The sequence below is a fragment of the Ambystoma mexicanum genome, chromosome 4p, assembly GCF_040938575.1.
Source record: "Ambystoma mexicanum isolate Mex_15411 chromosome 4p, UKY_AmexF1_1, whole genome shotgun sequence".
NCBI classification, from domain to species: Eukaryota; Metazoa; Chordata; class Amphibia; order Caudata; family Ambystomatidae; genus Ambystoma; species Ambystoma mexicanum.
The window spans coordinates 72943461-73015549 of NC_090927.1; the positions used below are offsets into that span (position 1 = coordinate 72943461).

A 72089-nucleotide genomic window follows, 5' to 3' on the forward strand; every position below is an offset into this window, starting at 1 on the left:
CCAAACGGAGGGTAAGGCCCCTGGACACAGGGCGTGTGCCTCCTCCATTCAAAGGAACCGAGTATGCACTCCCCGCCATCATCACAGCAGTATACTGTCAATACCCAAACCTAAAGCTGCAACCAATCCACCACTGCCAAGAGGGAACTACCCCACGTGCCTTGTAACGGATCAGTACAGAGGGTAAGGCCCCCAAAACAGGGGCGTGTGCCTCCTCTGCCTGTCGCTTTGAAGGAACCACGACATTACCATCAAAGCCCCGCATGAACTTCAAGCACAAGCTCCTGCACTTCGCCTACGCCCCCACTTCTCCCGCCCTGACTGAACCAGCAATGGCAAACAACATCGCTACGGGAAATGAACTGGCGGCGGCAACGAAAGGAGACATTGCTGCCCTTCTGGGCGAAATAAAGAACTTGGGCACTAACATAGGAGGCAAAATAGACAGGATCACCCAAAGACTCGACAGCATGGAGGACAGGCTTGAAGGGGTGGAAAATAACCAGACCTCAATCGACACGTTAGAGATACAACATGAACAGAGATTGAAGGACCTGGAACGCAGAGAAGATGAGTTCAGACTCAAATTGGATGATTTGGAAAATAGAGAAAGAAGGAACAATATACGCATCTTTGGAATTCCTGAGAAAGAGGGGGAAACGGAGGCGGACCTCAAGGAAACACTTCACAACATTATCAAACTCCTCACAGCAGATGATGAAGTGGATGAACCAATAACGGAACGCATACATAGAGCAGGTGGCCCCCCGGGTGGTCCACGATCGGTTCTTGCCCGATTCCATCGCTTCAGAGACAAAGCCAGAATTCTCGAAAAAGCCAGAAGGAGCGACGAGATCACGCTAGGGGGAGCACAAATCTCAATATACCAAGACCTTTCCTCCCTGACCCTGGCTCTCAGGAAAACATGTGGTCCGCTCACAAAGATGCTCAAAGAAAAGAACGTTCGATACAGGTGGGGCTACCCCTTCTCACTTTCATTCGAATACGAGGGAACCAGATTCAGGCTGAGATCCGAGAAAGAAATACAAACGTGCATATCTGACCTTCTTGGCACTCGGGGAGAGGTGGCCGGCCTAGGAGAGACGCATGGAGAAGGACGAGATTGGCGAATCCAAGGCCCCAGGAGAAAGAAAGTAAAGGGGTCACGAAAATTCCGGAGAGGCAATATCTCCCCGGAAGCAGATAACTGAACCCAAGCGACACTGGTAAGACAGTTCCAATTAAATAAGCTAATGATGTAATGAGGCGATACGAACATATAAACGTTTTCCTGACTCTAATGACAAAAATTAGGGGGGAACCAAGGAGGGGCTCTCTCCGGACAAAGATGACTTATTTGGTTAAGGGGCGTGAAGTAACGGCCCCCCCAAATGGTCCGATGCCGACCTGGAGCAACATGCCGGGTTCGATCGGACGCCTTCAATTAGGAATGCGGAAGGGATGGAGGGAGGGTGAGGGAAAGGCCACAGGGCCGGGGCGGGTCAAAGCAGCGTACATAGTAAACCAAAACAAGCGTAGCAGCAAGCACTCCACGAGTAAAAAGCAGTACCAATTACATACGAAGAGACTGTTAAACCAGCAAGCACACTCCTGTTTGCGAAGTCACACATCCCCGAGCAGTAGATTCAGGTAGGGCCGCTGCACACCATGAAAGCGTGGACACTACCGGACTGCCTTAGCACTTGCACTGCGTTTGGCATGCAAATATCCAGTGTATGCAGATCTTTCTACTGACCCCGACCCCATGCCTTTCTCAAACAGTCGCGATATCTTGCAGTCTGTAATGCAGCACGAAGAAATCTCACGTCCACCCTTCACCTGCTGAACTGCCAAACTGCAACACCCTGCTCACTACCGCACAGACGCTTCGCCCAGTGGGCGAATTTTTATTATGAAGTGTGTAGCTGGGCTACCGGGTCCGGCTCCACCAGAAGAAATTAAAGAAATACTCTATTCACCAAACAAGCAATTCCAGCGTCTCCTGCCAAACTGCAACACACTGCTCGCCCCGGTGGTGGCACTCTGAGTCTACAGTTGCTCTCATGCTAGTCTCCATTTTATAAAAACACCCCATTTCCTTGTTTTCAATATTCATTTTAAACACCCCTTATTCCTGAAATCAAGGAGTCAGAAAACCAATGACACCACCCTTATACTTGGTAATGTCTTATCTTCCAAGAGACAACCACACATCTTTTTATACTACCCTAATGTCTGCACAACACAGGTCACTGTTTCACACAAGCAACCTGTGAATTAAATGTGCCAGCAGGCAATACATCGTTAACACACAGTTTACATGCTAACAAACTAGACACATCGCAGACACTTCCGGGTGAGCTGTGGCTTCACAGAGAAGGGGGACCTTTGCATTTAACACTTGTGCGAGCCCCAGTCCAGTAATGACACAACAAGACTTGAAATAAACAGACCTGCTGAATGACCTGTGGCCTGTGGAGCCGTGCTATGACGTCACCATCACATTATGTAAAAGCACTTGAAAGGTGCCAACCTGCTCATATAATAAAAAAACAACTTTCGTTAATAGTTCTCAGAGACAGACCTCTGTGCTTTACACTTTAAAAAGGCCCTTTCTTCCTCATTTTAGGGACGGGGATGCGTACCACATAGCAGTTTTAAAAATCAAAGGTATTACTAAAGTTCATAATCGTGAGTGTCTCTGGTTGTCTGTTCCTTCCAGAAAAGAAGACCTTGGTCACTCTGATCCCAGTCCCTGGGATCGTGCTCAAGAAAGCAACATGTATATTATAAGATACATTACTAAATAGATGTCACTGTGATTGTATTCACTCCCCAATAGAAAACATGTCACACAATCCCAGTCACTGTGATTGCATTCTCTCCCCAATAGAAAACATGTCACACAATCCCAGTCACCGTGATTGCATTCTCTCCCCAATAGAAAACATGTCACACAATCCCAGTCACCGTGATTGCATTCTCTCCCCAATAGAAAACATGTCACACAATCCCAGTCACCGTGATTGCATTCTCTCCCCAATAGAAAACATGTCACACAATCCCAGTCACCGTGATTGCATTCTCTCCCCAATAGAAAACATGTCACACAATCCCAGTCACCGTGATTGCATTCTCTCCCCAATAGAAAACATGTCACACAATCCCAGTCACTGTGATTGCATTCTCTCCCCAATAATAAACATGTCACACAATCCCAGTCACTGTGATTGCATTCTCTCCCCAATAGAAAACATGTCACACAATCCCAGTCACTGTGATTGCATTCTCTCCCCAATAGAAAACATGTCACACAATCCCAGTCACTGTGATTGCATTCTCTCCCCAATAGAAAACATGTCACACAATCCCAGTCACTGTGATTGCATTCTCTCCCCAATAGAAAACATGTCACACAATCCCAGTCACCATGATTGCATTCTCTCCCCAATAATAAACATGTCACACAATCCCAGTCACCGTGATTGCATTCTCTCCCCAATAGAAAACATGTCACACAATCCCAGTCACTGTGATTGCATTCTCTCCCCAATAGAAAACATGTCACACAATCCCAGTCACTGTGATTGCATTCTCTCCCCAATAGAAAACATGCCACACAATCCCAGTCACCGTGATTGCATTCTCTCCCCAATAATAAACATGTCACACAATCCCAGTCACCGTGATTGCATTCTCTCCCCAATAGAAAACATGTCATACAATCCCAGTCACCGTGATTGCATTCTCTCCCCAATAGAAAACATGTCACACAATCCCAGTCACCGTGATTGTATTCTCTCCCCATTTGAAAATATTTCACACAATCCCAGTCACCGTGATTGTATTCTCTCCCCAATAGAAAACATGTCACACAATCCCAGTCACCGTGATTGTATTCTCTCCCCAATAGAAAACATGTCACACAATCCCAGTCACCGTGATTGCATTCTCTCCCCAATAGAAAACATGTCACACAATCCCAGTCGCTGTGATTGTATTCTCTCCCCAATAGAAAAAATGTCACACAATCCCAGTCGCTGTGATTGTATTCTCTCCCCAATTGAAAACATGTCACTCAATCCCAGTCGCCGTGATTGTATTCTCTCCCCAATAGAAAAAATGTCACACAATCACAGTCGCCGTGATAGTATTCTCTCCCCAATTGAAAACATGTCACTCAATCCCAGTCGCCGTGATTGTATTCTCTCCCCAATTGAAAACATGTCACACAATCCCAGTCACCGTGATTGTATTCTCTCCCCAATTGAAAACATGTCACACAATCCCAGTCACCGTGATTGTATTCTCTCCCCAATTGAAAACATGTCACACAATCCCAGTCACTGTGATTGTATTCTCTCCCCAATAGAAAACATGTCACACAATCCCAGTCACTGTGATTGTATTCTCTCCCCAATTGGAAACATGTCACACAATCCCAGTCACTGTGATTGTATTCTCTCACCAATAGAAAACATGTCACACAATCCCAGTCACTGTGATTGTATTCTCTCCTCAATATAAACCATGTCACACACTCCCAGTCACTGTGATTGTATTCTCTCCCCAATATAAACCATGTCACACACTCCCAGTCACTGTGATTGCATTCTCTCCCCAATAGAAAAAATGTCACACAATCCCAGTTACTGTGATTGTCTCTTTATTGTTTAATTTAGTATGATCAGGATTAGGGATAAAGAACAAAAACAAAGGTTTCATCAATTTCAGTATTGCACATTTGCATTTCTCATGATGAGATAATAGTTTTTCTTGAAGGTGCGCTATACATTGCACATACCACAAAACTACAAGCAGTTTCTGATTGTCTCTAAGGCAGTAACACACTATACAGTATAGCAGGCCAAGAAAAGAGAAGCCACTCCCAGAACCTCACTCCCAGAAACTTTATCCTGTGGTGTCGATAGCCTGGTGCACCATCACAGAGAGCAGATGCATAGATGATAATGTAGAAAAGACTCAAAGTGGATTGTGGGTGTGTGTCTACACATATTCATATATTAGGGCTATATTGAGCTATACCGCCTCTCTCGTAATGACCGTCTAGTGCTGGTATTGCCATCTTGATTCCTTGCTCTTCAGACTAGGAGGGGGAATCTAAAGGTGCTATAAAAGGAACATCCGCAGAATGACAGAGAAGGTTCTTAGCCGATGAGTCTAGAAAGACAGTGAAAGTTCTTAGCCGATGAGTCCAGAACAGAACGACAGTGAAAGTTCTTAGCCGATGAGTCCAGTAGGACAGTGGCAGTTCTTAGCTGAGGAGTCCAGAAGGACAGTGAATGTTCTTAGCTGATGAGTCCTCCTGCTATCATGCATAAGGTGTAACGGGTTAAGTGCTTATTTCTCCTCCCCAAAGCTGTCTAATGATCTATATAAATCTGCAAAAAAAAGAGGTTTCAGTGAAAGTAGATCCCACCCAAATCCCAGGTGCCCAGTGAAGAGGCGCGGCCAGTTTGGTGGCGCTGAAATGATTGGCCAGTTTCAGCATGACATCAGGCCGCAGGTCGAGGTGCAGGTCCTGAAAGGAAAGATCAGGAGAGTGAATAAAGTCAGGAGACTTACATGAAAACATAACAGAGTTACACAATCTCGAGAAGCACTTCAAAGGCATTTCCACCATTGCACATCACTGTGTACAAACAATTCAGGCTACTGGGGATTCTGGGGGGGGGGGGGCTGTAAAAGGGTGCACAGCGCCGCAAGAGGCGTGAATGGATAATGCATGGCAAGTATTATCCTTCCCTGTAGGTTTCGTACTACATACCAGGTGCAGCCAGATGCATGGAAATAACAATAACAAAAGTTTGAGAAAGGCTAAGAGAAGTGGGAAAAACAACATACTAAGGTGAAGAGAAAACATAACAGCAACAAAGAGAGCAATGGCAATGAGAAGAACAAGGATACCTTTATGCTTCCATTCCTAGCATGCGCCAGGGCACAGTCCAGCTGCCAGTGTGCTTTCCCTCTACTTGCTATAGTGCCCCCACTTCCCTGATCATCGGGACACAGACCAGCTGCCTGTGTGCTTTCACTCTACTTGCTATAGTGCCCCCACTTCCCTGATCATCGGGGCACAGTCCAGCTGCCTGTGTGCTTTCACTCTACTTGCTATAGTGCCCCCACTTCCCTGATCATCGGGGCACAGACCAGCAGCATGCATGCTTTCACTCTACTTGCTATAGTGCCCCCACTTCCCTGATCATCGGGACACAGACCAGCTGCCTGTGTGCTTTCACTCTACTTGCTATAGTGCCCCCACTTCCCTGATCATCGGGGCACAGTCCAGCTGCCTGTGTGCTTTCACTCTACTTGCTATAGTGCCCCCACTTCCCTGATCATCGGGGCACAGACCAGCAGCATGCATGCTTTCACTCTACTTGCTATACTGCCCCCACTTCCCTGATCATCGGGGCACAGTCCAGCTGCCTGCGTGCTTTCACTCTACTTGCTATAGTGCCCCCACTTCCCTGATCATCGGGACACAGTCCAGCTGCCTGTGTGCTTTCACTCTACTTGCTATGGTGCCCCCACTTCCCTGATCATCGGGACACAGACCAGCTGTCTGTGTGCTTTCCCTCTACTTGCTATGGTGCCCCCACTTCCCTGATCATCGGGACACAGACCAGCTGCCTGTGTGCTTTCCCTCTACTTGCTATGGTGCCCCCACTTCCCTGATCATCGGGACACAGACCAGCTGCCAGTGTGCTTTCACTCTACTTGCTATAGTGCCCCCACTTCCCTGATCATCGGGACACAGACCAGCTGCCTGTGTGCTTTCACTCTACTTGCTATAGTGCCCCCACTTCCCTGATCATCGGGGCACAGTCCAGCTGCCTGTGTGCTTTCACTATACTTGCTATAGTGCCCCCACTTCCCTGATCATCGGGGCACAGTCCAGCTGCCTGTGTGCTTTCACTCTACTTGCTATAGTGCCCCCACTTCCCTGATCATCGGTACACAGTCCAGCTGCCTGTGTGCTTTCCCTCTACTTGCTATAGTGCCCCCACTTCCCTGATCATCGGGACACAGACCAGCTGCCTGTGTGCTTTCCCTCTACTTGCTATGGTGCCCCCACTTCCCTGATCATCGGGACACAGACCAGCTGCCAGTGTGCTTTCACTCTACTTGCTATAGTGCCCCCACTTCCCTGATCATCGGGGCACAGACCAGCTGCCTGTGTGCTTTCACTCTACTTGCTATAGTGCCCCCACTTCCCTGATCATCGGGGCACAGTCCAGCTGCCTGTGTGCTTTCACTCTACTTGCTATAGTGCCCCCACTTCCCTGATCATCGGGGCACAGACCAGCAGCATGCGTGCTTTCACTCTACTTGCTATAGTGCCCCCACTTCCCTGATCATCGGGGCACAGTCCAGCTGCCTGTGTGCTTTCACTCTACTTGCTATAGTGCCCCCACTTCCCTGATCATCGGGACACAGACCAGCTGCCTGTGTGCTTTCCCTCTACTTGCTATAGTGCCCCCACTTCCCTGATCATCGGGACACAGACCAGCTGCCTGTGTGCTTTCACTCTACTTGCTATAGTGCCCCCACTTCCCTGATCATCGGGGCACAGACCAGCTGCCTGTGTGCTTTCACTCTACTTGCTATAGTGCCCCCACTTCCCTGATCATCGGGGCACAGACCAGCTGCCTGTGTGCTTTCACTCTACTTGCTATAGTGCCCCCACTTCCCTGATCATCGGGGCACAGACCAGCTGCCTGTGTGCTTTCACTCTACTTGCTATAGTGCCCCCACTTCCCTGATCATCGGGGCACAGACCAGCTGCCAGTGTGCTTTCACTCTACTTGCTATAGTGCCCTGACTTCCCTGATCATCGGGGCACAGACCAGCTGCCTGTGTGCTTTCCCTCTACTTGCTATGGTTCCCCCACTTCCCTGATCATCGGGGCACAGACCAGCTGCCTGTGTGCTTTCACTGTAATTGCTATGGTGCCCCCACTTCCCTGATCATCGGGGCACAGACCAGCTGCCAGTGTGCTTTCACTCTACTTGCTATGGTGCCCCCACTTCCCTGATCATCGGGACACATACCAGCTGCCTGTGTGCTTTCCCTCTACTTGCTATGGTGCCCCCACTTCCCTGATCATCGGGACACAGACCAGCTGCCTGTGTGCTTTCACTGTAATTGCTATGGAGCCCCCACTTCCCTGATCATCGGGGCACAGACCAGCTGCCAGTGTGCTTTCACTCTACTTGCTATGGTGCCCCCACTTCCCTGATCATCGGGGCACAGACCAGCTGTCTATGTGCTTTGACCCTACTTGCTATATTGCCCTGACTTCCCTGATAATCGGGGCACAGACCAGCTGCCTGTGTGCTTTCCCTCTACTTGCTATGGTTCCCCCACTTCCCTGATCATCGGGGCATAGACCAGCTGCCTGTGTGCTTTCCCTCTACTTGCTATGGTTCCCCCACTTCCCTGATCATCGGGGCACAGACCAGCTGCCTGTGTGCTTTCACTCTACTTGCTATGGTGCCCTGACTTCCATGATCATCGGGGCACAGACCAGCTGGCTGTGTGCTTTCCCTCTACTTGCTATGGTGCCCTCACTTCCCTGATCATCGGGGCACAGACCAGCCGCCTGTGTGCTTTCTCTGTAATTGCTATGGTGCCCCCACTTCCCTGATCATCTGGGCACAGACCAGCTGCCAGTGTGCTTTCATTCTACTTGCTATTGTGCCCCCACTTCCCTGATCATCAGGGAACAGACCAGCTGCCTGTGTGCTTTCACCCTACTTGCTATGTTGCCCCCAGTCTTTCACTCTACTTGCTATGGTGCCCCCAATTCCCTGATCATCGGGACACAGACCAGCTGTCTGCGTACTTTCACTCTACTTGCTATAGTGCCCTCACTTCCCTGATCATCGGGGCACAGACAAGCTGCATGCATGCTTTCTCTCTACTTGCTATAGTGCCCTCGCTTCCCTGATCATCGCGGCACAGACCAGCTTCCTGTGTGCTTTCACTCTACTTGCTACAGTGCCCTAACTTCCCTGATCATCAGGGCATGGGCCAGCTCGCTATGTGCTTTCACTCTACTTGCTATAGTTCCCTCACTTCTCTGATCATCGGGGCACAGACCAGCAGCATACATGCTTTCACTGTACTTGCTATAGTGCCCTCGCTTCCCTGATCATCGGGGCACAGACCAGCTGCCTGTGTGCTTTCCCTCTACTTGCTATTGTGCCCTGACTTCTCTGATCATCGGGGCACAGGTGTGGACATTCATATGCCCATTGGAAAATAGATGCTTGCACTAACATCGTGTTTCGGGAGTGGCTGGGGGATACTTCAAGACACTCAAACCAATTCAATGTTCCCCTGCTCCCCCCGCCACTCGGGTAAATCTGTCGAGGGTATCTCACCGCCCTTCGCATATTTCAGGCTCAGCCCCTATCCAGCCTGATCTGCTGCAAAACCTTCCTGGGTGAACTGTACTGGGAACACTCTCTTCTTACATGCCCAGGAAGCTTAATCCTAGCAGGGGTCTGCAACCTGTGGCTCTCCAGGTGGTTTGGACTACAACTCCCATGAGCCCTCAACATTGAATATATTGGCTAGGGCTGATGGGAGGTTGAACAGTGGAACTTTTATTTTCATGTGTAGGCCATCCCACCTGATGGTTGAAAGAGGCCTATTACATGGTGCACAGCACACGGGCAGTGCTATGCCACAGCATGCACAGTGTTAGCGAGGCACGTTTGCCTAATGTGTGGTTAGTGATTTAGCAACTTTCTACAGAGGACCTAGAAAGCTATGCAGATCAGTAGTAACAGCTAGCTGCCAGGAGGGGGTGATAGAGTGTGACTCCTAGCCAGCATGCCCCCCCTCGTTGGGGCACCCACTCTTTTTTTGGAGTGAGCGGGAGGAAGGAAGGGTTGACTAGGCACTGTACTTGGCAGACATTGCCAGACTGAAGGAACATGTCAGCGTGTAGGTTTCTCCTGGTTGACACTCTCCAGGGACAGTAACACTTTCAGCTGTTGGGTGACGTTGACTGAGTGTCTTTCACGCCCTCTCTGGATGGGAACAGGTGCCATTTCCTCTGGAACATCTCCTCTTTATAGAGGATCGAATGAGCAGAACAGGAGGAGAAACACAAAGATGTGATTTTGTACTATTTCACTCTGGAGATTTGGAGGCTGCGTAGAGTAAACACGAATATGTACATTTTGTGACTAGAGCAGGGGGTGGTGTTTTTGATAACAGAGAACTAGAAAAGAAGGACAAGATGGGAACGTTCAATTTGCTCGGCCATTGATTGGATTTGCCTGACACAAAGGATAGTAGGGAGAGGCCCTGTGACTGAAGAGGCGTGACTGCGCCGACTCTGACATTAGTAGCCGCCAGAAGCAGAACACACCTTCATTGAGAAGCATGGAAAGTAGAGACATACATCAAACCGTAGGTAACCAGTCAGTATTAATAAATATATGACACGGTGGGGAAGTAAATAACAAATACCTCTGTGTGAGAGGTGAAACATTTACACCATTGGGAGAGGCGCTGACCAATCACAAGCATTGGAACGTGGGTGGAAACGGCCAGTAACTGCCCGCTTTCTCTTCTGGCAGCCACAGCCTCTCACATGTGTCTGCCATTTTATTTTGTGCCACTTCCACCAGACCCCTCCTCCCTCGCTCTGACCCAACACCAAGCAAAAGGCATACATCTCCCTCCCCGGCCGGAATACCAGAGACCCCCATCCAGCCACACCAGTTACCAGCTCGTCTCTGAGCAGCCTTCGCTCTTCCGTAGTCCCGGCCACCTATCTCACAGATAAGGAATAGTAAATACTATTTCTATGTCAGCCATCTTGTTTTGTAGATTTTGTTTTTAAGGACATTTCACAAAATAAACATATTAATGGTCTTCACACCCTGGATGGTATTCTGCACTGTGAATAACCGGGAGTAGAGCGTTGTTCTGGCCTGACATAGGCCGGGGCTGGCCGGCAGATAATGGCCCTGTCCATCCACGAACGCGGGGCCATTATTATAGTCAGACAAAAGGTTATCCAGAGGTTAGTGTGTATAACCTCACCTGTGCCCCAGTGTACCAATCTACAGCTTCACAGTTGTGAGTATTATTTTAAGTTTTCCACATTTGTAATTAGGAATAGGTAGATGTAAGATTTTAGAAGCGTGGAATGCTGGGTATCTACTCCACTACTGTACTGCTAATATTAGGAGCTGTGTATAGCTGGAGAAGCGCATACATTATCTCCACAAGGGAATAAAGATGCATGAATGCTAAAGAAGGGGGCGAGGGACTGGCCACCAGGGGGCGCAGAGACATCCATGAACTCTGCGTGAGCTCCGCTGCAGCCGCCCCAAAAGATGGACTGAGCCCCCACTTTTTGGACCCCCCACCGGAGAAAAAGCATGAAGCTGCTGTGCGAATATCTCCCCCAGCACTGGGGAAAACCCCGAGCGAAAACGGTCCTGGGATCGCGACGAAATCCGACTCACAAGCCGCAGCCATCTGGACCGGGGAGAAAGCGAAACCAACCCGGCACACGTGCGCTGCAGAACACTCTCGGGAAAAGCCCACAACACGAACCCGCAAACGGAGCCTACGCGAGCGCGGATGACCACGGCCCTGAGCAGATCCCTGACACGAACAGGTGGGTGCCTTAGCCCTGAACCCACCCGAACCCCCGTTCAAGATACCTCCCCTGCCTGGCATCCACGAAGGACCCATAACGCGTGGCGAGGCCTGTTCACTGCCCGCCTCCTTCAAGCAGCCGAACACTGAGAGTTCAGGGCCACCCGACATCTGCGCCCCACCGCCCCCGGACCGCGTCGGGTAGCGGCTGCGGACCCACTCCTCGTGAGTGGTTTTGAGACTCGACGCCTCATCTTGGCCCCCTCCCCAAATGCTCCCCCGCGACTCTCCGGTGCAGACCTGCCGGATCCCGACGCTCCAGAAGGGGACATAACGGCGCTGAAGCACGCTGCGCTTACTAGAGAAGAGGCCTCTGTCCCAAGTGACCCACGGACCACCTAACGGACCACCTAACGGACCACCCAGGAGCCAAAATGGGGAGAGTCTACACAACACGCTCGGCGTCACTACCAAACGGAGGGTAAGGCCCCTGGACACAGGGCGTGTGCCTCCTCCATTCAAAGGAACCGAGTATGTACTCCCCGCCATCATCACAGCAGTATACTGTCAATACCCAAACCTAAAGCTGCAACCAATCCACCACTGCCAAGAGGGAACTACCCCACGTGCCTTGTAACGGATCAGTACAGAGGGTAAGGCCCCCAAAACAGGGGCGTGTGCCTCCTCTGCCTGTCGCTTTGAAGGAACCACGACATTACCATCAAAGCCCCGCATGAACTTCAAGCACAAGCTCCTGCACTTCGCCTACGCCCCCACTTCTCCCGCCCTGACTGAACCAGCAATGGCAAACAACATCGCTACGGGAAATGAACTGGCGGCGGCAACGAAAGGAGACATTGCTGCCCTTCTGGGCGAAATAAAGAACTTGGGCACTAACATAGGAGGCAAAATAGACAGGATCACCCAAAGACTCGACAGCATGGAGGACAGGCTTGAAGGGGTGGAAAATAACCAGACCTCAATCGACACGTTAGAGATACAACATGAACAGAGATTGAAGGACCTGGAACGCAGAGAAGATGAGTTCAGACTCAAATTGGATGATTTGGAAAATAGAGAAAGAAGGAACAATATACGCATCTTTGGAATTCCTGAGAAAGAGGGGGAAACGGAGGCGGACCTCAAGGAAACACTTCACAACATTATCAAACTCCTCACAGCAGATGATGAAGTGGATGAACCAATAACGGAACGCATACATAGAGCAGGTGGCCCCCCGGGTGGTCCACGATCGGTTCTTGCCCGATTCCATCGCTTCAGAGACAAAGCCAGAATTCTCGAAAAAGCCAGAAGGAGCGACGAGATCACGCTAGGGGGAGCACAAATCTCAATATACCAAGACCTTTCCTCCCTGACCCTGGCTCTCAGGAAAACATGTGGTCCGCTCACAAAGATGCTCAAAGAAAAGAACGTTCGATACAGGTGGGGCTACCCCTTCTCACTTTCATTCGAATACGAGGGAACCAGATTCAGGCTGAGATCCGAGAAAGAAATACAAACGTGCATATCTGACCTTCTTGGCACTCGGGGAGAGGTGGCCGGCCTAGGAGAGACGCATGGAGAAGGACGAGATTGGCGAATCCAAGGCCCCAGGAGAAAGAAAGTAAAGGGGTCACGAAAATTCCGGAGAGGCAATATCTCCCCGGAAGCAGATAACTGAACCCAAGCGACACTGGTAAGACAGTTCCAATTAAATAAGCTAATGATGTAATGAGGCGATACGAACATATAAACGTTTTCCTGACTCTAATGACAAAAATTAGGGGGGAACCAAGGAGGGGCTCTCTCCGGACAAAGATGACTTATTTGGTTAAGGGGCGTGAAGTAACGGCCCCCCCAAATGGTCCGATGCCGACCTGGAGCAACATGCCGGGTTCGATCGGACGCCTTCAATTAGGAATGCGGAAGGGATGGAGGGAGGGTGAGGGAAAGGCCACAGGGCCGGGGCGGGTCAAAGCAGCGTACATAGTAAACCAAAACAAGCGTAGCAGCAAGCACTCCACGAGTAAAAAGCAGTACCAATTACATACGAAGAGACTGTTTCCCATGAGAAAGAGTAATGACAACAGACACTAACACAAGGAAAAATGTCTCCTTGAGAGTCGGGACACTCAATGTAAAAAGACTCAATTCACCTACGAAACGGTCCCTCGTCGCCAGAGAATTCCGTAGGGCTGAAATAGATATCCTCCTCCTGCAAGAAACGAAATATATAAAAGGGGAAGAAAGACCGATCCTTGGGAAACGAGTTGGGAACGAATACTGGGGCTCTGGCCCGCTTAGAAAAGGAGGGGTGGGAATCCTCATTAGAAAAGGCATATCATTCACTCCTACCAGGACATGGTCTGATGTAGAAGGACGAGCTCTGCTCGTAAATGGGCAAATAGGTAAGGTGAACGTAACGATTGCGACCCTGTATTCCCCGAACACGGGACAATCGAGATTCCTCTCCAGAACGATTCCCAAGATATTACTAGAAGCCACCAGCCACATTATTTTAGGCGGAGACTTTAACCAATGGGCGGACCCGGTCAAAGATCGAAATCCTGGGAACCCCAACACGAGCCACCAGAACAGACTTGAGCCAACTGAGCTTGCACAAATGATGGAAATGTATAATATGATAGACGCGTGGAGGGCACATCATCCCGAAGAACAAGGCTACACCTTCTATTCCGCTCCACACAATACGTATACCCGAATCGACTACATATACCTATCCAGAGACCTCGCTGAGGCTACAACTAAAGCGGGCATAACCCCGATCACTTGGTCGGACCGCGACATGGTCCTCACAGACATTCAGTGGGCGAATCTGCCGACCAGGAGTGGCAAATGGCGCTGCAATGAGAGCCTCTGGAAAGACGCTGTCTTCAGAGCCGAAATGGAGATGGAAATCTCCCAATTCTTCGAAACAAATGACAATGGGGAGGCGTCCAAACAGACCGTCTGGGAGGCAGGAAAGGCTACCTGGAGGGGGATTCTGATAAGAGAAGGCTCCTCAAAAAAGAGGGAACGTAACCTTATCGAACAGAAGCTACGAACAGAAATCCACCAACTGGAGAGCAAACCTGACCCAGACGCAGAATTAGATCCCATAAAAATGAGTAGAGCCAGAGATAAAAGAAACGAACTGAAACTATTAGAACACGAGCAAGTGGTGCGCAAATTAAGGTTTCTGAAACAAATATTTTATGAAAAGGGGGACAAGTCAGATGCGCTTCTCGCTGCCAGGCTTCGAGAGCAGAGAGCGGAACGAAGAGTACTAGAAATCTCTGAGGATAACTCCCAAACATCATACGCTCACACTACTATTCCAGAATCCTTCGCCAACTTTTACGAGGCACTCTATTCCTCTGAAGTTAACCCTGAACAAATAGATACTGAAACGTACCTGTCCTCAATAATTGTCCCCCACATATCACAACAAGATGCTGAACTGTTGGAATCCCCTATCACAGAATCGGAAGTCCAAGCTGCCATAAAGAGACTAACCCTAGGTAAATCCCCGGGAGAAGATGGCTACACTGCCGGATTCTATAAAACCTTCATTGCAATACTGTCTCCCTTCCTGACGACCCTTTTCAATGAGATAATGGACACGGGGAAGCCCCCGGACTCCTTTACCAGGGCACTGATTACAGTGATCCCCAAGGCAGGGAGGGATCCCACGAAATGTGCCTCGTACCGCCCCATCTCCCTGCTTAACCTTGACGCGAAAATCTATACTAGAATCCTGGCTGCAAGCTTGGAAACGCTAATCCCGCAACTCATACATCCAGACCAGGTTGGATTTATACTCGGGAGACAGGGGGCTGACACTATGCGCAAAACCCTCCATCTCATTCATACATCCCAGACCCTGGATAATGACCCGGTCCTACTCTCTATCGACGCAGAAAAGGCTTTTGACAGGGTGGAATGGGGATTCCTAAAAGCAGTATTATGTAAAGTGGGAATGGGCACGAGGTTTAGGACAGCAATACAGGCAGTATACTCAGACCCTAAAGCCTCAATATTCGTGAACGGTGAATATTCTAGATGGTTTAACTTGCAACGTGGGACTAGACAGGGATGCCCCCTCTCGGCAATTCTCTTTGCACTCTCACTAGAGCCCCTGGCAATAACGATGAGGGCTGACCCCATCCTAGAGGGTATCCGAATGGGGTCGACGGAATACAAAACTGCCCTCTATGCAGATGACATCCTCCTCCACATTACTAACCCCCTTTCTTCCATCCCTCGAGCCCTCTGTCTGCTGGAAGAATACGGTAGACTATCAGGGTTCAAAGTAAATAAAACCAAGTCGACACTCTTCCCCCTTCAAGGCTCAGAAGATGCAAATATCACCAAATTCTCTCCCCTGGGCCTTAAAATTGAACACACAAAACTACAGTACCTGGGGATACAAATTACGAAAAAGCTGAGTGACCTATACGAGGCCAACTTCCCTACCCTACTAAACCAGTTCCGGTCCGACCTGGCAAGATGGGACAAGCTCACAATATCTTGGCTCGGTCGACTTAATGCAATAAAGATGGTGTTCCTGCCGCGATTCCTATACCCCTTCCAAATGTTACCCATCACGATCCCGATTGGTTTCTTTACTGAAGCCAAAAGGGCCATGCTCCGATTCTTATGGCAAGGGAAGAAAGCGAGGATCCCGTACAAGATCTTAACACTCCCCAAAGACAAGGGAGGGGTCGGACTCCCTAACCTACACAAATACTACGAAGCATCCCAACTAAGAGTTCTAATCCCACATTTGCGTAATCAAACAGACATCCATTGGGTCAATATGGACAATCACTATTTCTCACCAGCCATGGTCTCGGAATGGCTCTGGGCTCCGAAGGACAGAATTCGAAGAAAACTCAAAGGTCACCCCATACTGAGCACCATTTGGGACATCTGGACACAAGGAAAGAACATGCAAAACATTACCACCTGGCCAGCCCCTTTGAGCCACTTATGGTCTCCCGGAATCAACGACCACATTCCAAATGTAGGACGATTCCAAGCATGGTATGAGGCAGGATTAGAAAGAGTCGGGCAACTACAAAGAAAAGACTCCTTCATCCCTCTCCCAGAATTAACGGAAGCCCTCGGAATAGGTCCACTATCCACTTTCCAATATATACAAATTAAAGGCGTTTTGACGAGACCTCTGTGGAAGCCGAAATTTATGAGAGATCTCACTCCATTTGAAAAAATACTTGATTCAAGAACTGAGATGAAGGGCCTAATATCCGACATGTACAGGGCACTGATAGGAGGGGAGGGAGTGAACACGGACGCACTGAAAGGCAGATGGGAAAAGGACTTTGCTGAACAGATCACACCGGACCTATGGGACACCATATGCCAAGCGGCCACACAAATATCCATCTCAAACCAATACAAGCTCCACGCAATCAAGTTACTGCATAGATGGCAATACGACCCAGTCAGGTTATCCAAAATGTTCCAAACAATCAAGCCAGAATGCTGGAGGGGATGTGGGGAAAAAGCAGACTATTGGCACATGTGGTGGGGGTGCCCCCGAATAAAAGTCTTCTGGTCTGAAGTGTTGGGCTGGATCAAAGAGGTTGACGGCATTACCAGAACAGCTAATCCCTACCTCATGCTCTTCGGCCTTGAGAAGGATGAGGATGACTGGATCAAAATAAAGGATATAGCCCCGCAACTGCTATTAGCAGCAAGAGCAACGCTGGTAATGAAATGGAAAGCCCCCATAACCCCTACGAAAAGCGAATGGATTAATGTTGCCAACAACATTTGCATAATGGAACATATCACAGCGTCACTACACGGAAGATCGTCGCAGATTGAAGCCCTCTGGATCGAATACAAGAACATACACCTACCCAACGGACTCCTCAGCCATAAATTGACCACCCCAAGAACAGAAGAGCGAAACGAGACCTAAATAATACTGAGTCCGCCCACACTAAAATGTCCTCTCAGGATTGCGGAAGTTCCCGACAAAATATACTAACTCTGATTATCACACGATGAATGCTGCAAGAACTGTACTAAACACTGCCTGACCACGGGGAGGGAGGGGGGTGGGAAACAGGGGAGGGGGGAAGTCATGTTTATACTCGAACATTATGTATGGAGATCGTGTCTGCCGGACAAACACAGCAGTTTTATGGCTTAGTTCTACTGTTATAAGATATGTACTGGTTTTCTTATTGTTGTACCATGACTCACACTTGTAAAACTTAATAAAATCAAATTTACAAAAAAAAAATAAAGAAGGGGGCGAGACAATGATTCATGTGTTTCCATTTATGAGTATAGAAGTCACTATATCGTTAGTGCATGCACTCGCTAGCTTAGTGATGGCACTGAAGTCACTATATTGTTAGTGCATGCACTTGTTAGCTTAGCAATTACACTGAAGTCACTTTATTGTTAGTGCATGCACTTGCTAGCTTAGTGATGACACTGAAGTCACTATATTGTTAGTGCATGCACTTGTTAGCTTAGTGATTACACTGAAGTCACTTTATTGTCAGTGCATGCACTCGCTAGCTTAGTGGTGGCACTGAAGTCACTATATCGTTAGTGCATGCACTCGCTAGCTTAGTGATGGCACTGAAGTCACTATATTGTTAGTGCATGCACTTGTTAGCTTAGCAATTACACTGAAGTCACTTTATTGTTAGTGCATGCACTCGCTAGCTTAGTGATGACACTGAAGTCACTATATTGTTAGTGCATGCACTTGTTAGCTTAGTGATTACACTGAAGTCACTTTATTGTTAGTGCATGCACTCGCTAGCTTAGTGATGACACTGAAGTCAGTATATTGTTAGTGCATGCACTCGCTAGCTTATTGATGACACTGAAGTCACTATATTGTTAGTGCATGCACTCGCTAGCTTAGTGATTACACTGAAGTCACTATTGTTAGTGCATGCACTCGCTAGCTTAGTGATGACACTGAAGTCAGTATATTGTTAGTGCATGCACTCGCTAGCTTAGTGATGACACTGAAGTCCCTATATTGTTAGTGCATGCACTCGCTAGCTTAGTGATGACACTGAAGTCACTATATTGTTAGTGCATGCACTCGCTAGCTTAGTGATTACACTGAAGTCACTATTGTTAGTGCATGCACTCGCTAGCTTAGTGATGACACTGAAGTCAGTATATTGTTAGTGCATGCACTCGCTAGCTTAGTGATGACACTGAAGTCACTATATTGTTAGTGCATGCACTCGCTAGCTTAGTGATTACACTGAAGTCACTATTGTTAGTGCATGCACTCACTAGCTTAGTGATTACACTGAAGTCACTATACTGTTAGTGCATGCACTCGCTAGCTTAGTGATGACACTGAAGTCACTATATTGTTAGTGCATGCACTCGCTAGCTTAGTGATGGCACTAAAGTCACTTTATTGTTAGTGCATGCACTTGTTAGCTTAGTGATTACACTGAAGTCACTATATTGTTAGTGCATGCACTCGCTAGCTTAGTGATGGCACTGAAGTCACTATATTGTTAGTGCATGCACTCGCTAGCTTAGTGATTACACTGAAGTCACTATTGTTAGTGCATGCACTCGCTAGCTTAGTGATGACACTGAAGTCAGTATATTGTTAGTGCATGCACTCGCTAGCTTAGTGATGACACTGAAGTCACTATATTGTTAGTGCATGCACTCGCTAGCTTAGTGATTACACTGAAGTCACTATTGTTAGTGCATGCACTCACTAGCTTAGTGATTACACTGAAGTCACTATACTGTTAGTGCATGCACTCGCTAGCTTACTGATGACACTGAAGTCACTATATTGTTAGTGCATGCACTCGCTAGCTTAGTGATGGCACTAAAGTCACTTTATTGTTAGTGCATGCACTTGTTAGCTTAGTGATTACACTGAAGTCACTATATTGTTAGTGCATGCACTCGCTAGCTTAGTGATGGCACTGAAGTCACTTTATTGTTAGTGCATGCACTTGTTAGCTTAGTGATTACACTGAAGTCACTATATTGTAAGTGCATGCACTCGCTAGCTTAGTGATGACACGGAAGTCACTATATTGTTAGTGCATGCACTCGCTAGCTTAGTGATTACACTGAAGTCACTATACTGTTAGTGCATGCACTCGCTGGCTTAGTGATGGCACGGAAGTCACTATATTGTTAGTGCATGCACTCGCTAGCTTAGTGATGACACTGAAGTCGCATGCTAGCTTAGTGATTACACTGAAGTCACTATACTGTTAGTGCATGCACTCGCTAGCTTAGCGATGACACTGAAGTCACTATATTGTTAGTGCATGCACTCGCTAGCTTAGTGATGACACTGAAATCACTTTATTGTTAGTGCATGCACTTGTTAGCTTAGTGATTACACTGAAGGCACTATATTGTTAGTGCATGCACTCGCTAGCTTAGTGATGACACTGAAGTCACTATACTGTTAGTGCATGCACTTGCTAGCTTAGTGATGGCACGGAAGTCACTATATTGTTAGTGCATGCACTCGCTAACTTAGTGATGACACTGAAGTCGCATGCTAGCTTAGTGATTACACTGGTCACTATATTGTTAGTGCATGCACTCGCTAGCTTAGTGATGACACTGAAGTCGCATGCTAGCTTAGTGATTACACTGAAGTCACTATACTGTTAGTGCATGCACTCGCTAGCTTAGCGATGACACTGAAGTCACTATATTGTTAGTGCATGCACTCGCTAGCTTAGTGATGACACTGAAATCACTTTATTGTTAGTGCATGCACTTGTTAGCTTAGTGATTACACTGAAGGCACTATATTGTTAGTGCATGCACTCGCTAGCTTAGTGATGACACTGAAGTCACTATATTGTTAGTGCATGCACTCGCTAACTTAGTGATGACACTGAAGTCGCATGCTAGCTTAGTGATTACACTGAAGTCACTATATTGTTGGTGCATGCACTTGCTAGCTTAGTGAATGTTTATAATACATACAAGGGTGAGGAGCATTGATGAATCGATCAACCCAGAAGGTGGACCCACAATATTGCTCTCCAAAAGCAAGTAGGTCAATAGTAGGCCAGTAAATCCGGTTGGATACTACCAAATGGTATTACTATTCCTGCCACCTTATATCCCAGAATTAATGGGATAATTCAGGAGGTGGGAGGAGCAGTAAATCCCCATTCCAGGAGGCTCACCGGACTGCTTTGTAGTGATTGCCAGTATTACCGGCACTGATAATGCTGGTGCCATTAATACCATCTGTTTTCTGCAGGTGAGGGCCAGAAATCAGGTAACCCCCACAGGCAAACCTGAACTCTGTTGGTATGAAAAGGTGCCGGCATATGGAAATACTGGAACTTTTTTTCTAGACTGGCAGCGACCTAATGAGCCCCTAAGACTGCCAGGTGCTCTTGCACTAAAGCACAGAGACCCAACTTTCTCCAGGCCCTTGCTTCAGGGACAGCACTATTTATTTATTTATTTAAATTCTTGTAGGGCGCTACACGCCTGTAGACCTCAGAGCGCAGCAAGTAAGATGGTAACAGGGTCTATTGAGGGAGGTTAAAAAGGTGTGTCTTCACATGTTTCTTAAAAGCAACAAAGAGAAAGGGAGTTTTTAATATTAATAGGCAGGGCATTCCAATCATGAGGTGCAATGAAAGCAAAACTATTATCGGCAAAGCAGGATCTTGGCTGGTTAAGCGGGAGAGTGTCAGAGGAACGCAAGGGCCTATTGGATACTTTCCTAGCTATCCTCTTGGTAAGATAGGCCAGTGCTCTGCCACTGTGGCATTTATAGGCAGGGGGCAGGGTCCTGTGTTTGATTCGTTGCATCACTGGGAGCCAATGCAGTTTCCTCCTGGCTGAGGTGACATGGCACTGCCGGGTCAGGCCAAAAACTGCCCTAACGGCCCCATTTTGAACAGTTTGTAACTGTTTCAGGTTCCCTTGAGATATTCCCATCAGCAAGCTGTTACAATAATCTAAACGAGAATTGATCAGTGAGGAGGCCAAGAGGGATAGATTGGTGATGCTGAGATAAGGTCTAATGTGATGTAGAAGGATGAGCGAATTTGAGAGAGCTGAATATTCATTGAAAGCTTTGCATCCAGCATTACTCCTAATGTTTTCACAGATTTGCTGACAGGGATGATATTGCCTGCTATGGTAAACAAATCATACTGCTGGGGTAAGTTCTTCAGTTTAGGACCAGATGCTAGAATAAGTAATTCTGTTTTAGAATCATTCAGAGCCAATGAGTTAGTTGCAATCCATGTTTGTATTTTGGCATACATATGGTTCACCACATCCACATCCTCGTGGTAGTTACCCGACAGTTCAAAGAGGATCTGTGCATCATCGGCAAAATTGGCAAATTTGACACCAAAAGCCTCCAGGAGATCAAGAAAAGGTTGAGTGTAGATATTAAAGAGTAGGAAAGAAAGACATGAGGCACACCGCATGTATTAAGTATGGGATTGCTTGAGAATTCTCGACTGCAACTCTTGAAGATTTTGGACCCAAGAAGGAGGCAATCCATTTTGCCGCGTTCCTGGAGCAGTGGCTATAGATATTAATCGCTGATGGTGGAGGGTGTGGTCAATAATGTCAGAAGCAGCTGAGAGGTCTAGTAACAGGAGCAACGAGAGGTGTTTTTTCTCAGTGATATCAGGGATATTAGACTTGAGATCTATTAGAGGGGTCTCTGTGCCGTGCTGTGACCCGGACCCTGACTGACTGGACTGAGAATATTATGGGTCTCAATAAATGACTGCAACTGTATACATGCTACTCGATCCAAGATTGTCAGGAGATAAGGAACGTTAGTGATGGGTCTGTAGTTTTTAAACATGGAGGGATCGAGGGAAACCTTTTTCAATAGAGGTGTCACCCAAGCCTCCGCTAGCGCCACAGGGACTGTGCTAGATATAAAGGAGAGATTAATCAGTTTCATAATCCATGGCAAAAGGACATCCAACAAATTCTTTAGACTGTCTGGTGGACATATGTCTGCCAGACAGGATGTAGATTTCATATTCAAAATGATATCTTTAATTTCAGGTTCAGTACATGTATGAAATTCAAAATGAGGCGTGTTCTCAGTGGGACAATTTGAATTGTCTGGTACAAAACCCGCACAGTCCCAGCTGGACATACCTGCCGTTTGGGTGGAAATGTATTTTTCAGTTTTCAGGACCATTTTGATGTATTATTCAATTAGTGAATTGCACATGTGTGTGATTAAAGGCATATGATGTAATGTATGTAAAGTTTAAATGTTGTTCCTGTGCAAGCAGGTTGGCAGGCCTTTCTGGGCCTGAGCCATTTTTCGGACTGGCAAAGCAGGCATATTTGCCTTTGCCCTGTGGGGAGCATTTATAGGGCCCAAACAGAAGTCCCTTTCACATGAATGGCAGGCATTTAAACACTGAAACAAAAATGGCCTGGCTTTTGTTTTTGTTTTTCAAGTGAAGTTAAAGAGCCATGTGGAAAGGGGCCTACCTGTCATTACAATGGACAAGCAGCATTTTAATTTACAAAAGAAGGAGAAATCAAAGATTCCTGTCACATGGAAAACAGGTTTTTCAAACATTGAAAACAAAAATGGCCTTCACATGTGTATGCAAATAAAACGGCTTTAAAAAACAAAAGTGGAAACAATATCACTGCTCACAGAAAAATATCAGCAAAACAAAACATGATGTGGGGGTTGTCAAAAGCAATGCATATTATGTTTCACCTACAAATCTTGAGTGACATTTGAAGAGCCACTTTGTTTTCATGGAAAATGTCAGCCCAAGGCAGACCCTGTTTCTGGCTGTGGGCAAAACTTCACAAAGGAAATCTCCCACTTCCAGCCTGGATGTAACATATCACATCTAATGACCACCGGCAATAACAATTTCCTGCTAAAAGCGTTGAATTTCAGTGTTCTTCAGACCGGCTGGATCTGAAAGCAGGGAGTTCAAGGAAAAGTCACCCTTGGCTAGAACACGACTAATATGTGTGAAAATGGTGGCACCCACTTCAAAGAGAAAGCTTCCAACACAACGGAGACAGATGAAGGTACAGGCTGACCCAATGAAAACATATGGCCGGAAGCAGAGTTTGCCATTTGCCTCACAGGAAGATTCACAATTAAGTTAAAAGGACTATTATCATTTAGGCCTTTTTCTCAGCAGCCATAATGTGGATTGATTTCATTTTTGTACCATTTCTTTAATGCCATTTCTAGGCTATTATGGGAATATAAAATGCATCTACCTGTGACTTTGGGAACTGTAATGGCCAGTTAAACTAAGTTTCTGGCGGATCTGAACATGTTCCAAATGTGAGAGTTGTGAGCGGGTGAAAAATGAAATTAGGGATTAGCTCAATAACTTATATATTCATAACTGTTGTGCTTTTTATGGAAACGGCAGAAAGATGCCACATTGCTGTGCTACATTGTACGGATTTGGTGGTTGATTTAGCGATTTCTCCATGATTAGATAAAACAGAAACTATGTTTAGTATGGCAGTTGCTAGTAGAGTTATCGAGTTGTGATACATAACTTTTTTGTCAAAAAGTTGAAAGGAGAACAAAGGATAATGACAAATGGGAATACACAGATGTTGCTCCAAACCCCTAAACCAATCCTAACTTGGAGGCTGTGTTTGGGTGGAGCGAGAAGGGTAACTGTCCAATGGTAGTGGCAAGGATTACTCAAGGGTACTTCCCCAAGATTGTAAAATTGGTGGTGTCATCGCTGCTATACAAGGAGAACTGCACTAGGTCAGGGACAGACAGAAAAAAGAGAAAGACAGGAGGACAGAGAGAAGAAACAGACCATCTGGAAGGCTCCTGAAACTTACCACCTGACAGCTGTAAGGAGACACCTGAGGAGATGGCTGAGAGTGCATCTGGCTGGAGCTGTCTATCTCTAGGAAGGCCTTAAAGCTGACTGGATGCTGTGGTGGAGAGCGGGAGACCATCTTTGAGAGTGGAGTGACCAGACCCCTGCCCTACCTTTCCATATTGTCCTGAGATGCAGGTGGCTTTCCTCAATCTTAAATATAGGCTTGCTATCTAAGTAGAACTAAGCCCTGAAAAGCCAAATGGTGGGGCGAATCTGCTTGCCTTGAATCCCTTCCCTTTATAGTGGATGGGGGGGGCAAAACTGTTGATCCTTAGGGTATGTAACCAAAAATATGAATTTAATTAATTCCCCATTTGGCAGAACACTACAGGGTGAATTTTGTTAAAATTCAAAATTATCAAAGCTCACTACCCAGTGTAAGCTGAAAACAATAGCCTATAATTTAATTGGCTAATCATTGTTGTCCAGCTGACCCCGACTTCTTTAAGTAAGAGGGGTGTCTTAGTTCTTAAATCGGTCCAACCTTTTTTTATCCAACTTCCACCAACCCAGGCCTTTCAGTAAGGGTGGCGGGGGGTCTGAAATCTAAAATTCCCCAGAGCATTCCGATTTTTCTGTCTGGCTTCCCAACATAGACCAAAGCAGGGGGGGGGGGGTCTGACAAACAAAGCGATAAACCACCATGTGTTTGTTTTAAACCAAAAGTGTGGGCAAAATCATAATTGCTATATGTATTTGAACCAATCTTGAAATCCCACTGCTAGCCTTTTAAGCCTGCAGGAAATTAAAAATTGCACAACAGTACATACAAGCCTTTGTCATTGATCTGTGTAACTATTTAATGAAGTGAAATTTGCAGAAAGTAAGAATTGTTATTCTATTCTTTTTAACTAACTTCTGTGATTTATTTACGCTGATAGAAGTTGATTGTGTTGTGCCACGGATAAAGTGGTGTTTAACATGTTCGTGCCAATTTCTATTACTTTAAATTTTAATGAATTCCAATATATTTCCTGTACACCAGCCTGGTTCTTGGCTCATTGTTAGCTCAGGGGAGAGGGATCCAAGGGGCATGATATGTGTCTGAGCTAGGGCCAAAGAAAATAATCTGTTAAACAGTTTGTTGCATAACCATGTGAGTGGGAAGGGAAGGAGCTCCCAATGTTGATGGTGGCTTCTCAATAAACCGTTACAGCCCTTCCACAGATACCCCTTATGCAGGGGATTGTGATGCACCTTCAATGGCACCATTACCACAAGATCCTGCTTGCGTCGGTGTCAGCCATGTGGGACTCTCAGACCCTTCCCATCTGCCTGAAGAGGAGCCAGTTGGATTGGAGACCCACCAACATCTCCTGCACAGGGGAAACAGGAGAATATGTCACCATCACTCGCATCACTGAGCCTGAATGTTCGGATTTATGGACCGGCCTCAGGACTTTGCTGAGCACCTGAGTGGAGATTAAAGTTTTTGTAGAGTGGTTAGTAAAAAAAGAATCAACTTTCCTGATGCTGCAGAGGTTAATACAAGCAGCAGAGGCAGTGGTCATGATTAATTGTTGCACCAGTAGGTCGTTATCAGAGAGGACACCAACATTGCAAGCCTTGGGTGAGGGAGCAGAAACATCAGGCAGGAAGGAGATGGGAGTGGAGAGTGGACCAATGGCATTGGAAGCTGGAAGAAAGATGACTTCCTTTTTCGAAGAGTTCAACATGAGGCAGCAGAGAGCCATCTAGTGACAAATTTCAGTGAGACAGTTTGTGATCTGTTTCGCGATGGCGCGGGTGAAGCAGAGAAAGAAGAAACGTATGCGATTGTCATCGACAAAAAGGTGATGATGAAATACAAAAGTTGAGAAGTCTTCCTAGGGCGTGAAGAGTAGAGGCCCAAGGAACGATCCTTGTGGTTACGCCAGCAGGACTGGGTGGGGTCAGAGGTTTGCCAGTTCTAATACATTTTAAATGATCGACCTTGCAGGTAGGTGGCGATCCTGGGAAGAGCAGATTTGAGAAACCCAAGTTCCTGGAGAGTGAGGTGGAAAACAGTGCAAAAAGCGGCAGAAAGGTCCAACAGGAGGAGTAAAGAAGACAGTTTGAAGTGCTGCGCAATCTATAGAACGTTGGAGACGTGCATGAGGGCGGTCTCGGTGGAGTGTTTACTGGAGTGTTTACTACAGAAGCCAGATTGAAGGGGACTGCCAAGACTCATCTCATTTAGAGATTTGAGCTGTGGTAATTCTAATGTTCATAGACGGTATTGCATAACTTCACCATCCACCACTGCCGGGCGTTGAAGGACAAAGCAAGGCAAGGGTTGGAGCACAAGAGGTGCTTCAGACCCTCTTCAGATAAGGTGAGCCTTAGCACCCCCATACCGTCATAATAATGTGCTTTATATGTAAGTGCCAATACTGCTTTTGAATCTATTGAAAGTATTTGAATCTATGAAATGTCCAATGCCGGAGATGAAACTACTTGATTCATTGTTTGTCTAGTTCTCCTTGTGATGCTATTGTTTGCGTTGCTATATGCGGCTTCTTAATTGCATGTGCCTCTCACTAACCTGTTCACCATTCTACTTTCCACCTTATACTACCTGCATTAAACAGCTGCTCCCCACCACAGTTGACAACAGCATGTATCTGCCATGCATCCACATGCCACCACCAAACAGATTGTCCACCAGGTTGCCACACACAGCCGCACAGCAACACTCAACCTATCCTTGCTAGCAGAGAAGGCCTTGTAAGCAGCAAACAGAGCAGTATACTACATGGGCAGATCCCGTCTCCATCCAAATACCTGAAGTACCGTACGAGGACACAGAGCCCAGTTCTTTACAATCTGCACACATCAAAACAGCAAGAAAGCTATGGTAGCACACAGGACCTGGTTATTTCCAGTCTGCACACATCAACACAACAGCAGCAAAGCAACACTACAACACAAGCCTGGTTCTTGCCGATCTGCACACATCAAAACAGCAAGAAAGCTACACTAGCACACAGGGCCTGGTTCTTCCGGTCTCCACTCATCAACACAACAGGAAAGCAACACTAGCACACAGAGCCTGGTTCTTACCAAACTTCACATAGTCTGCACAGCAGAACGGCAATACTAGGAAATAGAGCTTGGTTCTTTCCAATCGGCACACATCATCACAACAAAAAAGCAACACTATCAAACAGAGCCCAGTTCTTCCGATCTGCACACTTCAACACAGCAGGGAGGCTTACTAGCACACAGAGCCCGGCTCTTTCCAATAACACAGCAGGAAAGTAAAACTAGCTCACATAGCCTGCTTCTTTCCACTCAGCACCTATCAACACAATAGGAAAGCAGTACTATCCCACAGAGCCCGGTTATTTTCGATCTGCACACATCAACACAACAGAAAAGCAATACAAGCCCACAGAGCCCGGTTCATCCGATCTGAACACACCACCACAACAGGAAATCAATACTAGCACACAAAACCTGGTTCTTTCCAGTCTGCATATATCAACACAGCAGGAAAGTAATACTAGCCCACAGAACCCAGTTCGTTCCGAGCTGCACCGATCAACACAACAGGAACGTAATACTAGCCCACACAGCACGGTTCTTGCCAGTCTGCAACATCAACAAAGCAGGAAGGCAATAACAGTACATAAAGCCCAGTTCTTTCTGGTCTGCCCACATCAACACAGCAGCAAAGCAATACTAGCACACAGAGCCCAGTTCTTTCCGTTCTGCACACATCAACACAGCAGGAAAGCAATACTAGCTCACAGAACCCGGTTTCCTAATCTACACGCATCAGCACAGCTGGATAGTAATACTAGCACACATAGCCCGGTCTCCCAATCTGCACACATCAACACAGCAGGAAACCAATACTAGCACACAGAGCCTGGTTCTTTCTGATCTGCACACATCAACACAGCAGGAAAGCAATACTAACACACAGTGCCTGGTTCTTCTGATCTGCTCACCTCAACACAGCAGGAAAGGAATACTAACACACAGTGCCTAGTTCTTCTGATCTGCACACATCAACACAGCAGGAAAGCAATACTAGCGCACAGAGTCTGGTTCTTTCTGATCTGCACACATCAACACAGCAGGAAACCAATACTAGCACACATAGCCTGGTTCTTGCCAGTCTGCAACATTAACAAAGCAGGAAGGCAATAACAGTACATAAAGCACAGTTCTTTCTGATCTGCACACATCAACACAGCAGGAAAGCAATACTAGCACACAGAGCCCGGTTCTTTGTGAGCTGCTCACATCAACACAGCAGGAAAGCAATACTAACATACAGTGCCTGGTTCTTCTGATCTGCACACATCAACACAACAGGAAAGCAATACTAGCACACAGAGCCCAGTTCTTTGTGATCTGCTCACATCAACACAGCAGGAAAGCAATACTAACACACAGAGCCCGGTTCTTTATGATCTGCACACATCAACACAGCAGGAAAGCAACACTAGCACACAGAGCCCGGTCTCCCAATCTGCAGACATCACCACAGCAGGAAAGCAATACTAGCACACAGAGCCCAGTTCTTTGTGATCTGCTCACATCAACACAGCAGGAAAGCAATACTAACACACAGAGCCCAGCACACAGAGCCCAGTTCTTTGTGATCTGCTCACATCAACACAGCAGGAAAGCAATACTAACACACAGAACCCGGTTCTTTGTGATCTGCTCACATCAACACAGCAGGAAAGCAATACTAACACACAGAGCCCGGTTCTTTCTGATCTGCACACAGCAACACAACAGGAAAGCAACACTAGCACACACGGCCCGGTTCTTTGTGATCTGCACACAGCAACACAACAGGAAAGCAACACTAGCACACACGGCCTGGTTCTTTGTGATCTGCACACAGCAACACAGCAGGAAAGCAACACTAGCACACACGGCCTGGTTCTTTGTGATCTGCACACAGCAACACAGCAGGAAAGCAACACTAGCACACACAGCCTGGTTCTTTGTGATCTGCACACAGCAACACAGCAGGAAAGCAACACTAGCACACACAGCCTGGTTTGTTGTGATCTGCACACATCATCACAGCAGGAAAGCAATGCTAGCACACAGAGCCCAGTTCTTTGTGATCTGCTCACATCAACACAGTAGGAAAGCAATACTAACAAACACAGCCTGGTTCTTTGTGATCTGCACACAGCAACACAGCTGGAAAGCAACACTAGCACACACAGCCTGGTTCTTTGTGATCTGCACACAGCAACACAGCAGGAAAGCAACCCTAGCACACACAGCCTGGTTCTTTGTGATCTGCACACATCAACACAGCAGGAAAGCAACACTAGGACACAGAGCCTGGTTCTTTCTGATCTGCACACGTCAACATAGCAAGAAAGCAATATTAGCACACAGAGCTTGGTCACACAATCTGCACACATCAACATAGCAGGACAGCAATACTAGCTTCCATAGCCCGGTATTCTAATCTGCACACACCAACACAGCAGGAACGCAACACAAGCACACAGAGCCCGGTCTCCCAATCTGCAGACTTCACCACAGCAGGAAAGCAATCCTAGCTCAATAGCCTGGTCTCCCAATCTGCACACGTCAACACAGCAAGAAAGTAATGCTAGCACACAGAGCCCAGTTCTTTCTGATCTGCACACAGCAACACAACAGGAAAGCAATACTAGCACACAGAGCCCAGTTCTTTGTGATCCTCTCACATCAACACAGCAGGAAAGTAATACTAACACACAGTGCCTGGTTCTTCTGATCTGCACACATCAACACAGCAGGAAAGCAATACTAACACACAGAGCCCCGTTATTTATGATCTGCTCACATCAACACAGCAGGAAAGCAATACTAGCACACAGAGCCCGGTTCTTTGTGATCTGCTGACATCAACATAGCAGGAAAGCAATACTAACACACAGTGCCTGGTTCTTCTGATCTGCACACATCAACACAACAGGAAAGCAATACTAGCACACAGAGCCCAGTTCTTTGTGATCTGCTCACATCAACACAGCAGGAAAGCAATACTAACACACAGATCCCAGTTCTTTCTGATCTGCACACATCAACACAACAGGAAACCAATACTAGGACACAGAGCCCGGTTCTTTGTGATCTGCTCACATCAACACAGCAGGAAAGCAATACTAACACACAGTGCCTGGTTCTTCTGATCTGCACACATCAACACAACAGGAAAGCAATACTAGCACACAGAGCCCGGTTCTTTGGGATCTGCTCACATCAACACAGCAGGAAAGCAATACTAACACACGGAGCCCGGTTCTTTCTGATCTGCACACAGCAACACAACAGGAAAGCAACACTAGCACACACAGCCCGGTTCTTTGTGATCTGCACACAGCAACACAGCAGGAAAGCAATACTAGCACACGGAGCCCGGTTCTGTCTGATCTGCACACAGCAACACAACAGGAAAGCAACACTAGCACACACAGCCTGGTTCTTTGTGATCTGCACACAGCAACACAGCAGGAAAGCAATACTAGCACACAGAGCCCAGTTCTTTGTGATTTGCTCACATCAACACAGCAGGAAAGCAATACTAACACACAGAGTCCAGTTTGTTATGATCTGCACACATCAACACAGCAGGAACGCAACACTAGCACACAGAGCCCGGTCTCCTAATCTGCAGACATCACCACAGCAGGAAAGCAATACTAACACATAGAGCCCAGTTCTTTGTGATCTGCACACAGCAACACAGCAGGAAAGCAACACTAGCACACACAGCCTGGTTCTTTGTGATCTGCACACATCAACACAGCAGGAAAGCAATACTAGCACACACAGCCTGGTTCTTTGTGATCTGCACACAGCAACACAGCAGGAAAGCAACACTAGCACACACAGCCTGGTTCTTTGTGATCTGCACACATCAACACAACAGGAAAGCAACACTAGGACATAGAGCCTGGTTCTTTCTGATCTGCACACGTCAACATAGCAGGAAAGCAATATTAGCACGCAGAACTCGGTCACACAATCTGCACACATCAACATAGCAGGACAGCAATACTAGCTTCCATAGCACGATATTCTAATCTGCACACACCAACACAGCAGGGACGCAACACTAGCACACAGGGCCCGGTCTCCCAATCTGCAGACATCACCACAGCAGGAAAGCAATCCTAGCTCAATAGCCCGGTCTCCCAATCTGCACACGTCAACACAGCAGGAAAGCAATACTAACACACAGAGCCCAGTTCTTTCTGATCTGCACACAGCAACACAACAGGAAAGCAACACTAGCACACACAGACTGGTTCTTTGTGATCTGCACACAGCAACACAGCAGGAAAGAAATACTAGCACACATAGCCTGGTTCTTTCTGAACTGCACACAGCAACACAACAGGAAAGCAACACTAGCACACACAGCCTGGTTCTTTGTGATCTGCACACATCAACATAGCAGGAAAGCAATACTAGCACACAGAGCCCAGTTCTTTGTGATCTGCTCACATCAACACAGCAGGAAAGCAATACTAACACACAGAGCCCAGTTCTTTCTGATCTGCACACATTAACACAGCAGGAAAGCAATACTAGCACACAGAGCCCAGTTCTTTGTGATCTGCTGACATCAACACAGCAGGAAAACAACACTAGCACACACAGCCTGGTTCTTTGTGATCTGCACACAGCAACACAGCAGGAAAGCAACAATAGCACACACAGCCTGGTTCTTTGTGATCTGCACACAGCAACACAGCAGGAAAGCAACACTAGCACACACAGCCTGGTTCTTTGTGACCGGCACACATCAACACAGCAGGAAAGCAACGCTAGGACACAGAGCCTGGTTCTTTCTGATCTGCACACATCAACACAGCAGGAAAGCAATGCTAGCACACAGAGCCCGGTTCTTTGTGATCTGCTCACATCAACACAGCAGGAAAGCAATACTAACACACAGAGCCTGGTTCTTTGTGATCTGCACACAGCAACACAGCAGGAAAGAAATACTAGCACACAGAGCCTGGTTCTTTCTGATCTGCACACAGCAACACAACAGGAAAGCAACACTAGCACACACAGCCTGGTTCTTTGTGATCTGCACACATCAACACAGCAGGAAAGCAATACTAGCACACAGAGCCCAGTTCTTTGGGATCTGCTCACATCAACACAGCAGGAAAGCAATACTAACACACAGAGCCCAGTTCTTTCTGATCTGCACACATTAACACAGCAGGAAAGCAATACTAGCACACAGAGCCCGGTTCTTTGTGATCTGCTCACATCAACACAACGGGAAATCAACACTAGCACACACAGCCTGGTTCTTTGTGATCTGCACACAGCAACACAGCAGGAAAGCAACAATAGCACACACAGCCTGGTTCTTTGTGATCTGCACACAGCAACACAGCAGGAAAGCAACACTAGCACACACAGCCTGGTTCTTTGTGACCGGCACACATCAACACAGCAGGAAAGCAACACTAGGACACAGAGCCTGGTTCTTTCTGATCTGCACACATCAACACAGCAGGAAAGCAATAGTGCACTTTTTCTTCTGTTCTTACCAACCCATCTAAACACGTTGATTGCAGATCCCAAAGTGCCAAGGAAGCCTGAAAACGGCAGCAGTGTTCTCTTTAAAACTCAATTACATAACCTATATTTCCAAAAGACTAAATGATATGATAGATGTTTTTTGAAAAAAGACTTTCATAAATAATGTTTCAATAATGATGTCTCATTTATATAGCGCTTTCGCCAAAGCGCCTTACATAGAACATATTTACATCCAAGTATTAATAAGGAGTGATGATAATGCCCTTTCTAGCTGAGACATGCACTTATTTCCCAGAAGTCTTTTGTGGCAGAACCACACACTCCAGTGTAAAGTGCCCCTGTATTATTGCGCCGCAGCGCATTATAATGAGCCAATTGCCAGAAATGCTTCCAAATATTCAACGAGGGGCATAATGCCAACATAAACCAAGGATACTAAAAGAAATACACGTGCTTAAAGACCTCACCATATTTCTTTTAAAACGTGGCTTGATTCCCCAGTCTTTCCTTGTATATTGTTGATGTTAATGGGGGCATCTTGCCCTTCTAAGTACAGGGTCCTGACATCCCAGCTAAATTACCCATGGATCTAGATATTGAGTCGCATAGGCAGCTCTCAGGGCTTTTGCAGAGACAGCCAGCACTCTCGCTTGCAGCGGGCGCTCTCGCTTGCAGCCGGCCCTCTCGCTGGCAGCCAGCACTCTCGCTTGCAGCTGGCACTCTCGCTTGCAACCAGCACTCTCGCTGGCAGCCAGCCCTCTCGCTGGCAGCCAGCACTCTCGCTTGCAGCCGGCACCCACGCTTGCAGCCAGCACCCCCGCTTGCAGTTGGTCCTCTCACTTGCAGCCTGCCCTCTCGCTTGCACCCGGCACCCCCGCTTGCAGCCGGTCCTCTCGCTGGCAGGTAGCACTCTCTCTTGCAGCCGGCCCTCTTGCTAGCAGCCGGCCCTCTCGCTAGCAGCCGGCCCTCTCGCTTGCAGCGGAACTCTCGCTTGCAGCCAGCCATCTCACTTGAAGCCGGCACTCTCGCTTGCAGCTGGCCCTCTCGCTGGCAGCCAGCCATCTCACTTGAAGCCGGCACTTTCACTTGCACCCTGCCCTCTCGCTTGCAGCTGGCACCCCCGCTTGCAGCCAGTCCTCTCGCTGGCACTCTCGCTTGCAGCCGGCCCTCTCGCTAGCAGCCAGCCCTCTCGCTGGCAGCCAGCCCTCTCACTTGCAGCCGGCACTCTCGCTTGCAGCCGGCCCTCTCGCTGGCAACCAGCACTCTCGCTTGCAGCCGACCCTCTTGTTTGCAGTGGCACCCTTGCTTGCAGACGGCCCTCTCGCTTGCAGCCAGCCCTCTCACTGGCAACCAGCACTTTCGCTTGCAGCCGGCCCTCTCGCTTGCAGCCGGCCCTCTTGCTTGCAGCCAGCCCTCTCGCTTGCAGCCAGCCCTTTCGCTCGCAGCCGGCCCTCTCGCTGGCAGCCGGCACTCTCGCTGGCAGCCAGCACTCTCGCCTGCAGCCGGCACTCTCGCTTGCAGCTGTCACTCTCGCTTGCAGCCGGCCCTCTTGCTTGCAGCCAGCACTCTCGCTTGCAGCCAGCCCTCTCGCTAGCAGCCGACACTCTCGCTAGCAGCCGGCACTCTCGCTTGCAGCCGGCACTCTCGCTTGCAGCGGGCACTCTCGCTTGCAGCCGGCCTTCTCGCTAGCAGCCAGCCCTCTCTGCAGCTGCCGGCACTCTCGCTTGCAGCCGACACTCTCGCTGACAGCTGGCACTCTTGCTTGCAGCTGGCACTCTCTCCCTGGCAGCCGGCACTCTCGCTGGCAGCCAGCACTCTCGCCTGCAGCCGGCACTCTCGCTTGCAGCCGTCACTCTCGCTTGCAGCCGGCCCTCTTGCTTGCAGCCAGCACGCACTCTCGCTTGCAGCCAGCCCTCTCGCTAGCAGCCGACACTCTCGCTAGCAGCCGGCACTCTCGCTTGCAGCCGGCACTCTCGCTTGCAGCGGGCACTCTCGCTTGCAGCCGGCCTTCTCGCTAGCAGCCAGCCCTCTCTGCAGCAGCCGACACTCTCGCTAGCAGCCGGCACTCTCGCTTGCAGCCGGCACTCTCGCTTGCAGCGGGCACTCTCGCTAGCAGCTGGCCCTCTTGCTTGCAGCCGGCCCTCTTGCTTGCAGCCGGCGCTCTTGCTTGCAGCCGGCACTCTCGCTTGCAGCCGGCACTCTCTCGCTTGCAGCCAGCACTCTCGCTTGTTGACAGTACTTACGGTTGAGCTGAGTCTAACACCTTTCAATGAGCTAAGCTTTAACACAGCCCTCAGCAAGTCTCAAATTCCCCAAGTGACTTTTAAGCGGCTGTCAAGGAAGAAGATGTGTTCACTGCAGCTGGACATGTTAAGGCCAGATGTGTCCGTCATTACCTTTGGGCTCTCTGCACTTCCTCCCACAGTCACTGCAGCACTTCTTGTTATCTTGGCAGTCACCATCCTCTTTGCACCCGCCCTCCTTTGCTGCGTTCTCACGATCACAAGGAAATCTTCCTTGTGGACATGTGCCTGGTTTGACTATACCTGTAACAACAATTGAGAACCCTCACCAACAGTACTACGAAGTCAAATGATGAAAACAGTTGAACATGTTATCAGCCCAGCCATTCATTGCCCTCCACAAGGGCGGAGCTAAGGGTGGCGGGGAAACCCGCTTGCTTAGCAGGGGAATTGGTATCCCCCGAAGTCCATGAATCGCGGGCTGAATCCCACGATACAAGCCTGCGTTCCAAGCAACCCGATGGCTGCTCCCACGCCCTGCCATCTTACCCCCCACTTCCCTTCAGTCACTAACTTCCCTCCCCACCCCCTAACCACACTCCCCTCTTGATGGCGATACAACCCGCTGCTGCCGATCCAGCCTCCTGGGCGACCATGGAACTCCATGGTGGCCATCTTAGGTATGTTTTTGTATGACATTGTGAATGCATCCCGTTCATTTATACAAAATACAGTGCTGTGGCACCCCAGGTTTCCGGATTGGAAACCTGGGGTGCTAATAGCATAACACATGATCGGGGGGGGGGGGGCGGTGTGGGGGGGTTTGGCAGCATGGATTGGGTGTTATCAGCAGCGGGGCTCATCATTAACTGTAACATGGGCCGCAGGCCGTTACCACCCGATCCGCCCCCCCCCATGATTGTTTGTTATTGCTTAATTATTTGCTACAAGTCATTGAAACACTTGTGTATAGGCACGTTATAAATGTCATATTATATCATATCATTTCGAAATGACTCCTTTACTCAGCTACGTTATGGTTTTTTTAGCGGGCCCCCCCATTATCACAACAGGCAAAGGAGGTACATGTATTAACTGGGCCTGTTTTACTTTTATGATTGGGGTCACTGTTGGTTTGCAGAACTGGGGAGGCTGCGTAGGGAGTTTAGCCACTACTATGTGCTGTCTGTGCCGGCAGTTTAGCCACTACTCTGTGCGGGCTGTGTAGGCAGTTTAGCCACTACTCTGTGCGGGCTGTGTAGGCAGTTTAGCCCCTACTCTATGCGGGCAGTGTAGGCAGTTTAGCCACTACTCTGTTCGGGCAGTGTAGGCAGTTTAGCCACTACTCTGTGCGGGCAGTGTAGGCAGTTTAGCCTCTACTCTGTGCGGGCAGTGTAGGCAGTTTAACCACTACTCTGTGCTGGCTGTGTAGACAGTTTAGCCACTACTCTGTATGGGCAGTGTAGGCAGTTTAGCCACTACTTTGTGTGGGCTGTGTAGACAGTTTAGCCTCTACTCATTCTCCTGCAGAGCAGAAGTAATGTTGTCATAACATTGCTCCCATTGGCGTGGGGATCTTATCGGCTTTCGCGAAACCACCCTGACTCAGTGCACCAGTCTTCAGCCGCAGTAGGCTCTGTGGGCTGTACCTCTTGTACCAAGTGCACCTATCCCACTCGCTGTCTTCTCCACAGATACCCAACAGATGAACTCACTAAAGGGCCATGTCCCCCACTCAGCCCATGGGCATTGGCGTGCATCTGTTGTGTTACTCTGAGGAGCTTATTCATGATGCAGCAGTGAGATGGGTGATAAGGAGGAAGTACAGCCAGGAACTGTGTCTTCATCCGGTTCTACAGATGAGCAGAATGGGTGCAGATCGACTCTTCATGGATCACAATGGAAGGTGTTCATGTTACTTGAGCACCAGCTGGATCCTCTGGGTGGAGCGCCTGGAAATGTAGTTTGTAGTCTTTCAGCTCAACAATTATGTGATACAAAATAAATGCTTCTGTGCATGGATGGCAAGGTAGTGTACAACACGCTGCACCCCACCCCGCCTATCTTATGTGGCCACGAAGGCTGCACTGGCAGCTTACTCAAAACCACCGGGTCAATGCAGATTGGGACTTGTTCTAGCTTTGGGATGCTTGTCAGAGGGAGATCGAATCTCTGGACACTTTGCATGCATGCTTCAAGCACCTCACATTCACGTGCATGCTGGGGGACCAGGAAGACTATTGAAGTATCCGTCAGCATATTGGCAAAGCATAGGTTCAAGCCTATTAACTCATCATTCAGCACCTTGGATGAAGGGAAAGCTTTTTGTGGGAAGCAGAGTTTGGGAGGGAGACTATTAACTCGTGATTCAGCACCTTGGGGGAAGCGAAAGCTTTTTGTTGGAAACAGAGCTTGGAGGGAGACCATTAACTCATCATTCAGCACCTTGGGGGAAGGGAAAGCTTTTTGTGGGAAGCAGAGATTGGAGGAAGACTATTAACTTGTGATTCAGCACCTTGGGGGAAGGGAAAGCTTTTTGTGGGAAACAGAGTTTGGGAGGGAGACTATTAACTCGTGATTCAGCACCTTGGATGAAGGGAAAGTTTTTGTGGGAAACAGAAGGCGGGAGGGAGACTATTAACTCGTCATTCTGCACCTTGGATTAAGGGAACGTTTTTTGTGGGAAGCAGAGCTTGGGAGGGAGACTATTAACTCGTCATTCAGCACCTTGGGGGAAGGGGAAGGGAAAGCTTTTTGTGGGAAGCAGAGCTTGGGAGGGAGACTATTAACTCGTGATTCAGCACCTTGGGGGAAGGGAAAGCTTTTTGTGGGAAGCAGAGCTTGGGAGGGAGACTATTAACTCGTGATTCAGCACCTTGGATGAAGGGAAAGCTTTTTGTGGGAAGCAGAGCTTGGGAGGGAGACTATTAACTCGTGATTCAGCACCTTGGGGGAAGGGAAAGCTATTTGTGGGAACCAGAGCTTGGGAGGGAGACTATTAACTCATCATTCAGCACCTTGGGGGAAGGGAAAGCTTTTTGTGGGAAGCAGAGCTTGGGAGGGAGACTATTAACTCGTGATTCAGCACCTTGGATGAAGGGAAAGCTTTTTGTGGGAAGCAGAGCTTGGGAGGGAGACTATTAACTCGTGATTCAGCACCTTTGGGGAAGGGAAAGCTTTTTGTGGGAAGCAGAGCTTGGGAGGGAGACTATTAACTCGTGATTTAGCACCTTGGATGAAGGGAAAGCTTTTTGTGGGAAGTAGAGCTTGGGAGGGAGACTATTAACTCGTGATTCAGCACCTTGGGGGAAGGGAAAGCATTTTGTGGGAAGCAGAGCTTGGGAGGGAGACTATTAACTCGTCATTCAGCACCTTGGATGAAGGGAAAGTTTTTCGTGGGAAACAGAAGGTGGGAGGGAGACTATTAACTCGTGATTCAGCACCTTGGATGAAGGGAAAGTTTTTTGGGGGAAGCATCGCTTGGGAGGGAGACTATTAACTCGTGATTCAGCACCTTGGGGGAAGAGAAAGCTTTTTGTGGGAAGCAGAGCTTGGGAGGGAGACTATTAACTCATCATTCAGCACCTTGGGGGAAGGGAAAGCTTTTTGTGGGAAGCAGAGCTTGGGAGGGAGACTATTAACTCGTGATTCAGCACCTTGGATGAAGGGAAAGCTTTTTGTGGGAAGCAGAGCTTGGGAGGGAGACTATTAACTCGTGATTCAGCACTTTGGGGGAAGGCAAAGCTTTTTGTGGGAAGCAGAGCTTGGGAGGGAGACTATTAACTCGTGATTCAGCACCTTGGATGAAGGGAAAGCTTTTTGTGGGAAGTAGAGCTTGGGAGGGAGACTATTAACTCGTGATTCAGCACCTTGGGGGAAGGGAAAGCATTTTGTGGGAAGCAGAGCTTGGGAGGGAGACTATTAACTCGTCATTCAGCACCTTGGATGAAGGGAAAGTTTTTCGTGGGAAACAGAAGGTGGGAGGGAGACTATTAACTCGTGATTCAGCACCTTGGACGAAGGGAAAGTTTTTTGGGGGAAGCAGAGCTTGGGATGGAGACTTTTAACTCGTGATTCAGCACCTTGGGGGAAGGGAAAGCTTTTTGTGGGAAGCAGAGCTTGGGAGGGAGACTATTAACTCATCATTCAGCACCTTGGGGGAAGGGAAAGCTTTTTGTGGGTAGCAGAGCTTTGGAGGGAGACTATTAACTCGTGATTCAGCACCTTAGGGGAAGGGAAAGCTTTTTGTGGGTAGCAGAGCTTGGGAGGGAGACTATTAACTCGTGATTCAGCACCTTGGATGAAGGGAAAGCTTTTTGTGGGAAGCAGAGCTTGGGAGGGAGACTATTAAGTCGTGATTCAGCACCTTAGGGGAAGGGAAAGCTTTTTGTGGGTAGCAGAGCTTGGGAGGGAGACTATTAACTCGTGATTCAGCACCTTGGATGAAGGGAAAGCTTTTTGTGGGAAGCAGAGCTTGGGAGGGAGACTATTAAGTCGTGATTCAGCACCTTGGGGGAAGGGAAATCTTTTTGTGGGAAGTAGAGCTTGGGAGGGAGACTATTAACTCGTGATTCAGCACCTTGGGGGAAGGGAAATCTTTTTGTGGGAAGTAGAGCTTCGGAGGGAGACTATTAACTCGTGATCCAGCACCTTGGATGAAGGGAAAGCTTTCAAGTGGAGACTGTTTACAGGGGCTAGTGCCTGACATGTCTGCTCCTATCTCCTTCCACACACCTCATGATTTCCATGCATCACTGCGAGAAGTTGCCACCTGACCCAGAACTAGTGCTGTCTGCTCTGGTCATCACTCAGCGACTAGTCACTGGTTGTTCTGGCTGCAAATAATCAGATGTAAGTGTATTATTTCGGATCATCCTTCAAAGACGAGGGATGCAGGCATCGTTACCTTTGGGCATGGCGCAGCCCATTCCAGTGCAGGAGCTGCAGCACTTCATGAACCCTTTGCAGTCCGCGTCGCTGGTGCACGTGATATCTTTTATTACTCCAATCATGCACATTTCTTTTTGTACTGGACAGTTACCTGCTCAAAGTAAAGGTAACAATCAGTAACAAAGGTCCATGATTTCATGTTTAGAGAAATCAAAGACTGAGGTAGCAGGGTCATTTTCATTTCTAAAGTTGGCACCATCGACACCTTTGAAAACCTTGCATGCATAGTTTGCAATCCCAGCGTTCTCACCTATTGACATCGGGGTGATTTTCTAAACTGTCAATAGTTAAGCATGGGAGGAGGAGGAGGAGGCGGAGGAGGAGGAGGAGGAAGAGGAGGAGGAGGAGGAGGAGGAGGAGGAGGAGGAGGAGGAGGAGGAGGAGCTTCTGTATTGCCTTGGCAGAGAGACCATCAGAGAACTCCCTACCCACATCCTGGAGGACATAGTGGGCAGGATCAGCATCAGGAAAGCCATACCACAGCTGGAAAATCTGATGTCGGTCCTGCACTTCCTGGCCTCTGGCATGTTCCAGCACGCCATGAGCCAACTGCATGGAATATGGCAGTCTGCATATTCCAGAGTGTTGGTGTAGGTGCTGGAGGTCCTCTTGCGCCATATGGGCCAACACATTCACCTCACGCACATCCCAGTGCCACCAAGGCCCGACTATATGCCATTGCGGGCATGCCCAATGTGGTGGCAGCCTTGGATTGCACGCATGTGGAGCTGGTCTTTCCCCATGCCTCAGAGGAGGTCCACAGGAACCAAAAGCAGTTCCATTCCCTTAATTTCAAGGTGATTGACCTGTGACGCTGACCTGACCATCACGCAGTGCTGTACCCCGTTCCAAGGATCCTGGGGGTCATGCTAAGAGCAGGTGCAGGGCCCAAAAAGTACAATACCACACATGGCGTGGCCGTGAGATGAGGCACCCATGACTACCCCATACACAGAGTGACACACAGCCAAACAACTACTGAGGGATACCATATCAGAACCGGCCTGCACTCGTTACAGAGGAAATGACACACACCATCATGACCAACTGACCACCTGCAATTGCAACTCAGACTCCCATCAAGTACCATACATTAGAGCAACTCACAGGCCCAGACACCCCCACCCCTGGCACGCCACCCTCTCAATCAGATACCTAGAACAATATGAGTGGTGGCTCTGAGCTGCATATACGTTTTACCATGTCACTCTGGACAACACCCTGAGTAGTGCAATACGCATGCAAGGACAGGAATGTGAAATGTGGAATGCATGCACAGACTGACCATTGCAATGCCGTTACCAATCTACGGTACTCACACCTGTGTCTCTCCACCTTGTAGGTGACTCTGGATACCCACTGCTTCTATGGCTGAAGGCCCCTCTGAGGAATCCCCAGACGCTGCAGTAAGTGGTGTAAACTGGGCCCATGTGAGGACCAGGGTGCTGATTGAGCGGACCTTTGGTCTCCTGAAGTCCCGATCAGGTGTCTGCTCAGGTCTGGGGGTGTGCTTATGTGCAGACCAGAGAAGCTGGGACAGATTGTATTGGCCTGTGCAATGGTGCACAATATCAGCATCAGGCGCAACATGCCCCTGCCCCCAGATCTGGACCTTTCTCGCCCAGAGGATGATGATGCTGTGCCAGTTGGTCACATGTATCCATGCATGTGATGGATGCATGACCCGACAAGAACTCATTGAGAACTTTTTCTGAGTTCCCCCTCCACTCAACACTTCCCTTGCACCTTAATGTATATTTATTTTTTATTTATTGTCACATTTATATTGCACACTAAACCTGCAGGCATCAAGGCGCTAATTGGGTTCCAAGTTACAGGCGTAATATTACAGTATGGTGGGGGATGGCGTGAGGTAACACCAGGCAGACTATATTTGAAAAGCCAAGTCTGTAGGGCCTACCGGAATGCCCAGTAGGATTGGTCTGCTTGCAGAGTCGGTGCAAGGGTGTTCCAAAGTCTGGCCGCCATGCCTGGGAAACTCACCCCGCCGGCTTTGGCCTGCTTGAATTTAGGCATAGTGATTCGGTGAGCATAAACAAATGTGATTGGTCTCGTTGATTTGACGTTGATGATTTTTCTGCGTGATACACAGGTGCGCAGAGTTAATTAATTGTGTGGTGAAGGCATCAGATGAAACAATAGCATTCCCTTGCTGTGTGAGGGAAAGTGTGGTGCTGAGGTAGACTCCCAGTGTTTTTACTGAAGGAGAGACGGGTATCAGGATATAGTGAATGAGGCATATTGATGGTTGAGGTTCTTCAACACCGCCAACGAACCCGCAAGGAGGATTTCAGTTTTTTCATCATTGAGTCAACGGTGGTGTGCAGCCATCTAACCTTGACCTTTTGCAGCAAGTGAACTCTATCACTTCAACAGCAGCCTACACAGCCAAACTGCTACATGCCAGCAGGTCCTTCCTCTCCACTCCCAACCGCTGCTCCATTGCAAGAGCCATCACAGGAGCCAAGCTTGACTATTGCAATGCCTTATTTCCCGGCACTTCTGAGCGCAACCTGAACAAACTTCAAACGATTCAGAACAATGCTCTCCAAATCTGACCACATTTCAGAAGCAAGGAGAAACGCACTCTGGCTATGCATCCGAGAAAGGATCAAATTCAAAACTCTATCCTTGGCCCACCAATGTCTCTCCAACATAGCCCCGACCTACCTCTCATGCTGCGTGGAGAAATACTCCCCCCGCCTGAGCTCTTAGATCAGCAAACTCATTTCCTCAAGATGCCCCAACTTCAATCGCCTCTCAGTGGGGGGTAAGAGCTTCTCGGTTGTGGCTGCAAAACTTTGGAATACTCTCTGTCCAGCGCTCAGAAAATAAACGGCCTACCGGACCTTCCGCAGAAACCTAAAGACCTGGCTTTTCAACTAACTCCCCTGCTCCTAAGACTCATCATTCATCCTAATGCATTTCCCCCACACCCCCTTCTTCTTTTTCCCTCAATGTAACTAGCACCTAGATACCCAAGGCATTTGTGCGCTATAATAAATGCAAAAATAAATAAATAAGTCAGGATAGTCTGGTAGGCATTGTTTACTGTGTCAGCGTCTTCAGTGTAGTTGCATGAGGGTGGGGGGAATTTGGGTGTTATCAGCATATACCGATTGAGTCTAAGAGGTCAAAAAGCGGTTTGGTGAAGATGTTGTAGAGTGCAGGGGATACGTAAGAACCTTGAGGGACACCGCAAGAGTGGAAGCTGGAGGGGAACTGGCATTGTCTGCAAATACTACTATGGATCTCTCCTCTAGAAAAGATGTGCTCCATTTAGAGGCTTCAGGTGAGAAATTGGCTGCAGAAGTTAGATGTTGGCAAAGGATCTTGTGGTCGATCAGATGGAACGCGGCTAAGAGATCAAGGAGAAGAAGTAGTGCTGGCTTTCCTTCTTCCTTGATGTCATCAAGCTGATTATTTAGGCCTATTAATGCCGATTCGGTACCATGGCCCAGACGGAACCCAGATTGATGCGTTCCTAAAATATGGTTAGATTCCAAGGATTGCTGGATTTGCAGGTAGACTGCCCTGTCTAGTACGTTTAAAAGGAACGGGACCGTTGTGATTGGCTGTTAGTTTTTTGGGGCAGTAGGATCTAAGGTAGGTTTTTTGAGTATGGGGTGTACGCAGGCTTACTTAAGGCCGGCGTGGACCAGGCTGGTAGCGAAGGAGGAGTTGATGAAAGGGGTGATAAAAGGGGTCATGGTTTCGGCACAATCCTTGATGATAGTAGCAGGGCATGCATTGCCTTTGCATCTGGACAGTTTCAGTCCCTCCAGGATGGTGGTAACCTCAGCGACTGTGACATGACTGTGACGCTGCTGAAGTGAAAGGAGGGAAGGTCTTGCAGGCAGATGTTCGGTGAGGTAGTAGCAGAGGGCTGCGAGATGGTGCTGAGGGTATTTTGCTTGTGTTGAATTCTTCTGTGTAGGACGCGATTTTGTCTAGCAGGGCATTTTGTATCATAATGCACCAGACCTCATCTTTGGTGACGTTGAGAGTGGGGGTGGAGGGAGTTTCTAGTTCTCTGAGGTTGGTAAAGATCTCTCGACTTTTGGACTTGGTGTTGGCAATTCCTGTGTTGTAGCTAGTGGATTTTGCAAGGAGGATGGCTTGTTTGTATAGTTTGGCTGCTGTGGTGAACAGTGATTTGTGTGAGTCACAAGGCGAACTGCTCCATTTCATTTCAGCTTCATGCTTTTTAATGCAGAAGGCTTGGATGTGTGGTGTAAACCAAGAGTTCTGGTGCACTGTGTGTTTGGTATTGCGAGGTGCTTAGGGGGCAATGGAATGAACAGTTAGTGATAGTGTTTTGGAGTAAAGACTGGCTAGCCCAACCTGGTCTAAGCTGTGAAGGTGCTCGGTCTATAAGGTGCCAAGAAAGGGTAGGATTTGTTCTTTAGTGAGGTTTCTGGAGCTGCGAGCCAATGTGGGTTGCAAGGCGGGGGAGGAGAGTGTAGTTTGGCTAGGCGGCACCATTGCAAAGAACACAACATGGTGGTATCATGCACAATCACGGAAAACACTTGTTTGACAAAATGGAAAGCCCACTCATTGCTTCCAGTGAAAAGAATGTATTTGAGAGAAACGTGAATCCGCCCATACCCTGTAACCCCATCCCCAAACACCCCCCATTTACCACCATTTTACCGGTGTGCTCGTAATGAGCCATTGTGACCCTACTGCCCATAAATTACATAAACAAAAATGGACAAACTTATTTCCTTCATTTCCCTAAGCCCCACAACTCCAAAACCTGGGACCATCTAGGAAGGGCCAACCCCACACGGTGCCTCCTGTGTCATTACAGGACCACCTAGGAAGGACCACCCCCACACGGTGCCTCCTGTGTCATTACAGGACCACCTAGGAAGGACCTCCCCCAGACAGTGCCTCCTGTGTCATTACAGGACCACCTAGTAAGGGCCACCCCCACACAGTGCCTCCTGTGTCATTACAGGACCATCTAGTAAGGACCACCCCCACACGGTGCCTCCTGTGTCATTAAAGGACCATCTAGGAAGGACCACCCCCACACGGTGCCTCCTGTGTCATTACTGGACCATCTAGGAAGGACCTCCCCCACACCTCCTGTGTCATTACAGGACCACCTAGTAAGGACCATCCCCACACGGTGCCTCCTGCGTCATTACTGGACCACCTAGTAAGGACCACCTCCACACAGTTCCTCCTGTGCCATTACTGGACCATCTAGGAAGGATCGCCCCCACACAGTGCCTCCTGTGTCATTACAGGACCATCTAGTAAGGACCACCCCCACACAGTGCCTCCTGTGTCATTACAGGACCATCTAGTAAGGACCACCCCCACATGGTGCCTCCTGTGTCATTACTGGACCATCTAGGAAGGACCATCCCCACACGGTGCCTCCTGTGTCATTACAGGACCACCTAGTAAGGACCACCTCCACGCAGTGCCTCCTGTGTCATTACAGGACCATCTAGTAAGGACCACCCCCACACGGTGCCTCCTGTGTCATTACTGGACCATCTAGGAAGGACCTCCCCCACACAGTGCCTCCTGTGTCATTAAAGGACCACCTAGTAAGGACCACCTCTACACAGTTCCTCCTGTGCCATTACTGGACCATCTAGGAAGGATCGCCCCCACACAGTGCCTCCTGTGTCATTACAGGACCATTTAGGAAGGACTGCCACCACATTGTACCTCCTGTGTCATTACAGGACCATCTAAGTAGGATCACACACACACACAGTGCCTCCTGTGTCATTACTGGACCATCTAGGAAGGACCTCCCCCACACAGTGCCTCCTGTGTCATTACAGGACCACCTAGTAAGGACCACCTCCACACAGTTCCTCCTGTGCCATTACTGGACCATCTAGGAAGGACCTCCTCCACACAGTGCCTCCTGTGTCATTACAGGACCACCTAGTAAGGACCACCTCCACACAGTTCCTCCTGTGCCATTACTGGACCATCTAGGAAGGATCGCCCCCACACAGTGCCTCCTGTGTCATTACAGGACCATCTAGAAAGGACCACCCCCACACAGTGCCTCCTGTGTCATTACAGGACCATCTAAGTAGGACCACACACACAGTGCCTCCTGTGTCATTACTGGGCCATCTAGGAAGGACCTCCTCCACACAGTGCCTCCTGTGTCATTACAGGACCACCTAGTAAGGACCACCTCCACACAGTTCCTCCTGTGCCATTACTGGACCATCTAGGAAGGATCGCCCCCACACAGTGCCTCCTGTGTCATTACAGGACCATCTAGTAAGGACCACCCCCACACAGTGCCTCCTGTGTCATTACAGGACCATCTAAGTAGGACCACACACACAGTGCCTCCTATGTTATTACAGAACCATCAAGGTAGGACCACCCACACCCATTGCTTCCTGTGTCATTACAGGACCACCTAGGAAGGACCACCCCACACAGTGCCTCCTGTGTCAGTACAGGACCATCTAGTAAGGACTGCATCCACACAGTGCCACCTGTGTCATTACAGGACCACCTAGGAAGGACCACCCCCATATAGTGCCACCTGTGTCATTACAGGACCACCTAGGAAGGACCACCCCTATATAGTGCCTCCTGTGTCATTGCAGGACCACCTAGGAAGGACCGCCCATATATAGTACCACCTGTGTCATTACAGGACCACCTAGGAAGGACTACCCCCACACAGTGCCTCCTGTGTCATTACAGAACCACCTAGGAAGGACCACCCCTATATAGTGCCTCCTGTGTCATTACAGGACCTCCTAGGAAGGACCACCCCTATATAGTGCCTCCTGTGTCATTACAGGACCTCCTAGGAAGGACCGCCCCTATATAGTGCCTCCTGTGTCATTACAGGACCACCTAGGAAGGACCTCCCCCACACAGTGCCTCCTGTGTCAGTACAGGACCACCTAGGAAGGACCACCCACACACATTGCTTCCTGTGTCATTACAGGACCACCTAGGAAGGACCACTCCTATATAGTGCCTCCTGTGTCAATACAGGACCATCTAGTAAGGGCCACCCCCACACAGTGCCTCCTGTGTCATTACAGGGCCACCTAGGAAGGACCACCCCCACACAGTGCCTCCTGTGTCATTACTGGACCATCTAGGAAGGATCGCCCCCACACAGTGCCTCCTGTGTCATTACAGGACCATCTAGTAAGGACCACCCCCACACAGTGCCTCATGTGTCATTACAGGACCATCTAGTAAGGACCACCCCAACACGGTGCCTCCTGTGTCATTACAGGACCACCTAGGAAGGACCACCCCCACACAGTGCCTCCTGTGTCATTACAGGACCACCTAGGAAGGACCACCCCTATATAGTGCCTCCTGTGTCAGTACAGGACCATCTAGTAAGGACCACCCCCACACAGTGCCTCCTGTGTCATTACAGGACCACCTAGGAAGGACCACCCCCACACAGTGCCTCCTGTGTCATTACTGGACCATCTAGGAAGGACCTCCCCCACACAGTGCCTCCTGTGTCATTACAGGACCACCTAGGAAGGACCACCCCCACACAGTGCCTCCTGTGTCATTACAGGACCACCTAGGAAGGACCACCCCTATATAGTGCCTCCTGTGTCAGTACAGGACCATCTAGTAAGGACCACCCCCACACAGTGCCTCCTGTGTCATTACAGGACCACCTAGGAAGGACCACCCCCACACAGTGCCTCCTGTGTCATTACTGGACCATCTAGGAAGGACCTCCCCCACACAGTGCCTCCTGTGTCATTACAGGACCACCTAGGAAGGATCACCCCCACACAGTGCCTCCTGTGTCATTACAGGACCACTTAGGAAGGACCACCCCCACACAGTGCCTCCTGTGTCATTACAGGACCACCTAGGAAGGACCACCCCCACACAGTGCCTGACTAGTAGGGTCCTGCACCGAGCCAGCTCTTCAGCTCTCAAGTACACGACTGTCATCAGGACACATGTACTGACTAGTCGGGTTCTGCACCGAGCCAGCCCTCCAGCTTTCAAGTACACGACTGTCACAGGACACATGTACTGACTAGTCGAGTTCTGCACCAAGCCAGCTCTCAAGTACACGACTGTCATCAGGACACATGTACTGACTAATAGGGTTCTGCACTGAGCCAGGTCTCCAGCTCTCAAGTATACGATTGTCGTTAGGACACATGTACTGACTGGTCGGGTCCTGCGCCGAGCCAGCTCTCCAGCTCTCAAGTACACAACTGTCATCAGGACACATGTACTGACTAGTCGGGTTCTGCACCGGGGCAGCTCTCCTGCACTCAAGTACACGACTGTCATCAGGACACATGTACTGACTAGTCGGGTCCTGCACCGAGCCAGCTCTCAAGCTCTCAAGTACACAACTGTCATCAGGACACATGTACTGACAAGTCGGGTTCTGCACCGAGCCAGCTCTCCAGCTCTCAAGTACACAACTGTCATCAGGACACATGTACTGACTAATAGAATTCTTCACCGAGCCAGCTCTCCAGCTCTCAAGTACACGACTGACATCAGGACACATGTACTGACTAGTCGGGTTCTGCACCGAGCCAGCTCTCCAGCTCTCAAGTACACGACTGTCATCAGGACACATGTACTGACTAGTTGGGTTCTGCACCGAGCCAGCTCTCAAGTACACAACTGTCATCAGGACACATGTACTGACAAGTCGGGTTCTGCACCGAGCCAGCTCTCCAGCTCTCAAGTACACAACTGTCATCAGGACACATGTACTGACTAATAGAATTCTTCACCGAGCCAGCTCTCCAGCTCTCAAGTACACGACTGACATCAGGACACATGTACTGACTAGTCGGGTTCTGCACCGAGTCAGCTCTCCAGCTCTCAAGTACACGACTGTCATCAGGCCACATGTACTGACTAGGTGGGTTCTGCACCGAGCCAGCTCTCAAGTACACGACTGTCATCAGGACACATGTACTGACTAGTCGGGTTCTGCACCGAACCGGCTCTCCAGCCCTCAAGTACACGACTGTCATCAGGACACATGTACTGACTAGTCGGGTTCTGCACCGAACCGGCTCTCCAGCCCTCAAGTACACGACTGTCATCAGGACACATGTACTGACTAGTAGGGTTCTGCACCGAGCCAGCTTTCCAGCTCTCAAGTACACGACTGTCATCAGGACACATGTACTTACTAGTAGGGTTCTGCACCGAGCCAGCTCTTAAGTACACGACTGTCATCAGGACACATGTACTGACTAGTAGGGTTTTGCATCTACCGGTCCAGCCACTCATACACTAATTCAGCTGTAGCTGGAACTCATGCAACTCTCCACCAGGCGTCGAAAGGCCATGGTTCCATGCATTACACTGCTGCACCTCATGCTCCCATCACTAACACAGGATTCACCCATTGAACATATCACACATAGGGGCGCATGCAACTCTCCAGCAGAAGTCGAAAACACAGGGTTTCATGCATCACACCGCTATATATGGGAAGAGCTGCAGCTCACCACATGGGAAGAGTTGCGGACTCACCTCATGGGAAGAGTTGCAGTCTCACCATATGGGAGGAGCTGCGGGCTCACCATATGGGAAGAGCTGCGGGCTCATCATATGGGAAGAGTTGCCGGCTCATCATATGGAAAAAGATGCAGGCTCTCTACATGGGAAGAGTTGCAGGATCACCATATGGGAAGAGCTGCTGGCTCATCATATGGGAAGAGTTGCCGGCTCATCATATGGAAAAAGATGCAGGCTCTCTACATGGGAAGAGTTGCAGGATCACCATATGGGAAGAGTTGTGGGCTCATCATAAGGAAAGAGCTGCAGGCTTACGTTATGGGACGGGTTGTGGGCTCACCATATGGGAAGAGCTGGGTGCTCGCCATATGGGAAGAGATGCAGGCTCACCACATGGGAAGAGTTGCTGGCTCATCATATGGGAAGAGTTGCTGGCTCATCATATGGGAAGAGCTGCGGGCTCATCATATGGGAAGATCTGCGGGCTCATCATATGGGAAGAGTTGTGGATTTACCACATGGGAAGAGTTGTGGATTTACCACATGGGAAGAGTTGCGGGCTCACCATATGGGACGAGCTGTAGGCTCACCAAATGGGAAGAGTTGTGGGCTCACGGCATGGGAAGAGTTGCAAGCTTGCTACATGGGAAGAGTTGTGGACTCACCAAATGGGAAGAGTTGCGGGCTCACTGCATGGGAAGAGTTGTGGACTTACCGCATGGGAAGAGTTGCGAGCTCACCGTATGGGAAGAGCTGGGTGCTCGCCATATGGGAAGAGTTGCGGGCTTGCTACATGGGAAGAGTTGTGGGCTCACCAAATGGGAAGAGTTGCGGGCTCACCGCATGGGAAGATTTGTGGACTTACCGCATGGGAAGAGTTGCGGGCTCATGGTATGGGAAGAACTGGGTGCTCGCCATATGGGAAGAGTTGCGGGCTCGCTACATGGGAAGAGTTGGGGGCTCGCTACATAGGAAGAGTTGCGGGCTCACCATATGGGAAGAGCTGCGGGTTCATCATATGGGAAGAGTTGTGGGCTCACCACAGGGGAAGAGTTGTGGATTTACTGCATGGGAAGAGTTGCGGGCTCACCATATGGGACGAGCTGCGGGCTCACCGCATGGAAAGAGTTGCGGGCTCACCGCATGGGAAGAGTTGCGGGCTCACCCCATGGGAAGAGTTGTGGACTTACCGCATGGGAAGAGTTGCGAGCTTACCGTATGGTAAGAGCTGGGTGCTCGCCATATGGGAAGAGTTACAGGCTCGCTACATGGGAAGAGTTGGGGGCTCGCTACATTGGAAGAGTTGCGGGCTCACCGTATGGGAAGAGTTGCTGGCTCACCATATGGGAAGAGTTGCAGGCTCGCTACATGGGAAGAGCTGCTGGCTCACCATATGGGAAGAGTTGCAGGCTCACTACATGAAGAGTTGCAGGCTTACTACATGGGAAGAGTTGCGGGCTCACCATATGGGAATAGCTGCAGGCTCACCATATGGGGAGAGTTGCAGGCTCATCACATGGGAAGAGTTGCAGGCTCACCATATGGGAGAGTTGCGGGATCACCATATGGGAAGAGTTGCGGGCTCGCTATATGGGAAGAGCTGGGGGCTCACCATATGGGAATAGCTGCAGGCTCACCATATGGGAAGAATTACGGGCTCGCCATATGGGAAGAGTTGCGGGTTCACCATATGGGAAGAGTTGCGGGCTCACCATATGGGAGAGTTGTGGGCTCGCTATATTGGAAGAGCTGGGGGCTCACCATATGGGAAGAGTTGCGGGCTCGCTATATGGGAAGAGCTGGGGGCTCAGCATATGGGAGAATTGCGACTTTTGAGCGCTTCTGAGATGGTCTCCCAGTCTGCATGACATTGTTCGCTGCATTGCATGGCCCATCTCCTAAGTCCCGCTGTCTACTGAACTGTGGGAGCTGGTAAACAGGCTGCATACAAGTATTAAGCGCCAAAACAACGGGTCTGCATGTATGGGGCTTTTAGGCGCTTCAGTCTGCAGTCTCCTAATTGCCCATCTGGTGCTCCCCCTTTCTGCTAGCACTTGCCACCCCCCATCCACTGTGTCTGCCGTTTGCTTTTCGTCTCTGGGACTTATAGCCTGGTATTGGCTGTCAGCGCCGCTTTATCTCCCTTTCACCTGTCTTTTCATTTTATTCCTGAATTCGGGAGCACAGCCATTGGGACAGGGAACGGAGAATTCCATGGAATACCAAACTTCCTGCTGCAGTCGGGCACCTGCACCTGTGCTTCATGGCGGCTTTCCAGCTGCTTCCCACCCCAAGCCTCACCCTGCTCTAGTTCTGACAGCAAGGAAAAGGCTGCCTGTTCACCTGCACCGCAGACTCTCCCCTTACCCCCCTCCCCTCCTCCTTCCTGTTGCAACAACTCTCCAGCGCCTAGCAGCAATTCTCTTTCTAGTGTGCGCTATACAGGAACAGAAATAATTCAATGGTTCCACTAAAGGGCTGTGCAAAATGAGTAAATGCCGTTTCAGGGCAATACACTGAATTGAGGGGTTCAGGGCGTGTTGGTCAGTCGGGTAAGCTGGGCAACAAATGCTGGGTTTAGATTGGAATTTAATGTATGAAGCATTCATAGATTGGAAGAGAAGAAAAAGAATGCGAGGGAGACAGTGGGGGCGGAGGGGGTGCGGGGGTGGCAAGAGAAGACATCCTACCCGGACCCTTGAACTCTTTACTCACCCTCTTTGCTGATATCATCTGCCAGGACCAGTGCAGTGCACAGGATGGAAAGTGCCAAGGCAAGGCCGTGAACATGGAGCCTCTTCATGCTGGCTTTAGGGTTGCTCTCTGAATGCCCACCCTGGGGTTGGTCCACTTTTATAAGCCTGCATTGGATGGGAGGCGACTCTGGAGAATAAGTGGCACGCCTCCTGGCAGGTCTGTGCCAGGCTCGCTGCCAGCCTTGGGTCCTGAAACTGGTCTAGCAACGCTTCTCAAGATGCCACATACAATAAAGGCACGTTGATTCATTTCCATTTAATTATCATCATTTAATTAATGCTCCAACTGAGAGCCAGTGACTTTTTTCAATTGGCACAGCAGCAACTCTTGGCCTTGGCATCATCACACCCTCTGTCAGAGGGCGCAACAGGAATATGTGCCCAGCTGGCAGTCAGCAAAGCATCCCAGTCCTGGGGGTTCAGCATTCCTGGTATGTTTTTACCAACACGCACACACTTACAGACTAAAAAGACGGTCGTAACATAAGCTGACAAACATCCTCTCTGACCCACTCCCCCCAAACATACCACAGAAAACAAATACCCCACCCCTAAACCCTGTAAACACTCACATTCATCAGCAGGTGTTACACAGATATTCTAACAGGAAACCGGCATAGCACCAAACGGAGCAAACAAGAACATATAAAATGGCATTATAGGTGCACATATATATCATGAGTGGTGCACCAGGGGGGCTCGGGTAAAAGGTGGCCTGGCTTAATAGGTGTGCATATATATCATGAGTGGTGCACCAGGGGGGCTCGGGGTCAAGGTGGCCTGGCTTAATAGGTGTGCATATATATCATGAGTGGTGCACCAGGGGGTCTCAAGGTCAGGGTGGCCTGGCTTAATAGGTGTGCATATATATCATGAGTAGTGCAACAGGGGGGCTCGGGGTCAAGGTGGCCTGGCTTAATAGGTGTGCATATATATCATGAGTGGTGCACCAGGGGGTCTCAAGGTCAGGGTGGCCTGGCTTAATAGGTGTGCACATATATCATGAGTGGTGCACCAGGGGGCTCGGGGTCAAGGTTGCCTGGCTTAATAGGTGTGCATATATATCATGAGTGGTGCACCAGGGGGGCTCGAGGTCAGGGTGGCCTGGCTTAATAGGTGTGCATATATATCATGAGTGGTGCACCAGGGGGGCTCGGGGTCAAGGTGGCCTGGCTTAATAGGTGTGCATATATATCATGAGTGGTGCACCAGGGGGCCTCGGGGTCAAGGTGGCCTAGCTTAATATGTGTGGCTATATATCATGAGTAGTGCAACAGGGGGGCTCGGGGTCAAGGTGGCCTGGCTTAATAGGTGTGCATATATATCATGAGTAGTGCACCAGGGGGTCTCAAGGTCAGGGTGGCCTGGCTTAATAGGTGTGCACATATATCATGAGTGGTGCACCAGGGGGATCGGGGTCAAGGTGGCCTGGCTTAATAGGTTTGCATATATATCATGAGTGGTGCACCAGGGGGGCTCGGGGTCAAGGTGGCCTGGCTTAATAGGTGTGCATATATATCATGAGTGGTGCACCAGGGGGGCTCGGGGTCAAGGTGGCCTGGCTTAATAGGTTTGCATATATATCATGAGTGGTGCACCAGGGGGCTCGGGGTCAAGGTGGCCTGGCTTAATGGATGTGCATATATCTCATGAGTGGTGCACCAGGGGGGCTCGGGGTCAAGGGGGCCTAGCTTAATATGTGTGGCTATATATCATGAGTGGTGCACCAGGGGGCTCGGGGTCAAGGTGGCCTGGCTTAATGGATGTGCATATATATCATGAGTGGTGCACCAGGGGGCTCGGGGTCAAGGTGGCCTGGCTTAATAGGTGTGCATATATATATCATGAGTGGTGCACCAGGGGGGCTCGGGGTCAAGGTGGCCTGGCTTAATAGGTGTGCATATATATCATGAGTGGTGCACCAGGGGGGCTCGGGGTCAAGGTGGCCTGGCTTAATAGGTGTGCATATATATCATGAGTGGTGCACCAGGGGGGCTCGGGGTCAAGGTGGCCTGGCTTAATAGGTGTGCATATATATCATGAGTGGTGCACCAGGGGGGCTCAGAGTCAAGGTGGCCTAGCTTAATAGGTGTGTATATATATCATGAGTGGTGCACTAGGGGGCCTCGGGGTCAAGGTGGCCTGGCTTAATAGGTGTGCATATATATCATGAGTGGTGCACCAGGGGGGCTCGGGGTCAAGGTGGCCTGGCTTAATAGGTTTGCATATATATCATGAGTGGTGCACCAGGGGGCAAGGGGTCAAGGTGGCCTGGCTTAATGGATGTGCATGTATATCATGAGTGGTGCACCAGGGGGGCTCGGGGTCAAGGGGGCCTAGCTTAATATGTGTGGCTATATATCATGAGTGGTGCACCAGGGGGCTCGGGGTCAAGGTGGCCTGGCTTAATAGGTGTGCATATATATATCATGAGTGGTGCACCAGGGGGCTCGGGGTCAAGGTGGCCTAGCTTAATAGGTGTGCATATATATCATGAGTAGTGCAACAGGGGGGCTCGGGGTCAAGGTGGCCTGGCTTAATAGGTGTGCATATATATCATGAGTGGTGCACCAGAGGGGCTCGGGTCAAGGTGGCCTGGCTTAATAGGTGTGCATATATATCATGAGTGGGGCACCAGGGGGGCTCGGGGTCAAGGTGGCCTGGCTTAATAGGCGTGCATGTATATCATGAGTGGGGCACCAGGGGGGCTCGGGGTCAAGGTGGCCTAGCTTAATAGGTTTGCATATATATCATGAGTAGTGCACCAGGGGGGCTCGGGGTCAAGGTGGCCTGGCTTAATAGGTGTGCATATATATCATGAGTCGTGCAACAGGGGGGTTCGGGGTCAAGGTGGCCTGGCTTAATAGGTGTGCATATATATATCATGAGTGGTGCACCAGGGGGCTCGGGGTCAAGGTTGCCTGGCTTAATAGGTGTGCATATATATCATGAGTGGGGCACCAGGGGGGCTCGGGGTCAAGGTGGTTTGGCTTAATAGGTGTGCATATATATCATGAGTGGTGCACCAGGGGGGCTCGGGGCCAAGGTGGCCTGGCTTAATAGGTGTGCATGTATATCATGAGTGGTGCACCAGGGGGGCTCGGGTCAAGGTGGCCTAGCTTAATAGGTGTGTATATATATCATGAGTGGTGCACCAGGGGGCCTCGGGGTCAAGGTGGCCTGGCTTAATAGGTGTGCATATATATCATGAGTGGTGCACCAGGGGGCCTCGGGGTCAAGGTGGCCTAGCTTAATAGGTGTGCATATATATCATGAGTGGTGCACCAGGGGGGCTCGGGTCAAGGTGGCCTGGCTTAACAGGTGTGCATATATATCATGATGGGTGCACCAGGGGGGCTCGGGGTCAAGGTGTCCTGGCTTAATCGGTGTGCACATATATCATGATGGGTGCACCAGGGGGGCTCGGGTCAAGGTGGCCTGGCTTAATAGGTGTGCATATATGTCATGAGTAGTGCACCGGGGCTCGAGGTCAGGGTGGCCTGGCTTAATAGGTGTGCATATATATCATGAGTGGTGCACCAGGGGGGCTCGGGTCAAGGTGGCCTGGCTTAATAGGTGTGCATATATATCATGAGTGGGGCACCAGGGGGGCTCGGGGTCAAGGTGGCCTTGCTTAATAGGTGTGCATATATGTCATGAGTAGTGCACCGGGGCTCGAGGTCAGGGTGGCCTGGCTTAATAGGTGTGCATATATCTCATGAGTGGTGCACCAGGGGGGCCTGGGGTCAAGGTGGCCTGGCTTAATAGGTGTGCATATATATCATGAGTGGTGCACCAGGGGAGCTCGGGTCAAGGTGGCCTGGCTTAATAGGTGTGCACATATATCATGAGTCGTGCACCAGGGGGACTTGGGTCAAGGTGGCCTAGCTTAATAGGTGTGCACATATATCATGAGTGGTGCACCAGGGGGGCTCGGGGACAAGGTGTCCTGGCTTAATAGGTGTGCACATATATCATGATGGGTGCACCAGGGGGGCTTGGGTCAAGGCGGCCTGGCTTAATAGGTTTGCATATATATCATGAGTGGGGCACCAGGGGGGCTCGGGGTCAAGGTGGCCTGGCTTAATAGGTGTGCATATATGTCATGAGTAGTGCACCGGGGCTCGAGGTCAGGGTGGCCTGGCTTAATAGGTGTGCATATATCTCATGAGTGGTGCACCAGGGGGGCCTGGGGTCAAGGTGGCCTAGCTTAATAGGTGATATGATATGATATGGCATTTGTAACGCGCCCATACACAAGTGTTTCAAGGCGCGACGAGGCAGGGAGGGGGGAACAAAGGGAAGACAGACAACGATCCTACTAGGCCAGGTGTCATTCGGACCGCGCAAGTGCAGGGGTAGGGGGAAGGGAAAAATGCAAGGGGAAGGGGGAGGGGGGAGTGCAATACAAATAGTAGAATAGAAATAAAATAATAAATGAATAGGGCCAGCTGGTGGCAAGTGCAAGGTAAGTGCAGACAAGTGCTGGGGAGGGGGTGGGGGGGCTGTAGTGATACAGAGACAGTCCCGCAGTGCAGGGGTTGCCAGGGAGGCAGTGCAAGTGAAGAGTGACTGGGTCCAGGACCGAGGTCGGTGAGAGTGGCCCAGTTGCAGGATCAGTGCAGTTTTGGTGAAGAATTTAGCAGGGGAGAGGGAGAGAGAAAGCAGAAGCGAAGAGGAAGGTTTTGAGGTGCTTCCGGAACCGGAGATGATTCTCCTCAAGTTTCAGGGAGGCAGGAAGGCTGTTCCAGAGGGAGGCACCTGCCGCGGAGAGAGATCTACCCCCAGCTCGTTGCTTCGAGAAGCGGCTGACCCTGAGGGAGTTGGAGACGGATGAGCGTAGGGCTCGGGAAGGAAGATATTTAGGAAGAGAGAGTTGAAGGTATTTAGGCCCCAGGCCCCAGAAGGCCTTGTGGACAATGCAGAGGGTTTTGAACTTAATCCTCGCAGCCACTGGGAGCCAGTGTAGAGAGTTCAGTCCTGGAGAGATACGGTCCATGGGCTTGAGGCCAAGGACAAGTCTCGCAGTTCTGTTCTGGATGAGTTGCAGAAGGCGGAGAGTGGAGGCAGGCAGATTAAGATAGAGGCTGTTACAGTAGTCCAGCTTCGAGAGAACCAGGGCTCGGGAGACAGTGAGCTTCTGGGGGAAGGAGAGGAAGGGAAGAATACCTCTGAGGAGGTGCAGCTGGTAATGTGACTTCTTAGAGACGTCAGATATATGAGGAGAGAAGGAGAGTGTGGAGTCGAAGATGACCCCGAGGTTTTTTGCCTTGCAGGTAGGAGCAGGAAGAGGGCCAAGAGAGGCCGGCCAGAGAGCTGCAGGGAAGGAGGGAGTGGGTGTGCCGATGAGTAGGATCTCAGTCTTACTAGCATTAAGGCAGAGGTCATTGGCAGCACACCAATCCTGGATAGCAGACAGACAGTCAGAGATGAGGGAGGGAGAGGAGGAGGCCGAGGGTAGCCTGAAAATGAGCTGGGTATCATCCGCATAGCACTGAAAGTTGGGGCAGAGGGCGGCGATGCGGTGGGCAAGGAGTGCCAGATACTGGTTGAACAGCCAGGGAGAGAGATTAGATCCCTGGGGAACGCCACAGGTGGAGAAAAAGATGTCAGAGAGGAAGGACCCAAGTTGGACCTGGGAGGGTCGATTGGAAAGGAAAGAGGTCAGCCACGCCAGAGCCTGACCAGTGATACCCAGGTTATCACAGAGACGGTTGAGCAGGATGGCATGGTTGACAGTGTCAAAGGCAGAAGAGAGATCGAGCAGAATGAGAACACACGGAGTGTTGGAGTCGAGGTTTAAGAGCAGATCCTCACGGATGTTCAGGAGAGCAGTTTCCGTGCTTCTGGCCGCTCTGAAGCCAGATTGATGGTCATGGAGACTGTCAACAGCTTCAGCATGGAGATTAAGCTGGGAGATGGCCAGTTTCTCCAGGAGCTTGCCCAGGAAGGGAGTGATGGAGATTGGGTGATAGTTAGCCGGACAGGAGGGGTCGGCAGAGGGTTTCTTAAGGAGAGGGTGCACAAGGGAGTGCTTGAGGGGGGATGGGAAGACTCCAGAGGCGAAGGAGTGGTTGCAAAAGTCAGCCAGGGCAGGAGCCAGGGAGTCGATGTGGTCCTTGATAGTTTTGGAGGAACAGGGGTGAATCTGTTTAGACAAGACTTTCATAGATCGGACTTGTCTGGAAACCTCGTCAGCAGAAAAAAGGGGAAAGGCAGAGAAGGAGGGAGGAGGGGTGGCTGCAGAAGGGCCAGAGGAGGAGCAGGGAAGAGAGGGGGGAGGTGATAGGAGGAGAGTGAGGACAGGATGTCCTGAGTTTTAGAGATGAAGTGGGAGGCCAGTGCAGTGCAGAGGGCCTGGGAGGGGACAGGAGAGGTAGAGACTGCAGCAGGGTTGGCAAGCTCCTTGCAGATTTTAAAGAGCTCAGCCGAGTTGTTAGATGCCGCAGAGATGCGGGCTTGGATAAGGGCTCTCTTCTTGGTGAGAACAGAGAGACGGTATTGCCTTTGGAGCAGGCGGCAGGCCAGTTTGTCAGAGGATGAACATGAAGCATGCCATTTCCTCTCTGCCACCCTGCACTTGCATTTTAGGGTGACGAGATCCGAATCATACCAGGAGTTACATTTGGCTTTGGGCTTCAGGCGGATTTTCATGACAGGGGCAAGGATATCAAGAGTATCAGATATAGCAGAGTGGAGCAAGGAGAGGGCTGTGTCAGGGTGGCAGTCAGCCGAAGGGGGAGAGGGGGGCGAGAAGGTGGCAGCGAAAGCCGCAACTGACACGCGCTTCATGGGTCGAATGACCGAGAATGTGGGTGGCAATGATGAGGGTGGCTTTGCCTGTGGGGTAGGGAGGGTGAGGTGGGAGGATAGGAGAAAGTGATCACTCCAGGAGAGAGGAGTGGAGAGAGGGACAGAGAGGGGAAGGTCAGAAGAGATCAGAGCATCAAGAGTGTGCCCTGCAGAATGAGTAGGCCCAGACGGGAGAATAGAGAGTGAGAGAGAGTCTCAGAGGTCACGAAAGAGTCCAGTGGGGGGACAGGAGGCATCCAGGTGGATGTTGAAGTCACCAAGAAAGAGGAGTTGAGTGGTAGAGGACAGGAGTGAGGAGGAGAGGTCAGCCCACTCAGAGAGGAAGGAGGAAAGTTGACCAGGTGGCCGATAGATAGTAGCCACGGTAAGGGAATGGCTAGGAGAGAGAGAGAGTAGGCAGACAAGATATTCAAAAGAGGAGTAGGTCTGCGTAGGAGTGACAGTGGCAGGAATCCACTCCGGGAAAATAAGGGCTACCCCCCCCCTGCACGGTTGGGTCTTGGCAGGGAGAGGATCTTGTAGCCATCAGGTAGGAGTGTGTCAAAGCTGGTGACAGAGCTGGCCGTGAACCATGTCTCAGTAAGACCGAGGACATCAATGTCCAGTTCCTCAAGAAAGCGGCAGATATCAGAGGAACGCCTGATGGCAGAGCGAGCGTTGAGTGTGGCAATGTGGAGAAGGTTGCCATCCTTGAAGGATTTCCGGGGAGGGGTACAGATCAGAGGTACGCCCTGCGGCGGTGTAGAAGAGGGAGGTGAAGAAGGAGCAATAGAGGGGGCAGGGAGGGAGGGTAGAGGCAAGGTAGCCGAGGACAGATGAGGGGGGACAGCAGGAGAGGAAAGGAAGTTGATGAGGCGTGGGAAGCGTCTATCAAAGAGGTGAAGGTTGGCCTGAGGACCTTGGACCACGACAGTCCCATTAGCGTAGACATTAATGGTGTGCATATATATCATGAGTAGTGCAACAGGGGGGGCTCGGGGTCAAGGTGGCCTGCTTAATAGGTGTGCATATACATCATGAGTGGGGCACCAGGGGGGCTCGGGGCCAAGGTGGCCTGGCTTAATAGGTTTGCATATATATCATGAGTGGGGCACCAGGGGGGCTCGGGGCCAAGGTGGCCTGGCTTAATAGGTTTGCATATATATCATGAGTGGTGCACCAGGGGGGCTCGGGGCCAAGGTGGCTTGGCTTAATAGGTGTGCATGTATATCATGAGTGGTGCACCAGGGGGGCTCGGGTCAAGGTGGCCTAGCTTAATAGGTGTGTATATATATCATGAGTGGTGCACCAGGGGGCCTCGGGGTCAAGGTGGCCTGGCTTAATATGTGTGCATATATATCATGAGTGGTGCACCAGGGGGGCTCGGGTAAAAGGTGGCCTGGCTTAATAGGTGTGCATATATCTCATGAGTGGTGCACCAGGGGGGCTCGGGGTCAAGGTGGCCTGGCTTAATAGGTGTGCACATATATCATGAGTCGTGCACCAGGGGGGCTCGGGGTCAAGGTGGCCTAGCTTAATATGTGTGCCTATATATCATGAGTGGGGCACCAGGGGGGCTCGGGGTCAAGGTGGCCTAGCTTAATAGGTTTGCATATATATCATGAGTGGGGCACCAGAGGGGCTCGGAGTCAAGGTGGCCTGGCTTAATAGGTGTGCATATATCTCATGAGTGGTGCACCAGGGGGGCTCGGGGTCAAGGTGGCCTAGCTTAATAGGTGTGCATATATCTCATGAGTGGTGCACCAGGGGGGCTCGGGGTCAAGGTGGCCTAGCTTAATATGTGTGGCTATATATCATGAGTGGTGCACCAGGGGGCTCGTGGTCAGGGTGGCTTGGCTTAATAGGTGTGCATATATCTCATGAGTGGGGCACCAGGGGGGCTCGGGGTCAAGGTGGCCTAGCTTAATATGTGTGCATATATATCATGAGTAGTGCAACAGGGGGGCTCGGGGTCAAGGTGGCCTGGCTTAATAGGTGTGCATGTATATCATGAGTGGGGCACCAGGGGGGCTCGGGGTCAAGGTGGCCTAGCTTAATATGTGTGGCTATATATCATGAGTGGTGCACCAGGGGGCTCGGGGTCAAGGTGGCCTGGCTTAATAGGTGTGCATATATCTCATGAGTAATGCAACAGGGGGGGCTCGGGGTCAAGGTGGCCTGGCTTAATAGGTGTGCATATATATCATGAGTAGTGCAACAGGGGGGCTCGGGGTCAAGGTGGCCTGGCTTAATAGGTGTGCATATATCTCATGAGTGGTGCACCAGGGGGGCTCGGGGTCAAGGTGGCCTAGCTTAATATGTGTGGCTATATATCATGAGTGGGGCACCAGGGGGGCTCGGGGTCAAGGTGGCCTAGCTTAATATGTGTGGCTATATATCATGAGTGGTGCACCAGGGGGCTCGGGGTCAAGGTGGCCTGGCTTAATAGGTGTGCATATATATATCATGAGTGGTGCACCAGGGGGCTCGGGGTCAAGGTTGCCTGGCTTAATAGGTGTGCATATATCTCATGAGTGGTGCACCAGGGGGGCTCGGGGTCAAGGTGGCCTGGCTTAATAGGTGTGCATATATATCATGAGTAGTGCAACAGGGGGGCTCGGGGTCAAGGTGGCCTGGCTTAATATGTGTGCATATAGCTCATGAGTGGTGCACCAGGGGGGCTCGGGGTCAAGGTGGTCTGGCTTAATAGGTGTGCATCGGGGTCAAGGTGGCCTGGCTTAATAGGTGTGCATATATATCATGAGTGGTGCACCAGGAGGGCTCGGGGTCAAGGTGGCCTTGCTTAATATGTGTGGCTATATATCATGAGTGGGGCACCAGGGGGGCTCGGGGTCAAGGTGGCCTAGCTTAATATGTGTGGCTATATATCATGAGTGGTGCACCAGGGGGCTCGGGGTCAAGGTGGCCTGGCTTAATAGGTGTGCATATATATATCATGAGTGGTGCACCATTTGGCTCGGGGTCAAGGTGGCCTGGCTTAATAGGTGTGCATATATATCATGAGTAGTGCACCAGGGGGGCTCGGGGTCAAGGTGGCCTAGCTTAATAGGTGTGCATATATATCATGAGTGGGGCACCAGGGGGGCTCGGGGTCAAGGTGGCCTGGCTTAATAGGTGTGCATGTATATCATGAGTGGGGCACCAGGGGGGCTCGGGGTCAAGGTGGACTAGCTTAAAAGGTTTGCATATATATCATGAGTGGGGCACCAGGGGGGCTTGGAGTCAAGGTGGCCTGGCTTAATAGGTTTGCATATATATCATGAGTGGGGCACCAGGGGGGCTCGGGGTCAAGGTGGTCTGGCTTAATAGGTGTGCATCGGGGCCAAGGTGGCCTGGCTTAATATGTGTGGCTATATATTGAGTGGTGCACCAGCGGGCTCGGGGCCAAGGTGGCCTGGCTTAATAGGTGTGAATATATCTCATGAGTGGGGCACCAGGGGGGCTCGGGGTCAAGGTGGCCTAGCTTAATAGGTTTGCATATATATCATGAGTGGTGCACCAGGGGGGCTCGGGGTCAAGGTGGCCTAGCTTAATAGGTTTGCATATATATCATGAGTGGTGCACCAGGGGGGCTCGGGGTCAAGGTGGCCTGGCTTAATGGGTGTGCATATATCTCATGAGTGGTGCACCAGGGGGGCTCGGGGTCAAGGGGGCCTAGCTTAATATGTGTGGCTATATATCATGAGTAGTGCAACAGGGGGGCTCGGGGTCAAGGTGGCCTGGCTTAATAGGTGTGCACATATATCATGAGTGGTGCACCAGGGGGGCTCGGGGTCAAGGTGGCCTAGCTTAATAGGTTTGCATATATATCATGAGTGGGGCAGTAGGGGGGCTCGGGGTCAAGGTGGCCTAGCTTAATATGTGTGGCTATATATCATGAGTGGTGCACCAGGGGGATCGGGGTCAAGGTGGCCTGGCTTAATAGGTGTGCATATATATCATGAGTGGGGCACCAGGGGGGATCGGGGTCAAGGTGGCCTGGCTTAATAGGTGTGCATATATATATATCATGAGTGGGGCACCAGGGGGGCTCGGGGTCAAGGTGGCCTGGCTTAATATGTGTGGCTATATATCATGAGTAGTGCAACAGGGGGGCTCGGGGTCAAGGTGGCCTGGCTTAATAGGTGTGCATATATATCATGAGTAGTGCAACAGGGGGGCTCGGGGTCAAGGTGGCCTGGCTTAATAGGTGTGCACATATATCATGAGTCGTGCACCAGGGGGGCTCGGGGTCAAGGTGGCCTGGCTTAATAGGTGTGCACATATATCATGAGTAGTGCAACAGGGGGGCTCGGGGTCAAGGTGGCCTGGCTTAATAGGTGTGCATATATCTCATGAGTGGTGCACCAGGGGGGCTCGGGGTCAAGGTGGCCTAGCTTAATATGTGTGGCTATATATCATGAGTAGTGCAACAGGGGGGCTCGGGGTCAAGGTGGCCTCGCTTAATAGGTGTGCATATATATCATGAGTAGTGCAACGGGGGGCTCAGGGTCAAGGTGGTCTGGCTTAATAGGTGTGCATATACATCATGAGTGGGGCACCAGGGGGGATCGGGGTCAAGGTGGCCTGGCTTAATAGGTGTGCACATATATCATGAGTCGTGCACCAGGGGGGCTCGCGGTCAAGGTGGCCTGGCTTAATAAGTGTGTATATATATCATGAGTAGTGCAACAGGGGGCTCGGGGTCAAGGTGGTCTGGCTTAATAGGTGGGCACATATATCATGAGTCGTGCACCGGGGGCTCGGGGTCAAGGTGGCCTGGCTTAATAGGTGTGCATATATATCATGAGTAGTGCAACAGGGGGGCTCGGGGTCAAGGTGGTTTGGCTTAATAGGTGTGCACATATATCATGAGACGTGCACCAGGGGGGCTTGGGGTCAAGGTGGCCTGGCTTAATAGGTGTGCACATATATCATGATGGGTGCACCAGGGCGGCTCGGGGTCAAGGTGGCCTGGCTTAGTAGGTGTGCATATATCTCATGAGTGGTGCACCAGGGGGGCTCGGGGTCAAGGTGGCCTGGCTTAATAGGTGTGCATGTTTATCATGAGTGGTGCACCAGGAGGGCTCGGGGTCAAGGTGGCCTGGCTTAATAGGTGTGCATATATATCATGAGTGGGGCACCAGGGGGGCTCGGGGTCAAGGTGGCCTAGCTTAATATGTGTTGCTATATATCATGAGTGGTGCACCAGGGGGCTTGGGGTCAAGGTGGCCTAGCTTAATAGGTGTGCATATATATCATGAGTGGGGCACCAGGGGGGCTCGGGTCAAAGTGGCCTGGCTTAATAGGTGTGCATATATATCATGAGTTGTGCACCAGGGGGGCTCGGGTCAAGGTGGCCTGGCTTAATAGGTGTGCATATATATCATGAGTGGTGCACCAGGGGGCTCGTGGTCAGGGTGGCCTGGCTTAATAGGTGTGCACATATATCATGAGTCGTGCACCAGGGGGACTTGGGTCAAGGTGGCCTAGCTTAATAGGTGTGCACATATATCATGAGTGGTGCACCAGGGGGGCTCGGGGACAAGGTGTCCTGGCTTAATAGGTGTGCACATATATCATGATGGGTGCACCAGGGGGGCTTGGGTCAAGGCGGCCTGGCTTAATAGGTTTGCATATATATCATGAGTGGGGCACCAGGGGGGCTCGGGGTCAAGGTGGCCTGGCTTAATAGGTGTGCATATATGTCATGAGTAGTGCACCGGGGCTCGAGGTCAGGGTGGCCTGGCTTAATAGGTGTGCATATATCTCATGAGTGGTGCACCAGGGGGGCCTGGGGTCAAGGTGGCCTAGCTTAATAGGTGATATGATATGATATGGCATTTGTAACGCGCCCATACACAAGTGTTTCAAGGCGCGACGAGGCAGGGAGGGGGGAACAAAGGGAAGACAGACAACGATCCTAATAGGCCAGGTGTCATTCGGACCGCGCAAGTGCAGGGGTAAGTGGAAGGGAAAAATGCAAGGGGAAGGGGGAGGGGGGAGTGCAATACAAATAGTAGAATAGAAATAAAATAATAAATAAATAGGGCCAGCTGGTGGCAAGTGCAAGGTAAGTGCAGACAAGTGCTGGGGAGGGGGTGGGGGGGCTGTAGTGATACAGAGACAGTCCCGCAGTGCAGGGGTTGCCAGGGAGGCAGTGCAAGTGAAGAGTGACTGGGTCCAGGACCGAGGTCGGTGAGAGTGGCCCAGTTGCAGGATCAGTGCAGTTTTGGTGAAGAATTTAGCAGGGGAGAGGGAGAGAGAAAGCAGAAGCGAAGAGGAAGGTTTTGAGGTGCTTCCGGAACCGGAGATGGTTCTCCTCAAGTTTCAGGGAGGCAGGAAGGCTGTTCCAGAGGGAGGCACCTGCCACGGAGAGAGATCTACCCCCAGCTCGTTGCTTCGAGAAGCGGCTGACCCTGAGGGAGTTGGAGACGGATGAGCGTAGGGCTCGGGAAGGAAGATATTTAGGAAGAGAGAGTTGAAGGTATTTAGGCCCCAGGCCCCAGAAGGCCTTGTGGACAATGCAGAGGGTTTTGAACTTAATCCTCGCAGCCACTGGGAGCCAGTGTAGAGAGTTCAGTCCTGGAGAGATACGGTCCATGGGCTTGAGGCCAAGAACAAGTCTCGCAGTTCTGTTCTGGATGAGTTGCAGAAGGCGGAGAGTGGAGGCAGGCAGATTAAGATAGAGGCTGTTACAGTAGTCCAGCTTCGAGAGAACCAGGGCTCGGTAGACAGTGAGCTTCTGGGGGAAGGAGAGGAAGGGAAGAATACCTCTGAGGAGGTGCAGCTGGTAATGTGACTTCTTAGAGACGTCAGATATATGAGGAGAGAAGGAGAGTGTGGAGTCGAAGATGACCCCGAGGTTTTTTTCCTTGCAGGTAGGAGCAGGAAGAGGGCCAAGAGAGGCCGGCCAGAGAGCTGCAGGGAAGGAGGGAGTGGGTGTGCCGATGAGTAGGATCTCAGTCTTACTAGCATTAAGGCAGAGGTCATTGGCAGCACACCAATCCTGGATAGCAGACAGACAGTCAGAGATGAGGGAGGGAGAGGAGGAGGCCGAGGGTAGCCTGAAAATGAGCTGGGTATCATCCGCATAGCACTGAAAGTTGGGGCAGAGGGCGGCGATGCGGTGGGCAAGGAGTGCCAGATACTGGTTGAACAGCCAGGGAGAGAGATTAGATCCCTGGGGAACGCCACAGGTGGAGAAAAAGATGTCAGAGAGGAAGGACCCAAGTTGGACCTGGGAGGGTCGATTGGAAAGGAAAGAGGTCAGCCACGCCAGAGCCTGACCAGTGATACCCAGGTTATCACGGAGACGGTTGAGCAGGATGGCATGGTTGACAGGGTCAAAGGCAGAAGAGAGATCGAGCAGAATGAGAACACACGGAGTGTTGGAGTCGAGGTTTAAGAGCAGATCCTCACGGATGTTCAGGAGAGCAGTTTCCGTGCTTCTGGCCGCTCTGAAGCCAGATTGATGGTCATGGAGACTGTCAACAGCTTCAGCATGGAGATTAAGCTGGGAGATGGCCAGTTTCTCCAGGAGCTTGCCCAGGAAGGGAGTGATGGAGATTGGGTGATAGTTAGCCGGACAGGAGGGGTCGGCAGAGGGTTTCTTAAGGAGAGGGTGCACAAGGGAGTGCTTGAGGGGGGATGGGAAGACTCCAGAGGCGAAGGAGTGGTTGCAAAAGTCAGCCAGGGCAGGAGCCAGGGAGTCGATGTGGTCCTTGATAGTTTTGGAGGAACAGGGGTGAATCTGTTTAGACGAGACTTTCATAGATCGGACTTGTCTGGAAACCTCGTCAGCAGAAAAAAGGGGAAAGGCAGAGAAGGAGGGAGGAGGGGTGGCTGCAGAAGGGCCAGAGGAGGAGCAGGGAAGAGAGGGGGGGAGGTGATAGGAGGAGAGTGAGGACAGGATGTCCTGAGTTTTAGAGATGAAGTGGGAGGCCAGTGCAGTGCAGAGGGCCTGGGAGGGGACAGGAGAGGTAGAGACTGCAGCAGGGTTGGCAAGCTCCTTGCAGATTTTAAAGAGCTCAGCCGAGTTGTTAGATGCCGCAGAGATGCGGGCTTGGATAAGGGCTCTCTTCTTGGTGAGAACAGAGAGACGGTATTGCCTTTGGAGCAGGCGGCAGGCCAGTTTGTCAGAGGATGAACATGAAGCATGCCATTTCCTCTCTGCCACCCTGCACTTGCATTTTAGGGTGACGAGATCCGAATCATACCAGGAGTTACATTTGGCTTTGGGCTTCAGGCGGATTTTCATGACAGGGGCAAGGATATCAAGAGTATCAGATATAGCAGAGTGGAGCAAGGAGAGGGCTGTGTCAGGGTGGCAGTCAGCCGAAGGGGGAGGGGGGGGCGAGAAGGTGGCAGCGAAAGCCGCAACTGACACGCGCTTCATGGGTCGAATGACCGAGAATGTGGGTGGCAATGATGAGGGTGGCTTTGCCTGTGGGGTAGGGAGGGTGAGGTGGGAGGATAGGAGAAAGTGATCACTCCAGGAGAGAGGAGTGGAGAGAGGGACAGAGAGGGGAAGGTCAGAAGAGATCAGAGCATCAAGAGTGTGCCCTGCAGAATGAGTAGGCCCAGACGGGAGAATAGAGAGTGAGAGAGAGTCGCAGAGGTCACGAAAGAGTCCAGTGGGGGGACAGGAGGCATCCAGGTGGATGTTGAAGTCACCAAGAAAGAGGAGTTGAGTGGTAGAGGACAGGAGTGAGGAGGAGAGGTCAGCCCACTCAGAGAGGAAGGAGGAAAGTTGACCAGGTGGCCGATAGATAGTAGCCACGGTAAGGGAATGGCTAGGAGAGAGAGAGAGTCGGCAGACAAGATATTCAAAAGAGGAGTAGGTCTGCGTAGGAGTGACAGTGGCAGGAATCCACTCCGGGAAAATAAGGGCTACCCCCCCCCTGCACGGTTGGGTCTTGGCAGGGAGAGGATCTTGTAGCCATCAGGTAGGAGTGTGTCAAAGCTGGTGACAGAGCTGGCCGTGAACCATGTCTCAGTAAGACCGAGGACATCAATGTCCAGTTCCTCAAGAAAGCGGCAGATATCAGAGGAACGCCTGATGGCAGAGCGAGCGTTGAGTGTGGCAATGTGGAGAAGGTTGCCATCCTTGAAGGATTTCCGGGGAGGGGTACAGATCAGAGGTACGCCCTGCGGCGGTGTAGAAGAGGGAGGTGAAGAAGGAGCAAGAGAGGGGGCAGGGAGGGAGGGTAGAGGCAAGGTAGCCGAGGACAGATGAGGGGGGACAGCAGGAGAGGAAAGGAAGTTGATGAGGCGTGGGAAGCGTCTATCAAAGAGGTGAAGGTTGGCCTGAGGACCTTGGACCACGACAGTCCCATTAGCGTAGACATTAATGGTGTGCATATATATCATGAGTAGTGCACCAGGGGGGCTCGGAGTCAAGGTGGCCTGCTTAATAGGTGTGCATATACATCATGAGTGGGGCACCAGGGGGGCTCGGGGCCAAGGTGGCCTGGCTTAATAGGTTTGCATATATATCATGAGTGGTGCACCAGGGGGGCTCGGGGCCAAGGTGGCCTGGCTTAATAGGTTTACATATATATCATGAGTGGGGCACCAGGGGGGCTCGGGGTCAAGGTGGCCTGGCTTAATAGGTTTGCATATATATCATGAGTAGTGCACCAGGGGGGCTCGGAGTCAAGGTGGCCTGCTTAATAGGTGTGCATATACATCATGAGTGGGGCACCAGGGGGGCTCGGGGCCAAGGTGGCCTGGCTTAATAGGTTTGCATATATATCATGAGTGGTGCACCAGGGGGGCTCGGGGCCAAGGTGGCTTGGCTTAATAGGTGTGCATGTATATCATGAGTGGTGCACCAGGGGGGCTCGGGTCAAGGTGGCCTAGCTTAATAGGTGTGTATATATATCATGAGTGGTGCACCAGGGGGCCTCGGGGTCAAGGTGGCCTGGCTTAATAGGTGTGCATATATATCATGAGTGGTGCACCAGGGGGGCTCGGGTAAAAGGTGGCCTGGCTTAATAGGTGTGCATATATCTCATGAGTGGTGCACCAGGGGGGCTCGGGGTCAAGGTGGCCTGTCTTAATAGGTGTGCACATATATCATGAGTCGTGCACCAGGGGGGCTTGGGGTCAAGGTGGCCTAGCTTAATATGTGTGCCTATATATCATGAGTGGGGCACCAGGGGGGCTCGGGGTCAAGGTGGCCTAGCTTAATAGGTTTGCATATATATCATGAGTGGGGCACCAGGGGGGCTTGGGGTCAAGGTGGCCTAGCTTAATATGTGTGCCTATATATCATGAGTGGGGCACCAGGGGGGCTCGGGGTCAAGGTGGCCTAGCTTAATAGGTGTGCATATATCTCATGAGTGGTGCACCAGGGGGGCTCGGGGTCAAGGTGGCCTAGCTTAATATGTGTGGCTATATATCATGAGTGGTGCACCAGGGGGCTCGTGGTCAGGGTGGCCTGGCTTAATAGGTGTGCATGTATATCATGAGTGGGGCACCAGGGGGGCTCGGGGTCAAGGTGGCCTGGCTTAATATGTGTGGCTATATATCATGAGTAGTGCAACAGGGGGGCTCGGGGTCAAGGTGGCCTGGCTTAATAGGTGTGCATATATATCATGAGTAATGCAACAGGGGGGGCTCGGGGTCAAGGTGGCCTGGCTTAATAGGTGTGCACATATATCATGAGTAGTGCAACAGGGGGGCTCGGGGTCAAGGTGGCCTAGCTTAATATGTGTGGCTATATATCATGAGTGGTGCACCAGGGGGGCTCGGGGTCAAGGTGGCCTGGTTTAATAGGTGTGCATATATCTCATGAGTGGTGCACCAGGGGGGCTCGGGGTCAAGGTGGCCTAGCTTAATATGTGTGGCTATATATCATGAGTGGGGCACCAGGGGGGCTCGGGGTCAAGGTGGCCTAGCTTAATATGTGTGGCTATATATCATGAGTGGTGCACCAGGGGGCTCGGGGTCAAGGTGGCCTGGCTTAATAGGTGTGCATATATATATCATGAGTGGTGCACCAGGGGGCTCGGGGTCAAGGTTGCCTGGCTTAATAGGTGTGCATATATCTCATGAGTGGTGCACCAGGGGGGCTCGGGGTCAAGGTGGCCTGGCTTAATAGGTGTGCATATATATCATGAGTAGTGCAACAGGGGGGGCTCGGGGTCAAGGTGGCCTGGCTTAATAGGTGTGCATATATATCATGAGTAGTGCAACAGGGGGGCTCGGGGTCAAGGTGGCCTGGCTTAATATGTGTGGCTATATATCATGAGTAGTGCACCAGGGGGGCTCGGGGTCAAGGTGGCCTGGCTTAATAGGTGTGCATATATCTCATGAGTGGTGCACCAGGGGGGCTCGGGGTCAAGGTGGCCTTGCTTAATATGTGTGGCTATATATCGTGAGTGGGGCACCAGGGGGGCTCGGGGTCAAGGTGGCCTAGCTCAATATGTGTGGCTATATATCATGAGTGGTGCACCAGGGGGCTCGGGGTCAAGGTGGCCTGGCTTAATAGGTGTGCATATATATATCATGAGTGGTGCAACAGGGGGCTCGGGGTCAAGGTGGCCTGGCTTAATAGGTGTGGCTATATATCGTGAGTGGGGCACCAGGGGGGCTCGGGGTCAAGGTGGCCTAGCTCAATATGTGTGGCTATATATCATGAGTGGTGCACCAGGGGGCTCGGGGTCAAGGTGGCCTGGCTTAATAGGTGTGCATATATATATATCATGAGTGGTGCACCAGGGGGCTCGGGTCAAGGTGGCCTGGCTTAATAGGTGTGCATATACATCATGAGTGGGGCACCAGGGGGGCTCGGGGTCAAGGTGGACTAGCTTAATAGGTTTGCATATATATCATGAGTGGGGCACCAGGGGGGCTCGGGGTCAAGGTGGACTAGCTTAATAGGTTTGCATATATATATATCATGAGTGGGGCACCAGGGGGGCTCGGGGTCAAGGTGGCCTGGCTTAATATGTGTGGCTATATATCATGAGTAGTGCAACAGGGGGGCTCGGGGTCAAGGTGGCCTGGCTTAATAGGTGTGCATATATATCATGAGTAGTGCAACAGGGGGGCTCGGGGTCAAGGTGGCCTGGCTTAATAGGTGTGCATATACATCATGAGTGGGGCACCAGGGGGGCTCGGGGTCAAGGTGGACTAGCTTAATAGGTTTGCATATATATCATGAGTGGGGCACCAGGGGGGCTCGGGGTCAAGGTGGACTAGCTTAATAGGTTTGCATATATATCATGAGTGGGGCACCAGGGGGGCTCGGGGTCAAGGTGGTCTGGCTTAATAGGTGTGCATCGGGGTCAAGGTGGCCTGGCTTAATAGGTTTGCATATATATCATGAGTAGTGCAACAGGGGGGCTCGGGGTCAAGGTGGTCTAGCTTAATAGGTGTGCATATATATCATGAGTGGTGCACCAGGGGGGCTCGGGGCCAAGGTGGCCTGGCTTAATATGTGTGGCTATATATTGAGTGGTGCACCAGCGGGCTCGGGGTCAAGGTGGCCTGGCTTAATAGGTGTGCATATATATCATGAGTGGTGCACCAGGGGGGCTCGGGGTCAAGGGGGCCTAGCTTAATGGATGTGCATATATCTCATGAGTGGGGCACCAGGGGGGCTCGGGGTCAAGGTGGACTAGCTTAATAGGTTTGCATATATATCATGAGTGGGGCACCAGGGGGGCTTGGAGTCAAGGTGGCCTGGCTTAATAGGTGTGCATATATATATATCATGAGTGGGGCACCAGGGGGGCTCGGGG

General features: G+C 50.4%; 1 protein-coding gene across 1 annotated transcript; it reads right to left on the reverse strand.

The window, feature by feature from the left end:
* Window positions 1-4649: 4649 nt before the first annotated feature.
* On the reverse strand, window positions 4650-52615 carry LOC138452540 (whey acidic protein-like). Its single transcript, XM_069604985.1, has 4 exons — window positions 52505-52615; window positions 40227-40361; window positions 35474-35623; window positions 4650-5542 (listed from the first exon to the last, which is right to left on the reverse strand). The coding sequence occupies exons 1-4, from the start codon at window positions 52590-52592 to the stop codon at window positions 5517-5519; spliced, it is 399 nt and encodes a 132-aa protein (XP_069461086.1). The 5' UTR covers window positions 52593-52615; the 3' UTR covers window positions 4650-5516.
* Between the last annotated feature and the right edge of the window lie 19474 nt (window positions 52616-72089).

Excerpts from the sequence above, each read along its gene's own strand:
- LOC138452540 (XM_069604985.1), bottom strand. The coding sequence starts at position 52,592 with ATGAAGAGGCTCCATGTTCACGGCCTTGCCTTGGCACTTTCCATCCTG. Across the intron at positions 40,362-52,504 it reads AGATGATATCAGCAAAGAGG|GTAACTGTCCAGTACAAAAA; the intron begins GTGAGTAAAGAG and ends TACTTTGAGCAG. Across the intron at positions 35,624-40,226 it reads GGGCTGCGCCATGCCCAAAG|GTATAGTCAAACCAGGCACA; the intron begins GTAACGATGCCT and ends TTGTTGTTACAG.